Raw genomic sequence first — 58,975 nt, 5'->3', positions numbered from 1 at the left:
GACTTGAGGGACACAGGATAGGGGAAGGTTAAGCTGGGACGAAGTGAGAGAGTAGCATTGACATGTACACACTACCAAAGGTAAAATAGATAGCTAGTGGGAAGCAGCTGCATAGCACAGGGAGATCAGCTCGGTGCTTTGTGACCATCTAGAAGGTTGGGATAGGGAGGGTGGGAGGGAGATGCAAGAGGGAGGGAATATGGGGAGACATATATATATATATATATATATATATATACATATATATATATACATATAGCTGATTCACTTTGTTATACAGCAGAAACTAACACAACATTGTAAAACAATTATACTTCAATAAAGATGTTAAAAAAAAAAAAAAAAGAATCCGCCTGCCAGTGCAGGGGGCACGGGTTTGAGCCCTGGTCGAGGAAGACCCCACATGCCGCGGAGCAACTAAGCCCGTGCGCCACAACTACTGAGCCTGCGTTCTAGGGTCCGCGCGCCACAATTACTGAAGCCCTCGCGCCTAGAGCCCGTGCTGCTCAACAAGAGAAGCCACCGCAATGAGAAGCCCGCGCTCCGCAACGAAGAGTAGCTGCCGCTCGCCGCAACTAGAGAAAAGCCCGCGCACAGCAACGAAGACCCAACCCAGCCAAAAACAAACAAACAAATAAATAAATAAATAAATTTATTTTAAAAATAAATTAAAAACTCTCTTTTTATGCTCTTTGGAAGGAAGTTACTATGCACAGCCCATACTTAAGGGGTGGAGTAGTTAAGCTCCACCTCCGTGAGAGTGAGATATCTACATAAATTATTTGGAATTCTTTTGCACAGGGGATGTCTATTCTACCCCCCTTTATTTCGTTATTAAATCGTTTGTATCAGTACGGACTCATGGATATTCTATACTTTCGGTTATTATACAATACCACTTTAGTTATTTTGCTGCTCAAATTGTTCCAGCTTTAAAAATCCTATTAAAGTCTTTTTTTTAACCTGAAAATTTCCCTTCTCCTGCCTTTTTCTTGCTCCCTCTTTTCTTTCTTCTCCCCCCACCCTCTCTTTTTTTGTCTTCTATTTGTTGCAGAAACTGATCAATTGTCCTATAGGACGTCTCACATTTTGGATTTAACTAATTATGTTGTTTCACTTGTTCCTCACTGCCTCCTCTCCCTTTCTTATTTATTGCAGTGACAGAAGCTTGATTAGATTTAGGTTTAATTTGGTAAAAGAATAATAAGAGGTAATCCTACTGTATCCCATCAGGAGCACATGGTATCTGGTTGTCCTCCTTTGGTGATGCCAAGAATGATCAGCAGTGTCATCCTGTTCCATCCATTTAAAAAAGCTCAATCAACCTTTCCATTAATAGTTTTAGCAGCACTTGATCATCATTACCTGTATCTATTACTTATTAACATATGGAAGATAGTGGTTTTTGAATTTTATCATTCTCTCTGAAATTATTAGTGACTTTTATAAACGTCCTCCTTATCAGGAATTGGGTTACTTGTCCACATACAGGAAAGAAGACAGAAAATGCTTGATTCTTTCCCTATTTTATGTTGGCGGGGGGAAAGAAATGAGTTGGTTACTAACACCCTTCAAAGGTGATCAGTGAGGAATGTGTGTGTGAATATCAATATGAACTGACATTTTCAAACATATTTATGTGCTTCAAGTCATTGCAGTCATTCTTTTTCGAAAGATTTATTTATTTATTATTATTTATATTTATTTTTTTGGCTGCATCGGGTCTTAGTTGCGGCATGTGGGATCTTCACTGAGGCATGCGGGATCTTTTGCTGCAGCGTGCAGGCTCTTCCTTGTGGTGTGCGGGCTTCTCTCTAGTTGTGGCATGTGGGTTTTCTCTCTCTAGTTGGGGCACACAGGCTCCAGGGCAAGTGGGCTCTGTAGTTGTGGCGCATGGGTTCCAGAGCGCGTGGGCTCTGTAGTTTGTGGCACGCGGGCTCTAGTTGAGGCGCGTGGGCTCTATAGTTGTGGCACACGGGCTTAGTTGCCCTGCAGCATGTGGGATCTTTGTTCAAACCCGCGTCCCCTGCATTGCAAGGCGGATTCTTTACCACTGGACCACCAGGGAAGTCTCCATTACAGTCATTCTAATTGCTGCTCAAAATGTCCCATCTTTAGCCAGTGGCAACGCCTTCATACTGACTCCTGAGTCCTTTTGACTCAATCCCAGTAGTTTTGGAGGACGTCCTTGCTCTCTGGTACAGAATGCTTCATACTCATCTTGCACATTTCCTGCCCAAGACCTAGAATCAGCTATTTCCCCAAGGATCCCTGGTTCCTTTGAGTCAGAAATGGTATTTAGAGGTCACAACCTGGGCACTAGGGTTGCTCATTGTTACTGCGTTGTCATATGTAGAGCTTTTCCGTGGACTTAGCTAGGGAAATATATATATATATATATTACATATATATATAAAAAATACATATTTATATATATTTATTATTCGTATTATAGTTTAGAAAGAGAAAACCCCATGAGTTCATTCTAATATTTCCAATTCAAATGAAAGATTACGGGGTATTACTTCTTTGATTTCATATTTGTATCTCTTTTCTTCTTCTTTTTAAAAATATTTATTTATCTATTTGGCTGTGCTGGGTCTTAGTTGCGGCAGGTGGGGTCCTCACCGACACGTGCGGGATCCTCAGTTGCGGCATGCAGGATCTTTTAGCTGCAGCATGCGGGATTTTTAGTTGCAGTATGCGAACTCCCAGCTGCCGCATGTGGGATCTAGTTCCCCGACCAGGGAGCGAACCTGGGCCCCCTGTACTAGGAGCCCAGAGTCCTAGCCACTGGAGCACCAGGGAAGTCTCGTGCATCTCTTTTCATTTGCATTAAAAACTTAGTCCCCAGTAACATTAGCATAGCTACATATTTGCTTTAGTCTAATATATAATTTCAAAATATATGATGTTGGGTCTCAAAATTTTAAACTATGTATTTTACTAAAATAAAAAAAATCAGTATTATTATAAACAATAAGACTATGTGAAAGTAGGTTGCAGACATCATCCTTAATATTTCAACACACATTCTCTAAGAACATTCTCCCACTTAACCACGATACCATTATCACACCAAAGAAATTTTATATACAGTATTATACAATATACCAATCTCTCATTTCTCATATTCAAATTTCCCCAGTTGACTCAAAAATGTACTTTCGCGGGACTTCCCTGGTGGCGCAGTCGTTAAGAATCCGCCTGCCAATGCAGGGGACACGGGTTTGAGCCCTGGTTTGGGAAGATCCCACAGGCCGCGGAGCAACTAAGCCCGTGTGCCACAACTACTGAGCCCGCACTCTGGAGCCCCCAAGCCACAACTACTGAAGCCCACACGCCTAGAGCCCGTGCTCCGCAACGAGAAGCCATTGCAATGAAGAATAGCCCCTGCTCGCCGCAACTAGAGAAAGCCCGCCTGCAGCAATGAAGACCCAACTCACCCAAAAATAAATAAATTAAAAAAAAATTTTTAAATGTACTTTCTGGACTTCCCAGGTGGCCCAGTGGCTGACTCTCACTCCCAATGCGGGGGGACCCAGGTTTAATCCCTGGTCAGGGAACTAGATTCCACATGCCATAACTAAGACCTGGTGCAGCCAAATAAATATTAAAAAAAAAAACCCCGAACCCCACAAAAAACAACCCTCCAAACCAAAAAAAAAAAAACCCCCAAAATGTACTTTCAAACGCAAATCATTAAAAAAAAAAACCTTAAAACACCCCACCATGATTCAATCAAGATTTTGCATTGCATTTGGTTGTCATGTCTCTTTTAATCTAAAACAATCCCCACTGTACCCCCACTGACTTTCTGAAGAATATGATCTAGTTGTTTTGTACAAGGTCCCACAACTTTTATTTCACCCAGTATGTCTTTGGGATAGATTCCTTTAAGTAGCATTGTCTGGGCAAAGAGTAAATGCTTATATCATTTTTTTTAATTAAAAAAAACTTATTATTTTTTGGGTTTTATTAATTTTATTTATTTATTTATTTTGGCTGTGTTGGGTCTTCGTTGCTGCGCGCGGGCTTTCTCTAGTTGCGGCGAGCGGGGACTACTCTTCGTTGCGGTGCGCAGGCTTCTCACTGCGGTGGCTTCTCTTGTTGCGAACGGGCTCTAAGCGCGCGGGCTTCAGTAGTTGTAGCACGCGGGCTCAGTAGTTGTGGCTCACAGGCTCTAGAGAGCAGGCTCAGTAGTTGTGGTGCACGGGCTTAGTTGCTTTGCGGCATATGGGATCTTCCTGGACCAGGGCTCGAACCCATGTCCCCCATATTGGCAGGTGGATTCTTAACCACTGCGCCACCAGGGAAGTCCAATAAATGCTTATAGAGTTTTGCTGGAGATCATCCCACAGATATTCCATATTGCACATCCACTGATATATCAGAGTGCTGTTTCCCATAGCCTTACCAACAGAGGGAGCTGCCAAAATTACAGGTTTCCTTTTTCCAAGTCTGGTAGGTGAGAAATGTATCAAAGTGGGGTTTTAATTTGCTTTTCTCTTACAGAGTTTGAACATATTTTCTGAGAACTGTCCATTCATGTATTTTGCCCATTTTTCCATGGACTTGGAATTTTTCTTTTCCACTTTGACACTACACACACACACATACACACACACAACCTTTTATGTTATAAACTGCAAACATTTCCCCCCAATTTGTCATTTCTTCTTACTTTGCTTTTTTTTTTTTAACCATGTAAAAGTTTCTTTTTTTTGTCAGTACTTCCCCTTATTGCATCTGGATTTCAAATCATATTTAGGAAAGTTTGTCCAACTTCTAGTTTATAGAGGAATTCACCTTCATGGAGCTCATATTTTGTTTGAGGACAATAAAAGATAAAGTAAAACAGCGTATGTTAGAAGATGTGTTATGGAGAAATACTGAGCAAGGACGGGGGTAAGGACCCTCATGTTCAGTAGGGGGGTGGCTCGGAGCTGAGATGAAGAGGAGGGGGGACACTAAGGTGGCACATAGGAAGGCAAACGTGTAAAGACTGGGAGAGTAGCCAGGGATAGGAGGAGAACTGGGAGAGTGAGGGTGCTCTGGAGGCCAAGAGAGGAGTTATGGGAAGGGAGGTGGAAAATCAGGTTTAAAATCTCAAAGATGTCCAGTATCCCTAATTTGTAAACTAACTGCAACCCCAATAAAACCCCCATCTATGTTTGTATTTCTTCTGGAATCAGTCAAATTGGATATAAAGTTCACTTCATTTGGGAGAAAAACATAGCAAGAGACAGGGACACATTGAAAAATAAGAGCAAGATGGCAATCAGCCATTTCAGGTACTAAGACATATTACACAGCCTTTATAATTAAAACACTGTGGGGATGGCACACAAGAGTCAGACAGACAATGGACTTGGAGAGAACACAGATGCAGCCAAATTAATCATGGAAATTTAGTGTATGAAAAGGTGGCATCTCAAATCACCTAAAACTACTTTATAAACTTTAGGTATGTAAAGTTCTACTTTATAAGTTGAAGATATTCACAGTGAAATGCAGCGATCTAATCAGTATGGCTAGATTAGTTCTGAAAAATCTATACACCTGTGTAACCCCACCACCTTCCACGTACAACATATTCCCAACTCGAGAAAGTCTGTCTCCTCCTTGGTTGATCCCTGCCACCCAGCCCTCCTTCAGAGGCAATCACTGCTCTGAATGAGAATTTTAATAAGTGCTAGTGAGATATATTTAAAATAAGACAAAATTGAATCCATTTGGATAAATTCCAAATGGCTCAGAGATTTAAAATTTACATTTACAAAAGAAATTGTATAAAACTAGAAGGCAATGTCATCTCTTAAAACTTCCCCTCTTCCAGCAGCTGCACTGCCTCCTCAGCCCTCACACCAACACATCTGAACTCAGGGCCTTTGCACGTGCTGTAGTCTTCCCCTCTGCAAGCCTTCCTCAGATACACGTGTGCTTCCTTCTCTCTCTACCTTTACAGAGTGTCACCTTTGCTGTGTAGCCCTCTATTTAAAAATCACACCACTACAACCGATTTTTCTCCACAGCAGTTCTTCCACATACTAAATATTTTGCTTACTTATTTTGTCAGTGGTCTGTTCTCCTGTCCTAGAATGACAGCTCCCTGAAGGCTGGGACTTCTGTCCATTTTTTTCAGTGCTGGATCCTCAGTATTTAGAGCAGGTGCTTGATTACTTTTTGTTGAGGGTAAAAGTGACGAGGAGAGTTTCAGGTAGGGTGGGGCCCACAGTACCCCATTCTCTTGGCTTTAGCGGGATGATAGGACAGTGGCAAGGCAACTGAGAGGAAAAACAGAACACCCTGTGAAGGGGGACGGCAGGTGTGGGGAGAGACAATGGGCTGATGCATCCAGGCAGTGCTTTCTTCCAAAAGTCTTATTAAGGGAAGTGAAGTGTTGGGGTGAACAAATGCGAAGCTCTGGACTTCTTTTTGAGCCACCTCTTCATCTGCACAGCTGCTGCAGGGCGCCTTGGGCCTGGAGCCAGCGCAGCTGCCACTGGGGCAGGGACAGGCCTTGGCAGAGCTCCCCGGAGAGGGCGACTTGTCCCGGCTGCTCCCACCTGGAGAAGGGGATGGCATAAGAGGGAAGGCCTGGACCTCCAGACCTTCACTGGCCTCCACTCAGCACCATGCTCTGCTTGTCATCAGCGCCCCCCTGCCCGGTCTAAGTTCTGCCTGTTCCGCCAGTCAGCCCCCACCTCATCGTGTCCCCCTCTCACCAGTCCCCCACAACTCCCTGCAGCTCGGGGATTCGCTTCAGTGCTTGTTTCAGCAGGTTCTCCAGGCGCTTCAGAGCCCGCCCCAGGTTCTCTTTCTGCTCCTTTTCCTGGGATGCCCAGATCTGCAGCAGCTCTGCAGGTTAGAAAGCCGCGGGGCAGCAATGAATCCTCTGGCTCCCTGGTGCCTTGCAGCCAATGGGTCACCGAGTCTCCAATCATCTAGTCTTCACCTGAGCATCTCTCCTAATCCTCTCTCTCCTCCCAGGTCCTCTTACCACGTGCAAGCCCACCGTACCTCAGGCGTCATTCTGAATGCCTTCCTCCCTCCCCCTGATGGCCCCTAAGTCTCTATGGCCCAACCCTCAGTGTCCTCCCTGCTTCCCTACTTGTCCCCCAGCCTCCCTCCTTGGGCCCAAACCTCAGCCTCTTACTGGTCCATCCTTCACATGGCAGACAGAGTGATCTCACAGCCTAAACCTGATCCTTTCCCTCTCCTGCTTGGAACCCTGCAAGGCTCCCCAGAGCCCCAAGACAGAGCCCAGGCTCTCAGCCTAGTACTTGAGGGGTGCATCACATGGTCTCTGCTTACTACTTCTGAGCAAAACCTCACCTGTCCCCCAGGGCCCACTGGAGACACCATCTTTCCTCCTGGACAGCTCTCACCTCTTTCCCCATTGAGCTCTCAGGGCCAGCACATGGCACATACCCAGCGAGTGCTTGCTAAGTGAATCCAGAAATAAATGACTTTTCTGAGTTTCAGCTTCCTCTCTGTAAACTGGGGTCTTATACTCCCTTCCCTCATGGTAAGGACTGGAAGACACTGTGCATGTGCAGATAACAGTGACTAGAATCACACCAGAGACAGAGTGCTTACTGCAGCCAGGCATGGCTCAATACCCTGTTTGGGTCACCTGACTGAATCTTTCCAGCATCTCTGTAAGGTATTATGATTATGCTTATTCCACTGAGGAGGAAACTGAGGCACAGGGAGATCACGCAGCAAGGAAGAGGTGGGGCTGAGAAGAGAATCCAGGTAGTTTAACTACACAGCCCAGTTTTTAACTACTCAAGTATACTATTGTTTGGTGATGGATGAGTATTTGGCAATTCAATGAGCAGTGCTGCCTAATGGTTAGGAGCACAGACCCATGTTAGATGGCCTGGATTCAAATCCCAGCTTGGCTGTCTGGGCAGCTACCAAGCCTTCTGCTTCTCAGTTCTCTCCTCTGTAAAACAGAGAGAACCCCTGGGCTGCTGTGCAGATGAAACTAGTGAGCATGCTCAAAGCACTCAGCACACTGTATAAGCAGTGGGTATTTGTGATTTCTTCTGGATGCTGATGGTCCTGGGAAAGGGCTGGGATGCTGGATAAGGAAGCAGGGCAGGCCTACCCTGGGTGGATGGTCCTGGCGGCAGGCTGGTCTTCATGTGGAGCAGATACCAGCATCGGAGACTTCGCTGGTCCTGGAGGAACAGAAGGTCCTGGCGAAGAGAGGCAGCCTTCGGGAGGAGCAGCTCCGGAGCCTGGAGGAAGGGGGAAGGACAGTCACCTGGGGTGGGGGTAGGGGTGGGAAGACGGGTCCTAAGGGACAGGCACTCACCTTCCCTGCGGGCAGCCCCAGTGTGTGGCTCAACATGATGAGGCTGGAGCCTCTTGGGGATGCAGGATGCAGCTGGTGGATGGATGGCAGGACCGTAGGGAGGGGCTGCAACCTGTGGGGGAAAATCCAGGTCGGGTGGGGCACTGAGAGGGAGGCTTGGGTTCCAGAGGCTCTGGGGGCTGGGAGCTGGACTCAGGAGGCCCAGGAACTTGGAGGTGGGTCTGAGGACTAGGATTCCAGAATGGGGCTGAGGACCTGAAGGTGAGGTCTGGCAGCCTGGGAACACTGGGAGGACTGGAATTGTTTTTTTGGAGTGGGCCCAAGGAGCGACAGTCATCCATGGCAGGGGACATGGTGATGGCCCAGTCTCACCCTCCAGGGCTGTGCCGCAGCAGGGTGCCAAGCATAAGATGGGGCAGATGCTGGGCTTCCTCCTCTAGACACCGAAGCAGCTCCTGGCTCTGTGGTGCCACCATCTCAGATGTGGGGACCACTTTTTGCTGAACCAAAGCTAGCACCTGTGGGGAAGGAAAGGGATGGGAAGGGCAGTGTGAGGCCGCTTAGCCCCCTCCCTAGGAGACCCAGCCCTACCCAGAATTTGCCCCAACTCCCATCTCACCTCCCCAGGGCTCCGGCACAGGCTCGTCTTGCTGGCTGAGTTGCCCTTGATGAGCAGGCGGATCTGTTCCTGTGTCTCCTCCTAGGCAACAGAGAGGTCACGGAGACGGGCTCCTTTTCCTTGTCACCTTCCAGCCTCTGCCCCTGCTCACCCCTTTGCACAGGTCCTGATTCCTCTTGTGAGTCTCACCCTGGCCCCCTCCCCTCACTAGGAGGCCCAGTTCTGGATCTTAAGGGTCCCAGCCTCACTCTGGCCCTCCACCAGGCCCTGCCACTTCTCCCAGAGTCCCGCCTCTCACCACCAGTTGGCGCCAGTGCAAGATCCGCTGCTGTTTGGCCTGGAGCTCCTGGAGCAGAAGCTGCCGCTGCCCAGCAGCCTCCTCCAGCTCCTTGCTCATGGCATGCAGGGCCTTGAGTTCTGCCCACAGGGCAGCGCTCCGGAGCCCCAGCACCAATGCTTGCCTGGGGCACGAGTAGAAAAAAGCAAAGGAGAAGGAAGGTGACTAAGACTCACCGTGGAGGAGGGAGATCAGATCTGCAAGGATGCACAAGGAGCCATAGCACAGGGAGACAAACCAGGAGAGCAAGCAGGGATGTAGAAACAGGAGCCACAGGTGCAGAAAAAGTCCAATAACCTGAAACCTCTGGGAAAGAGATGGCCTAGAGGCCTCTGCCCGTGGAGACCCCTCACCTCTCGCTGGATCCCACGGTACATCTCTCCATCTCCTCCATCAGGCCCTGGAGGTGCCGGGTCAGGATTTGATGGTCCTTCAGGAGGGGGCCCCGCTGGGTGACCAGCGCAGCCACAGACTGCCAGCCCTCCTGGAGCGAGGCGCAGAGTCAGGATGGGCATGGTCCCTGGGGTTGGGGGCTGGGGGAAGGGATTGAGTGGGTTGGGAAGGGGATGGAGTCCTGGGAAGGATCCTGGGAAGGAGTCCTAGGGGTCACCTGGATGAGATGCACCATGGACGGCAGGGCCTGGCTGGAGTCGGGCTGGTCTGGGGCCTGGGAGCTGAGAATAGGGTCCGAGCTGCAGAGAGAGGAGACCTGTCCCCTTGCCTGGGTCCTTGGGGGTAACCAATGTCAGCCCACCTGCCAGATTGGTTACTGGATTTCAGTTCCACCCCCATCAGCAGGTCACCCTGCCTGGTCCTGACCTGTCCCAATTTACCCAGCCCACTGCCCTGCTCTGACTGTGGGAGCATCCACACCACACCTGGCTATCTCTGTATCTTGGAGCTCATCCACAGTGCACAGGGACTGGATCTCTGCCTCCCGCTCTGCAGCCAGATGTTCCAAGGCAGCCAGGATGTGGCCCGGAGGGTGGTTTGTCAGCAGTGTCTGGTGAGGAGAGGAGTGAAGTCAGGGCAGGATGGAGGAGGGCTATGAGCTGGGACTCCATGGAGAAGGGGAAGGGATCAAGAGTTAGGTCCTGGCACCCTGAGGTTTACATGGGGCAGAGGGTGTGGCCTTTTCGAGAGCCCCCTCACCTCCACTGAGCTAAGCCACTGCTGGTAGGAAGTTCCAAAGAGATCATCTCGAGGGGTCCTGTGGAGTTGGGGAAGGGGACAGAGAATGTTACAGAACACATCAATTCACCCTCTAACGATCACCACCACCCTATAAGGTAGGGGTTGTCATTATCCCCATTTTAAGGATTGGAAACCATGTTCTTTCTCTACGCCTGTCAGACTTGAGTTCCCCACTTAATATCAACTCGCTGGTCTTGGGCCCCTTCACGTGTGCTGTTTACCTGGAACACCCTCTCAAACGTTTACCCTCCTCACCAGAGAACCCGTCCTGTCTCCTTAGCTGGGTAAGGCATTTCATTTGGGTTCCCTGCGCCTCTCAGGCCTCCCCACCCTCTGACAGCCCTAACTACCTGGGTTGTCACTGTCTATGATGGTCTGTTTCCCTCTTTTCCCAGCCTGTCAGGGCAGGGCCTGGGCTAACACAGCCCGGAGGCCCAATGTCTGTAACAAGTGACTACCCCCAAAGCCCAGGTTCTATGCATGGTCTCGGGGGTTGAGGGATACTCACGGAATGCTGCCTCCCTTGGCCCGAGGCATAAGGAGCTTCTGCAGGAACTGGGTCCGGAGGCTGCAGGCTGTTCGGACATCGCCCTGTGAAGAAGAGAGTGTAGCATGAGGAGGGCCCAGAGGTCCACCGAACCCCAGGCTCCCCACCATTTCCCCCATGGCCCAGGACTCTTACCAGGACCACAGGCTCCAGGCTCAGGGCTGCTGATGTCAAGGGTCCAAAGTTTATATCCACTTTGGCCTTCCTGGAGAGAGGAGTGCAGTTGGGGCTGAGGTTCCTGGGAGGAGGGAGCTGGCAGCACAGATGTCTGCGTCCCCTCTTGCTGCCAGCAAAGCTAGCCTGGATCTCAGAGGCCAACCCCAAATTAGACCACTGTCATCTCCTGGCTAGATGACTGCATTAACTTCCTCCTCGGTCTCCCTGCTCTTGCCCACTGCAGTCTGCTCTCTACCCAGCTGTCAATGATCCTATTAAAACCTCAGACAGATCATGTCACTGTTTTGCTCAAAACCCTTGAAAACAATGTGATGTGTCCCCATTACACTCAGAAAAACAATAATGGGTATTAGAACTCTTCTAAGCACTCCGCGTGATTTGACTCACTTAATTATCATACCTACCCTATAGAGTAGGTATTATTATTATCCCCATTCTATAGAACTTAGAAACTGAAGTCTTTAAGAATGTGTCTACCCAGCCTGGTGAGGGCTTCTCCCTGGACACCTGAGGCTTACCTCTCTATGTCCTGCAAATGCTTGAGTTGATTCTGCAGCTGCTGCATGGGACCTTGGAGCCCACGCTGCTGTCTTTGCATGGCCCCAGCTTGGGCCCGGAAGAGGAGAGCACGACGCTGGGTGTCTTGCATGCTCTGTAAGGCCTGCTCCATGGCCATGTCTGTGAGAGGAACAGGGGCGGCCATCAGTACTTTCCTTAACCCCGTTCTGCTGCCCATCTGTCCAGCCCCATGGGTCACCCTGAGCCTCAGTCTCTCGCTCCATCAGCTCCAGGCTCTGGTCTAACTCCAGGATCTCTGCCCGCAGGTGGGCAACAGCGGCTTCCAGCTTCAACTTCCGACGGGCCTGGTGGAATCGGGTACAGGGTCAGATGCATGGCCTGGCTGGGGCTCGGCCTGGCCTGACTGCCCTGTGTGGAGCAGCAGTCTCTTACCTGCCCAGTTAGGTGGCAGAGGGTTTTCCCTAGGCAGTTTCGGTGCCTGAACCTCTAGGACCAGAAGAACACTATGGTACTATCCTGTCCCCCTCCTTCCTCCTGGGATTGCCTCATCTATCCTCCCACCCTGTTTCTTGTCTCTGTCCCAGTCCTCATCTCCCCACTGAGCCCCACACCTGGGAGTCCTGAGGTCTCCTGGAAGCCTCTCCCGCCCCAGATGTCACCTGGGCACCATGCACACATTGGGTCCCATACTGGTCTCAGTATCTCTCCCAAACCAGTCTCTTCTCCCACCAATCTCACCAGCTTTGAAGCCCCATATCCATGTCCCCCCAACCACAGCTCATACCTTCTCCCCCTAGACTGTAAGCCCTGTGAGTGCAGGGATCAGGGCTGTTTTGTGACACAGTGACCCTAGCATCACCCAGCATAAGGCCGGGGCTAGAGCAGAAGGTCTACAAGTCCTCTTTTTTGGATGAAAGAAAATCTTGCAGCACATGCTTCTCACCTCTGGACTGTCCTGGTGGCCATACCTGAGGAAGTGAGGCCAGAGTTAGAGGATGACAGGGACTTCCGGGGGAGATGGGAGGTTGAGGCTGTGGGCAGGGACATGGCTGGTGGGGGCTGGGGAAGACAGGAGGGGACAGCTTTGAGGACCAGTTACCAGAGCAGGTTTCCTCGGATCTTCTTGACATTCCTATAGTGGAGAGGCAGGAGGAAGGGGAGTTACAGTGGGACTCGCCTAGGTCCCCTCCCCTGCCACAGCTTCCCTCATGCAGCCAGGCTTACCTCTGGCTGTGCACATGCCGCAAGACGTAGGCCCAGATATCGGCCCCCTGGCCCAGACACAGCCTGTGGGAACAGTATGTAAGGGGATGCCTGGGACGTCACACAGGGTGGAGGATCTTCATTCGCAGGGTGGTGGGGGGTAAGGTCTTTACTAGGGAATTCTCACCTCTTGGGGGAGGGAGGGTCCATACTTTTGGGGGTAAGGTATTTCCTCCTGGGGAGTTCTCAGTCACTGAGAGGGTGGGCTTCTCACTGGGTGTAGGGGTATTCGCATTCCATGGTGGAGTGCTCCCTTCCTCCTGGGAGAGGGTTATCTCCAGTCACTTCCAGAGGTGGGGGTGAGGGCTATACTGCCTGGAAGGGCTCTCTCATTATCAGCTGTGGGTCATCACTCCTATACATTCAGTCTTCAATGGGGTGGTCTTTGCTGACTCCAGAGGGTCCTCACTGGCTGGGCTGGGGTGTGTGGTGGGTGGTGAAGTGCTGCAGGGACAGCCTTACTCTGGAGATCCAATATCTCCACCGGGAGGGGGCCTTCATTACTAACTCATGAAGGATCCCCACTGGTGCAAGGGACCTCACTCTGGGCGGCCTCACAGGATGGGCGCGGGAGTGTTGGAGTCACCGCCAGGACGTCCTCACACAGTTCAGGATCCTCTGCCTGGATTTACTACTCGGGGGGCGGGGGCGCCCTCAAGGGTTATTCTTACTCGGGCAGAGGGGGATGGGGAGGGCGGCGCGTCTTAGATGAAGATGTGGTTCTCACTCCCCGGGACTCTATCTCCAGGGTGGGGAGTCGTCACTCCTAGAGCGGCCCTCACCTGCGCAGCGTCGACTCCGGAGCCCGGGCGGCCACGGGCGCCTCCATCTCTTCCGCCGCCCAGCAGCCTAGTTCCCGCGCTTGCTGCGCTAACTCCATGACAGCGCCTCAGCCGCCGCCTCCCGCCCCTTCTTCAAGTGTGGCTGCCGCCTCTGACGTCACGAGTGCGCCGGAAGTGACGCCATCGATCGCCAGACAGGCTGGGGCTTTCCGGCTCTGCAAGGTCTCAGAGCCGATCTACGTCTGTCATGCTTGAGGGTCCGGTCCCTCTGAGTGGAGATGAAAGGGGCGTGGAGAAACGGTGGGGACCGCTAGCCTTCTGCGTCCTCCTTCCTACTACCATCTGTTGCCTAAGAGACAAAAGATCCCCAATGCCTCCCTTCATTTTCTTGACAAAATGGGACTTTCATCCCAGGAGGATGAGAATCAGGCGAGGAGATGCCAGATTTACTGCTTTTTGATTTCAGAAACAGGGTGTCAGATCTGAGTGAGGGATAGAGGGCAGATGGCATGACCCTAATATCTCTCTGGCATGCTTTCTTCTAGGTATTCGTTCGTCCTTACCATTCTGTAACATTCGTGAGCTGACCCTGTGCTGGGGACACCCCGGTGGCTGAGACAGCCCCAGTCTCAGCTACTGGAGCCCCAGCTACCAGTTCACTGAGGGACACAGACGCATCACCAGGTAGGGATGGTAGAACATAAGCAGCAGGGGTGGGTCAATTTGGGACACAAGGAATGTGAGAGGTCTATGGAGTGCCCCAGAAAGCACTGGATACTAGGGCTGGAGTCCTGGAGAGTCCACTCAGTCTCAGACATGGCCCTGAGAAATGGCAACATTGAGGGACTTTTCATTCAATACGGTTGCCTCGTTCATCACTGTCCTCAGTGTCCAGTACTGAGCCTGACGCTCTAAATAGTTGTTGAAGAAACAAATGGCAGGAAAGGTGGTGGGGGTGAGACTAAAGCTGGGAACCCTGGGAGGAGAATGGAGCAGGATGAAGGGAGGAGGGGGGTTAGCACAGTGCTGGACCACTGTAGGGCTGTGGAGAAGAGAGGAGACAGAGTGGGTGGGTCATGTGAGGTTGACTGGCTGTTGAGGGTTGAGATCCAGGGCTCTAGGCTGGGGATTAGGTGGAACAGACCTTGAAATGGGGAGGTGAGAGAAGGGGCAGCTTTGGGGGAGATGCTGATAACAATGTGACACTCTGTGGGTGTAAGGAGTCAAGGGGACATCCAAGGGTCAGCCGAGTCTCTAGTCCAGGGACAAGGGGACCATGAGGTCACCACTAAATAGCAGATTTCGAAGAGAAGCTGAGTTCAGCTTCAAATTCTTCATAAGGGCTGAGATGCAGAAGAGGGTGCCAGGGGCTGATGTAATCCAGATGGGCTTCCTGGAAGAAAGACTAGCAGCTGCTGCTCCACCATCCTGATTTCTCAAGTTTCCATTTCTTTCAAACATCTCCACCCTTCCAACCCTTGTGGGTTGTTTTGCTGTTAAAAAAAAAAAATCAATTAGCATGTTTGCCAAGGGCCTCTGAGCCTTTCAAAGGACGTTAGACAGTATTGGCTGTTAAAGGAATGAAAAGACAAGTCACAGACTGGGAGAAAATATTTGCAAAACACATATCTGATTATTGATGAGTATCCAAAATGTGCAAAGAACTCTTAAAACTCAACCATAAGAAAATAAATAATCCAATTTAAAAATGGACAAAAATTATGAACCGATGTCTCACCAAAGATGATATACAGATAAATGCAAATAAGCATATGAAAAGTTGTTCAACATTATAGGTCATCAGTGAGCTGCACATTAAAACAATAATGGGATACCTCTACATACCTATTAGAATGTCTAAAATCCAAGACAATGACAACACCAAATGCTGCTGAGGATGTGGAGCAATAGGAACTCTCATTCATTGCTGGTGGGAATGCAAAATGATAAAGCCGCTTTGGAAGACAATCTGAAAAGGCCGTATGCTATATGATTGCAACTATGTGGCATTGTGGAAAAGGCAAAACTATAGAGATCAGTAAAAAGATGGTAATGGCCAGTGGGTGGGGGGTAAGGATGAAAAGGTGAAGCACAAAGGGTGATTTTTTAGGAGGGTAAAACTATTTTGTATGATACTGTAATGATGGATATGTCATATTATGAATTGTAAAAAGCCATAGAACTGTACAACACAGAGTGAGCCCTAGCGTAAGGTATGGATTCTGGTTAGGAATAATGTTTCACTCTTGATCATCAACAGTAACAAAGGTACCATCCTCCTTCAAGATGGTAATAATAGGGGAAAATGTGTGTGGAGGGAGGGGACGTAGATGGGAACTTTATTTTTTGTGTGGTTTTTCTCTAAGCATAAGACTGCTCACAAAAAAATAAAGTCTATTAAACAAAAGAATTGGCCGAAGGTGGAATATTGTTTAATGAATATCTATAACCATAAACTAATGGCACTTAATCAGATGCACCTTGACTCAAGCTATATAATTATATATAAATATAAAAGGATTTGGGGCTTCCCTGGTGGCGCAGTGGTTGAGAGTCCGCCTGCCGATGCAGGGGACACGGGCTCGTGCCCCAGTCTGGGAGGATCCCACATGCCGCGGAGCGGCTGGGCCTGTGAGCCATGGCCGCTGAGCCTGTGCGTCCGGAGCCTGTGCTCCGCAACGGGAGAGGCCACAACAGTGAGAGGCCCGCATACCAATAAAATATATATATATATATATAAAAGGATTCTTTATCTGTTTTGGATAAAAAATTAAAGCCAAATAAGAATAATTGCCAGCAGTTTCCCCTCCAACTCTAAAAAAAGCCAATAGAGATTATTAGGCACATCCTCTCAAGATACCTAAGAGAGAGCAGAGCTGGTCATGTGACCATCTCCCCAGCAACCACTAACCATCTTCTCCCCACTCTCCTCCAGTCTCTGTGTGGTGGCTTTGTAATGTGTCCACTTGACTAGGTTGAATGTACTATTTCCTAGAATCACCTTCTGTGTCCAATTATGATGGGACGGAAGAGATTCTTGGGCAAGATTTGGAGGGGAGAAGTGAAGCAGCTGCCATTTTGTAGATCACACAGGTTGTCACTGGCTGGCTGCTGGCTCATCATGTTTGCATAGGGCAGCAGCCAGGCCAGCAATTGTTTCACCTTCTCCTGGCTCTTCCTTCAGCTTCTCCAACTCCTGGGCCATATGTGTGTTGAGCTCCAGCTTCTTCTGTGGCTGCTCATACCAACAAGGTCAGAGGCAAGCTTGTTCCAGCTTGTCCTAGCTTCCCCCCATTTTACATCTGTCTTCCCTTCCTAACAGCAGCCTGCTCTGTGCACTTCGAGTGCCAGCATCTGACACTAAGGCAACAATATTAAGGACTGATTAATGACTCCACCAACTGTATAAAATCAAATCCCTGTTTATCTATCTATCTATCTATCCATCTATCTATCTATCTGATATATCTCCCCTAGTGGTTCAGCCTCTCTGATTGAACCCTGATACAAGGAGGATACTGAGGCCAGGGCGTGGAACCAGGGCAGGGGATGATAGGACTGAAGCACTGCAGGGGGCTGGTGGAGGTAATGATCGGGCTGAATGGAGGGAACTTATCCCTAGGTTAAGACCTTTCCAGAGAGGAAAGCAGTGTTCTCATTGGGACAGTACCTGTCATGACTCCCTCCCTCTCACATCTGAGCTTTTATTCCTGTTGTGCCCCCCCAACTCAATTACCCTTCTTTCTTATCTTCAAAGGCTACCTCCTCCTCATCCTTTAGATCTTCCCCCCTTTATTTATTTATTTATTTAAAATTTGAATTATAGGGAATTCCCTGGCTATCCCGTGGTTAGGACTCCATGCTCTCACTGCCAAGGGCCTGGGTTCAATCCCTGGTTGGGGAACTAAAATCCCACAAGCTGCACAGCGCGGCAAGAAAAAAACAAATTGAATTATAATTAACATGCACTATTATGTTAGTTTCAGGTATACAATATAATGATTTGATATTTTTATACATTATGAAATGATCATCACAATAAGTCCAGTTACTATCTTTCACCATACAAAGTTGTTATGATATTATTGGCTAGATTCCATATGCTGTACATTACACCCCCATGACTTATTTATTTTATAGCAGGAAGTTTGTATCTCTTAATCCCTTTCACTTATTTCATCTGTTCCCCCACCAGGTCTCACTGGGGACCACCATTTTGTTCTCTGTATCTAAGAATCTGTTTTTGTTTCGTTTTATTTGTTCATTTGTTTTGTTTTTTAAAATTCCACATAAAAGTGAAATCATAGTGTTTGTTTTTCTCTGTCTGATTTATTTCACTTAGCATAATACCCTTCAGGTTAATGCATGTTGCTGCAAATGGTAGGAATTCATTTTTTTTTAAATTTATTTTTGGCTGTGTTGGGTCTTCGTTGCTGCGCATGGGCTATCTCTAGTTGTGGTGAGCGGGGGCTACTCTTTGTTGCGGTACGCGTGCTTCTTATTGTGGTGGCTTCTCTTGTTGCGGAGCACGGGCTGTAGGTGCACGGGCTTCAATAGTTGTGGCATGCAGGCTCAGTAGTTGTGGCTCGCGGGCTTCGTTGCCTTGCGGCATGTGGCATCTTCCCAGACCAGGGCTTGAACCCATGTCCCCTGCATTGGCAGGCGGATTCTTAACCACTGTGCCACCAGGGGAGTCCCTGACACCCTTTTTCAATTGAGTTGTTTGCTTTTTTGATATTGAATTGTATGGGTTCTTTGTATATTTTGGATATCAACCCCATGTTGGTTACATTGGTTTGCAAATATCTTCTTTCATTCAGTAGTTTGCCTTTTTGGTGGATTCCTTTGTTGTGCAAAGCTTTTTAGTTTGATGTAGTCCCATTTGTTTATTTTTGCTTTTGTTTCCCTTGCCTGAGGAGACATCAAAAAAATATTTCTGACTGATGTCAAGAGTGTACTGTCTATGTTTTCTTCTAGGTGTTTTATGATTTCAGGTCTTACATTTAAGTCTTTAATCCATTTTGAGTTTATTTTTATATATGGTATAAGAAAGTGGTCATTTTCATTCCTTTGCATGTAGCTGTACAATTTTTCCATCGTTTATCGAAGAGACTGTGTTTTCCCCATTGTATTTTCTTGCCTCCTTTGTTGTAGATTAATTGACCATATGAGGGTGTGTTTATTTCTGTGCTCTCTGTTTTGTTCCATTGATATGTGTCTGTTTTTCTACCAGCACGATAATGTTTGTTTGTTTGTTTGTTTGTTTTTTTGCGGTACGGGGGCCTCTCACTGTTGTGGCTTCTCCCATTGTGGAGCACAGGCTCTGGACGCGCAGGCTCAGCGGCCATGGCTCATGGGCCCAGCCGCTTCGCGGCATGTGGGATCCTCCCGGACCGGGGCACAAACCCGTGTCCCCTGCATCGGCAGGTAGACTCTCAACCACTGCGCCACCAGGGAAGCCCATATACTGTTTTGATTAATAGCTTTGTAGTATAGTTTCAAGTCTAGGAGCATGATACCTTCAGCTTTGTTCTTCTTTCTCAAGATTGGCTATTTGGGGTCTTTGGTGGTTTTGTACAAATTTTAGGATTATTTGTTCTAGTTCTGTGAAAAATGCCATTGACATTTGATAGAGATTGCATTGAACATGTAGATTGCTTTGGGTAGTAAGGACATTTTTATGATGTTGATTCTTCCAATCCATGAGCATGGTATATCTTTCCTTTTATTTGTGTCATCTTCAATTTCTTTCCTCAGTGTCTTACAGTTTTTAGAATACAGTTTTTTTTTACCTCCTTGGTTAAATTTATTCCTAGGTATTTTATACTTTCTGATGCCTTTGTAAATAGGATTTTTTTCTTCATTTCTCTTTTTGATAGTTCATTATTAGTATATAGAAATGCAACAGATTTCTGGATCATACAGTAGTTCTATTTTTAGTTTTTTAAGGAACCTCCATGCTGTTCTCCATAGTGGCTGCACTAATTTACATTTCCACCAACAGTGTATGAGGGTTCCCTTTTCTCCACATCCTCTCTAGCATTTGTTATTTGTAGACTTTCTGATGATAGCCATTCATACAGATGTGAGGTGATACCTCACTATGGTTTTGATTTGCATTTCTCTAATAATTAGTGATGCTGAGCATCTTTTCATGTGCCTGTTAGGCATCTGTATGTCTTTTTTGGAAAAATGTCTATTTAGGTCTTCTGCCTACTCTTTGGTTGGATTGTTTGTGTTTTGTGTTTTTTTGTTTGTTTTTCTGATATTGAGTTGTATGAGCTGTTTGTATATTTTGGATATTAACACCTTGTCAGTTTATCATTTCCAAATATTTTCTTCCATTCCATAGGTTGTCTTTTTGTTTTATTGATGGTTTCCTTTGCTGTGCAAAAGTTTTTAGGTTTAATTAGGTCCATTTGTTTATTTTTGCTTTTATTTCTTTTGCATTAGGAGACTGATCCAAGAAAATATTGTTATGATTTATGTCAAAGGGTGTTCCACCTATGTTCTCTTCTAGGAGTTTTATGATTTCAGGTCTTACATTTAGGTCTTTAAACCATTTTGAGTTTATTTTTGTATCTGTTGTGAGGGAATGTTCTAATCTCATTGTTTTACATGTGGCCATCCATCTTTCCCAGGACTGCTTGTTGAAGAGACTGTCTTTTTTCCATTGTATAGTCTATTAATTGACCATAGGTGTGTGGGTTTATTTCTGGGCTCTCTATTCTGTTCCATTGATCTATGTGTCTATGTTTTTATGCCGATACTATGATGTTTTGATTACTGTAGCTTTGTAATATTGTCTGAAGTCTGGGAGGGTTACACTGCCAGCTCTGTTCTTTTTTCTTGGGATTGCTTTGGCAACTTGGGGTCTTTGTGGTAGCATATAAAGTTTAAAATTATTTGTTTTATTTCTGTGAAAAACATCATAGGTTTTTTGATACAGATTGCATTAAATCTGTAGATTGCTTTGGGTAGTATGGCTATTTTAATATTAATTCTTCCAATCCAAGAGCATGGGATATCTTTCTATTTCTTTGAATCATCTTCAGTTTCATCAGTGTTTTATAGTTTTCAGAGTATGGGTCTTTCACCTCCTTGGTTAAGTTTATTCTTAGGTATTTTATTTTTTGATGTGATTTTTTTTTTTTTTTTTTTTTTTTTTTTTTTTTGCGGTACGCGGGCCTCTCACTGTTGTGGCCTCTCCTGTTGCAGAGCACAGGCTCCGGACGCACAGGCTCGGCGGCCATGGCTCACGGGCCCAGCCGCTCCACGGCATGTGGGATCTTCCCAGACCAGGGCACGAACCCGTGTCCCCTGCATCGGCAGGCGGACTCTCAACCACTGCGCCACCAGGGAAGCCCTTTTGATGTGATTTTAAATGGGACTTTTTTTTTTTTACTTTGAGTCTCTCTTTAACTTTTGCCATTTTAATTATAATATGTCTTGGTGTGGATCTCTTTGGGTTCATCTTGTTTGGGACTATGATTCCTGGACTTGGATGTCTGTTTCCTTCTGCAGGTTAAGATCAATTTTGGCTCTTATTTCTTCAAATTGGTTTTCCATCCCTTTCTCTCTCTCTCATCCTTCTGGGACCCCCATAATGTGAATGTTAATAAGCTTGATATTGTCCCAGAGGTCCTGTAAAACCTCATTAAAATTTTTTTTTCTTTTTGCAATATGATTGGTTGATTTCCACTATTCTGTCTTCCAGATCACTTATCTGTTCTGTATCATCTGATCTGCTGCTGATTCCCTCTAGTGTATTTTTTATTTCAGTTATTGTATCTTTCAGCTCTGATTGGTTCTTTCTTACATTTTCTAACTCTTTGTTGAAGTTCACACTGAGTTCATCCATTCTTCTCCTGAGTTCAGTAAGCATTGTTATGACCATTGCTTTTAAGTCTTTATTGGATAAATTATTTATCTCCATTTAATTAGGGTTATTTCCCCTGGGGTTTTATCTTGTTCTTTTTTGGAGAACATATTCCTCTCTCTCCTCATTTTGTTTGACTTTCTGTGTTTGTTTCTATGAATTAGATGAACCAGCTACCTCTCTCAGTATGGAAGGAATGGCATTGTGAGGGAGCATCCCCCATGTAGACTGCCTGTGCCAGGTGGCTTTGGCAGGCTTGCTGGAGGAGAAGTGGGCATGGGCTGGGGTTAGTCTCAGGGCACTCTGTACTGGTGTCCTTGGCAGTTAGCTGGAGGCTAGCGTGGGCCAGAGGAAACACTGGAGCATGTTGTGCCAGGGCCTCCTTGGTGGACAGCTGGAGCTGGAGCACATGTGGGCTGGACAGTCTTGGGGTGCGCCATGCTGTAGGAGCCTTGGCAGGACAACTGGAGCTGGAGCAGGCACAGGCTGGGGGATCAAACAATGGCACTTGCTGGCACCTTCAATCCTGGAGAGAGTTCCAGCAGTTCCCTACCCATTTGGCAGCTACTCTAAGGTTAGTAGTTGGATTTCTTTCCTGCATAATCTAAGTGCCCTTTAAACTGCTGGGTTTTTTTTTTCCTGTGTCCCAGGATGGGTGAGTCTGCACTCAGACCCTTCAGTCATATCCCTCCCTACTGCAGGTTACCATGTTGGGGGTGGGGTTCCCATGGGTTCCCAGAGAACCCATGGGGTTCTCTGTCTTTGCTATCCATTTCTATGTGGTCCTTCTATGTGCAGAAGCTATTCAGTCAGCCCTCAGATCTTCTTTAGGAGGAATTTCTCTATATGTAGGTGTAGATTCGGTGTGTCCAAGGGAGGAGGTGGGTTCAGAGTCTTCCTATGTTGCCATCTTGGACCCCTCCCCTTCGTCCTTAGGTTTTAACTTAGATGTGCTTTCCCAGGCTAGCCTTCTCTAAGCCCGGCCCCCTGGCTGGTTGGATACCCTCCTCCGGACTGTCACATGTAAGCCTCTTTTTGATGACAAATGTCTGAAAACTCAAAGGAGTAGTGCCCCCAAATAAGAAATATCTTGGTTCACGTGGTTTTAAAGTGTGTATTGGTTCATACTGGTTTAGGTGAGGTGTGATCCAGCAGCTCAAACACTGGAAGGCAGTTATTATAAGCAAAGGCTCTGCAGTATGACTGACTGGGTTTGAATCCTGACTCCACCACCTACAGACTGGGCGATCTTGGGCAAGTCTCTCAGTCTTCCTGGCCTCAGTTTCCTCATTTATGAATTGGGTACAATAATAATACCTACTTTTCAGTGTTGTCATGGGGTTTAAATAAGATTATATGCATAACCTCCCTGAACCGTGATTGACACAGTTGACTGCCCAGTGGATATGATGATGATGATGATCCTGATGAGGAGGACCCAGTTTCCTGCTCCTCCACTTCCTAGTACTTGCTTCTCCCTTGGCTCCTCCTTCATCCTGGCAGCCCCAGGCTCTTTCATGTGGTTGTAGAATGGTTTCCCCTGCCCTTGTGTGGTGAGACAGAAAGATGTGGTTTTAGAGACTAACATGGAAGAGAATAGCCTGCTTCCATAAGCTCTGTAAACCATTTATTTAAGCCTGTGGGCTTAGTTGCCCTGAGGCATGTAGGATATTAGTTCCCCAGCCAGGGATCGAACCTGCGTCCCTTGCACTGGAAGGCAGATTCTTTACCACTGGGCCACCAGGGAAGTCCCAAGGGTTCACTCTCAAGTCAAGGCTTTTAAGAAACATGTGGAGGTTTTCCATTCTCATCTTCTGCCTGGACTCAAAGAATTCTGAGTCCTTAAGAGATGGTGGAATCACCACGTGGAAGGAGCCTGGATCCCTTGCCACATTGGCAGGTTCTGTGAGTGAGAAATAAACTTCCATTTTGTGAACTATTAAATGGTAGGGTTTATTTGTTACAGCCGCTAGCATGACCCTAAACAATATACCTTCTAGACTTCTGCTGTCTAGCCCAGTGCATCTCAAACTATTTGTGGTTGTGTAGTAGGACCTGTTTTTTGATATACCCTGTTCAACAAGACAAGTCTATTTCAAATGCTTGAATGTCATAACAATGTCAAATTGCTATATGTTTTAAACCACCTACTGGCAATTTCTGCCCTTATCTTGTTGCGGACTATTATTAGTGGTAGACCAGTACTGGCACTGCTGTAGCTTATTACCCTGTTTTATTTTTCTTCATAACATTCACCATTCCCTGTAATTATTTATTTAGAGGTCTATTTGTTTATGGTTTTCTTCCCCACTAGAGTGTGGGGAAGCTTACTAGATGTAAGCTCTATGAGAAAGGGATCTTATTTATGTTGCTCTGTTGCGATTCTAGTTCCTAGTACACTGCCTGGTACATCATAATTGCTCAGAAAGTATTTGTTGAATGATGAATAAATCTCGAACTTGGTGGGTAGAGGGGAGAGGAGGCAATCCATACCTATTATAGAAGCTCTCTACAATCAAAATTCCCAGTTCCAACTAGTTCACTGACGGTTGCTGACTCCCTAGTTTTCTGGTAGACCATAATACCCCAGATTGGGTCTGGCCTCTTACAACCTACCTCCCTAGGTTTCCCCCATTAGAGATCGGACCACTATATTCTGTCATCGCCTGGTGATATGTCTGTCTTTCACCCTGCTTTATAAGTTTGCAGGGGGTAGGAGTGGTACATAAGTGGTGACTGCTGTGTCCCCTGAGTCAGGCAGCACATTCAAGGCCCTTGGTCAACATGAATAAATTTATGGCATGAATACATGAATGTGGGCAGAGGGGAGGCTGCCCTGGGGAATCATTGCCCTACCCTGTCTCCCATGGTCCACATCTTGACGGGGTCCCAGGGTTGGTCTTGAGCTCTGGTCCGTGGCTTTCCTGAGCTACCACTTCCTTCCCCCATCAACCACCTCAGGGTGCTGGCTCGGGCTGGCAACACTTGGCACACCAGACATTGAGGGACAGGTGTCTCATTTGGCCCAAATGGATACTTAGAACCAAGGTAAGTAACAGTTTGGGATGTATTTTGTGTTTTTCGTGAGCTGGAGAGGAGGTTACCGAGAAAATAAGTCCATCATGCAGAAAAGCAAGAAGATGAGTATGATGATGCTTCCCATAACAATCCCCAGGACTGCAATGTAGAAGACTTGGTGGGAGGTCTCAGCTGCCATGGCTCGGTCATTCCATTTGTTGCTGTGTCTTGTCTGATTTGAGGGGAGAGGCAGAACAGGAATAGATGGGTTTTAAAAGGTTATTGTACAGGGTGGGGTGGTGGTGAGCCATAGGACTGTACGAACACAGGGTGGGGACCTAAACCCATAGGCGGGAAACAAGGAAGAATTTGAGTCAGCATTAGGGGCAGGATGGAGAGTGAGGGTAGGTAAGGATTGGCATGCCTCAGACTCCCACCTGGATAGAGAAGATCAGTGCTACAATGCCTATGGGAAAACACAGGATGAAGGCCAAAATGGACAGGCACATATGGTCTTTGGGGGGCTTGGCACGCAAAATTTCAATCTCCTGGGAGTAGGAAGTGGGTTATGGCTCAGTATGGCTTCTGGATTCTAACATCCCCTCTGACCTCTTCCCTTTCACCTTCCTTGGCTCCTGTAAAATCTTCACTGACACCTTTAAAAGTCTCACAGACTCCCACCACGTTCCCTCTAACTTCTCCCTATTCCCTTTAATACCTCTCTGTCCTCTAGAACTCCCGGCCCCCACTCTGCCACTATGCCCTATAATCCCTCTCAGTTCTTTGCAACCCTTTCCCCGTCTCCTGTAAACTCCTCCCTGTCTTCTATAACTGCCTTTCAGATCCCTAAGCATGTCTCACTTGGCCCCTTCTTCCACTGTCCCCACAGAATCGTTTACTGACTCTGATGACTCTCACTTGGCCTCCCTGAAAACTCAGCCGATCCACTCTAGCACTTTATTCCTATAAAACCCTCATCGTCCCCCGAGCAACCTTCTCTTTGTCCCTATTAACCACCCTACTAAGAAGTCCCTCACTCAACACTTTAACACTCTAACTTTTTATGTGTAAAACCTTCATTGTGCCTGTGTAAAATTCTCAACTTATAAAAATTTCTAATGACCTTAATGGCTCTCTTCTTGTCCCATTTATAATATTCCTCACTTTGTCCCTATGAATCTTTCATGGTTCTGCTATGACCCTTATTGTTCACCCATAAACTCCTCCCCACCCCCGTAATCTCTCACTTGTCTCCTCTAAGACCTTCTTTGAACAACTGTGAATTCCAAGTCCTCTCCTTGTCCACTCATAGCCTCTTCTCTGTCCCCTAATAAAGACCCGCCCTGTTCCTCCTAACACCTTCTCTCTACCCCTGAAATCAGCTTCATGACCCTGCGAACTCCCTGTACACTTATGACAGCAGCCTTCCTGTTCTAGACCCGTGCTCCCTTTAAATACTTAACACCCTGTCATCCCCTTATGAAACACTGTTTGTCCCCTCATTCCCCTCAACCCATGCTAGCTCTCTTCCTCCCACCCTGTCCCCCCGTAAATTCCCTCACTGCCCCCTCAAATACCCCCATTAGGGCATCTGGATCTGGCTACATGGAGCCTCTTCCTCACTCCAACTCGCCAGGGATTGCCATGGTGACCACGCAGGCCCCGCCTCTTATCATGTATCTTCTCCTATTGGCTGATTGGAAGTTGCATGTTGCGGTGGGGAAGCCAATACAAGCCTGGCGGCTGATTGGTCTAATGCAGTTAGGGTCTTTCCTAATCTCTTCCAATTTCCCTGGTTTCATGAATTATTTTGACTTGCAAGATTTATTCCCCACATGTTTGGAGATTTTCCTGTTATCTTTTTGTTATTTATTTCTAGATTACTTTTATTATGGTCGGCACATTAGTTTTCTATTTCTGTGTGACAAATAAACATACACTCAGTGGCTTAAAACAACAGCCATATATTGGTTCACAGTTCCGAGGGTGAGAAATCCAGGAACAGTGTGCCCGAGTTCCCTGCTCAGGTTCTCACAAGGCTGAAATCAATGTATTTGCTGAAATGTGTTCTCATCTGGAGCTCTGGATACTCTTCCAAGCTCTCGTGGCAGAATTCAATTCCATATGGTTTGGGGACTGAGGCCATTCTCTTTTCCTTGATGGCTAGCTGCCAGGATCTATTCTCAGTTTCTAGAGTACACCTGCATTCCTTGCCCTTTGGTCCTGTGCATCTTCAAAGCTGTGGACAGAGAATCTCCCTCAAAGTCACTCTCATACTTTGTGTCTGACTTCCTCTGTCTCTGACCTCTAGACCTATGTTTATTTTTTTTTAAATATTTATTTATTTATTTTTGGCTGCGCCGGGTCTTAGTTGCAGTACACAGGATCTTTGTTGCAGCATGTGGGATCTTTTAGTTACGGCATGTGAACTCCTAGTTGTGGCATGCATGTGGGATCTAGTTCCCCAACCAGGGATCAAACCCGGGCCCTTGCATTGGGAGCGCAGAGTCTTACCCACTGGACCACCAGGGAAGTCCCTAGACCCATGTTTAAATGCCTCATCAAGTGTTTAGGTTAGGCCAACCCAGATAATCTTCCTTTCTTAAGGTCAGCTATACCATATAATCACAGGAGTGATATCCCATCATATTCATAATCTTAGAGATTATATAGGATTGTACACCAGGGGCAGGATTTTTTTTGTGGTTGGGTGGTGGACACATTAGAGTTCTGTCTACCAGAGTCAGATAATATGATTTTGTATGATTTGCTTTATATGATTTAAATTATTTGAATTTGTTAAAGTTAGTTTTATGATCAAGGTTATGGTCTATCTTTCTAAAAATTTAAAATAGATTTTAAAACAATTTTAAAGGTTACTTTCCATTTACAGTTATTACAAAATATTGGGTATATTCCCTGTGTTGTACAATACATCCTTGAGCCTATCTTACACCCAATAGTTTGTACCTGCCCTCATGACCTAAGCACTTCTCAAAGGCTCTACATCTAAGTACCATTACATTGGGGATTATGCTTCAAACATGTGAATTTTGGAAAGACACAAACATTCAATCCATAGCAAACCGTCTCAAATTAATTATGTCAGCTTCCACTTTGAGTATCTGGAAAAAGAAGAGCAAATTACAATAAAACTAAGCAGAAAAGTCTTTTCAACAAATGGTGCTGGGAAAACTGGATATCCACATGCAGAAGAATAAAGTTGGATTCTTACCTTACACCATACACCAAAATTAACTCAAACTGGATCAAAGGCCTAAAAATAAGATCTAAAACCATAAAATTCATAGAGGGAAACATCGGGAAAAGCTTCATGGCATTGGATTTGGCAGTGATTTTTTGGATATGACAACAAAAACATAGGCAACAAAATTAAAAATACATAAAATGGACTACATCAGAATTAAAAACTTCTGTGCATCATAGGACATAACAGTGAAAAGGCAACCTATGGCTGAATGGGAGAAAATGTTGCCAATCATATATCTGATAAGGGGCTAATATCCAGAATATATAAAAACTCTACTACTCATAAAAACAAAATAATCTGATTAAAAAATGGTCAAAGGACTAGATATTTCTTCAAAGAAGATATGCAAAAGGCCAATAAGCATATGAAAATGTGCTCAACATCATCATATCATTCCCTAATGCAAAATCAAAACCACAATGAGATATCATCTCACACCCATCAGGATGACTACTATCAAAAGCCCCCTGAAAATAACTAGTGAAGACAAGGTAGTGCAGAAATTGGAACCCCTGCGCACTGTTGGTAGGGAATGCAAAATGGTGCAGTTGCTATGGAGAACAGTATGGCAGTTCCTCAAAAATAAAAAGTTGAAAATTGCATTACCATATGATCCAACAGTTTCACTTCTGGTTATATATCCAAAAGAATTGAAAACATCCATTTTTTTTTTTTTGACTCTCTTCTCATTTTTTATTTTTTAAAAAAGACAGATTTAGGATTTTGTAAGAAATTATTAATTAGGTTTTTAAAAAAAATCTGTCAAGTACTACAGTAATGAAATAAATAAATAAGATTTTTAAAATTATTTTATTTTATTTTATTTATTTTTGGCTGCATTGGGTCTTTGTTGCTGCACGCGGGCTCTTCTCTAGTTGCGGCGAGTGGGGGCTACTCTTCGTTGTGGTGCGCGGGCTTATTGCTGTGGCTTCTCTTGTTGTGGAGCACGGGCTCTAGGCACATGGGCTTAAGTAGTTGTGGCACGCAGGCTCAGTAGTTGTGGCCCGCAGGCTCTAGAGCGCAGGCTTAGTAGTTGTGGCGCAGGGGCTTAGGTGCTCCGTGGCATGTGGGATCTTCCTGGGCCAGGGCTCGAACCCGTGTCTCCTGCATTGGCAGGTGGATTCTTAACCACTGCGCCACCAGGGAAGCCCTAAATAAGATTTTTTTTTTTTTTTTTTTTTTTTTTTTGCGTTACGCGGGCCTCTCACTGTTGTGGCCTCTCCTGTGGCAGAGCACAGGCTCTGGACGCGCAGGCTCAGTGGCCATGGCTCACGGGCCCAGCCGCTCCGTGGCATGCAGGATCCTCCTGGACCGGGGCACGAACCCACGTCCCCTGCATCGGCAGGTGGACTCTCAACCACTGCGCCACCAGGGAAGCCCTAAATAAGATTTTTTTTTTTTTTTTTTTTTTTTTTTGTGGTACGCGGGCCTCTCACTGTTGTGGCCTCTCCCATTGCGGAGCACAGGCTCCGGACGCGCAGGCTCAGCGGCCATGGCTCACGGGCCCAGCCGCTCCACGGCATGTGGGATCTTCCCAGACCGGGGCACGAACCCGCTTCCCCTGCATCGGCAGGCGGACTCTCAACCACTGCGCCACCAGGGAAGCCCCAATAAGATTTTTTTAAAGGTCAATGTTTATAGACATATTTATGAAAAGATGACTGAATTAGAAGGCATTAAATAATGTTGATACACACCAGAAAGTGGTTAGGCAAGGAAAGGCACATCATTTCACCACAAGAATTAAAGACTATAGTTGGAAGTTAATGACCAGCCAAAGCTTTAGGTCTTGTGGTAGTTTTCCTGACTCCAGAGGGTCATTATGGTGGAAACTTCTTTATGGTACTTAGCTGAAATAAACAGATGGCAGTTGGAGAATTTTACTCTGTGACCCCAATGTAGTGTTAAAAAGAAAGCACTCTTTTAAAAAACCTGGTGTATGAGGAGGGAAGGAACAAAAATCCCAAATGGTTTGGTGATACTGAAAATCGTACTGACACATTAAGGAGAGTTAAAAAAATATAAGTAAAATAAGGTTCATCCTCTTGTCTGGCCGAACTGAATTCTTGCAGCTACAAAGTTAAAATTCCACATAAACACTTCCTTTCTTGTAAACAGACACAGTATAGATAAACAACTGTGATATTTCACCTCAGATGAAGCTATATGCCAATATTTAGGGGAAAAGAGCTTAGATAATTTCCTTTTTTAAAAAAATTATTTATTTAGGTTGTGCCGGGTCTTACTTGTGTATGTGGGATTTTTAGTTGTGGCATGTGGACCTCTTGGTTCTGGTATGCAGACTCTTAGTTGTGGCATGCATTAGGATCTAGTTCCCCGATCAGGGATTGAATCCGGTCCCCCTGCATTGAGAGCACAGAGTCTTACCCACTGGACCACCAGGGAAGCCCTGATAATTTCCTTATTTTATTATAAATAGCCTAAGTCCTTGAAAATAGCACTAATACCTCTGGCTGACTGGCTATCTACAACAGCAAAGTGAATATAAGTTTTGACAATGATAAGATGTTTCCCAAATAAGCTAGAGTTTCCAGTTAAACTGATACAGTTACTTTACTGAAAAGTCTAACAGACATCAGCAGAACTTGCTTTGGGTCAACCTCCTACTACCAATTTTCTTTCACAAATTTGTGCCAAGAGTCTACCCATTTTTTTTCTGTCTGGACTCTGAACCTAGATTAGTTTGTCTGAAAGATAGAATCACTCAGGTTCCATATAAATTTTAGTGGTATTAAGAAAAACCCATCTGCGTGAATAAATAAAATGAATTTTCAGGATAAAATGGTAAATTCACACAAAAAAAGGTTAAAAACAATTGGGGGGGAGATAAGGGAAAATATTAAAATGAAAATATCATAAAAATGGCAGTTGTAAAGCAGGCAGCTTCCACTCATGCCACATGATATGCCTTCATGAAGGTGTACTCTCTCCGGTCGGTATGAGTGGCCCAGATGAGGAGAGCAGAAGCCATGAACTGTAAGGGAGCTGAGACGCAAGCCAGGCAGAAGGACCATCTGAATTCGCCAGACACATTCTCAGGCAGCTCTAATTTCTGGTGGCGTAGTTCAATTCCAGCAACGTAACAACTCACTGAGCCCAGTGTACACAAACCTGCAAGGAGATGGAGCATGTCTGTGGCAATGGTGGGATACAGGCTTTGGCAGATACAAGCACAAAGTCCAATCAAAGCCACAAAGCACATCAAACCTAGACTAACAAAAGGTAAAAGGAACTGGCAACGCCAAAGATAGGTCTGAAGCAGATCAATCCCACTATTGTGCTTTCCAGGATCAACAAATTTCTATAGGAACTGCTCATTTAGCTTGAAACTCATGCATTTTGTGACCATATCAAATGACTCTGTCCTTTCTGGTGGGCTATACCAGTATGTGTTTTGGGGTATAGTGATGCACCATCTCCACAATCCCACTGTGCCATTATATCAGAAAATTGCATCATTATGTCTTTTCATCTGCCTCATCACTAGCAAAGTCGTCCCAGATGCTTTTGTTCAAATCGCTGGAATTTTCTTGAACTGAACTTTGATACTCATACCAGAAGTCTGTGCCAGTTGAGACTGCCATGTAGATGGTAGAAATGAGGCTGAGCACACAAGCAATTACAAATGCTGTAGCAAAATGGTTATCCATTCTGGCATTCAGACTGCTTGCCCATCCTCCTGCTCTGCCAGCTTCACCCTCAAGCTCAAACCACAGCACCCTATTCTCCCCGCACCCCCTGTGATGCAGTTCCCAGCAGAGCCCGCCTCCTCCATCGAAAACACCTATGTTTTCAAAAAAATTTGCATACCTATGTTCGTAACAGCATTATTCACAATACCAAAAGATGATAGCAACCCAAGTGTCTATTAACGGAAGGAATGGATAAAAAAAAGTTTTATATATATATATATATATATATATATATATATATATATATTATTCAGCCTTAAAAGGGTAGGGAATTCTGATGATAAATGCTACAGCATGGATAGACCTTAAGGACATTATGCTAAGTGAAGTAAGCTAGTTACGAAAAGACAAACACTGTGTGATTTACACTTATATGAGGAATCTAGAGTAGTCAAATTCATAGAGACCGAAAGTAAAATGGTGGTTGCCAGGGGCTGGTGGCAAGGAGAGAATGGGAGTTGTGTTTAATAGGTATAGAGTTTCACTTTCACAAGATGAAAACTGTTCTGGAGATTGGTTGAACATCAATATGAGATGTACTTAACACCACTGAACTGTACATTTAAAATTTGTAAGGTGGTAAATTTTGTGTTATGTGTACTTTACCACAATTTTTAAAATGCCATTTACAATAGTGTCAAAAATATTAAATAATTTGAGATAAATATGACAAAGTTATGCAATATCTGTACATTGAAAACTACAAAACATTGCTGAGAGATTTAAAAGAAGCCTTATGTAAATGGGGAGATATACCCTGCTCACTGATAAGAAGACATAAAATATTGCTAAGATGTTAGTTCTCTTCAAATTTATCTATAGAATCAATGCAATTCCAATGAAAATATCCACAGGCCTTTAAAAATGTTTTTAAGAAATATACAAGATTATTCACAAATCCAGATGTAAATAAAAAAGAACTAGAATAGCCAAAACGACTTTGAAAAAGAGGAACAGAGTGGGAGAACTCCACTCTTTGACTTCAATTCCTGTTATAAGGCACAGAAATCAAGGAAGTGTGGTATTAATCTCAAGAAAGAGAAATACATTAATGGAAGGGTGCAACCTATTTTTAGTCCAGAAATAGATCTTAACATATATGAGCATTTGAATTTTTAAAAATGTGCAGAGGCAATTCAGTGGAGAAGGCCTGTGTTTTCAATAAATGTCCCAGGAATAAGTGGATATCTGTATGCAGAAGAATAAACTTAGATGCATACTTTTCATTCAATAAAAATGAACTCAACATGGATCCTCGACCCAAATGTAAACTACAACTATAAAAGAGAGGTTGTAAGAGAAACCATGGGTTAGGCAAGGATTTCTTAGATTCAACAATAAAAACATGATCTGTTAAAAAACAAAAGAAAAAAAGAAAAGAAAAGAAAATGGCCATCATCAAAGTTAAAACTTCTGGTCTTCAAAAGACACTGTTAAGAGAATTAAAAGACAAGAGACAGGCTGGAAAATCTGGTAAAGGACTTGATTCCAGAATATATCATGAACTCTCAAAACTCAGTAACAGAAAAGAAACAATCTAATAAAAATGGGCAAAAGATTTGAACAACCACTTCACCAAATAGATATATTGATGGTAAATAAGTACTCGGAAAGATACTCAATATTTGTCAGTAGGAAAATGCGTATTAAAATCACAGCGAGATACCATTACACACCTAGTAGAAAGGCTAAAATAAAAAAGACTAACCATATCATGGGAAAGATATGTGGCAGTTGGAACTCTCTTACATGGCTTATAGGAATGTAAAATAGTATAATCACTTTGGAAAAACACTTTGTCAGTTTCTTAAAAGCTAAACGGGCATCTCTCATATGATCTAGCCATCCCACTGTGAGGTATTTATCTATAAGGAATGAAAGCATATACCCATACAAAAACTTGTATTTGAATGCTCGTAGCAGCTTTATTTGTAATAAGCAAAAATTGGAAACCATCCAAGTGTCCATGAACAGGTTAACGGATAAACAGACTATGGCATATTCATATCATGGAGTAGTCAGCAATAAAAGGTGAACTGTTGATAATGGAACAGCATTGACGAATCTCAAAATAATTATGCTGACTGAAAGAAACCAGAGAAAAGGAGGGCACATACTCTATGATTCCAGTTACATAAAATTCTAAAAAATGCAGACTAATCTGTAGTGACAGAAAACACATCAGTGGTTACCTGGGGAGAGGTGGGAGGGAGGAATGACAAAGCGGCAGGAGAAATAATTTGGAGGTGACAGATATGTTCATGATCTTGATTGTGGTAATGGTTTCATGGGCGTATACATATGTCAAAACTCATCACATTGTATTTTAAATATCATGTTGTCAATTATACCCTGTAAAGCTCTGAAAGATTAAGTTAGTAAAAGAGCAACAGTAAACTCTGGAAGTAAAAAATATTAAAGGTAAGACTAAACTTTTTTCTTTAGGATTTAAAAAACCTAAATGGCATATGCACACTACTATATGTAAAATAGATCATCAGCAAGGATCTACTGTATAGCATAGGGAACCATACTCAATGTAATAACCTATGTGGGAAAAGAATCTGAAAAAGAATAGATATATGACCACGTATAACTAAATCACTTTGCTGCACCGCTGAAACTAACACAACATTGTGAATCAACTATACTCCAATACAAAATAAAAAATTAAAAAAATTAAAAAATAAATGCCTGGAAATTACACTTTGTGTTTACAGATCTGAATTTCCATGACCCCAGATTGTAAGTGATCCATCCTGTATTTAAAAAACAGAGACTGACTCAATATTCCAGATACAGTTTAAAATATTTAAAAATTTTTTATTACATTTTGGCTGTGCCACATGGCATGTGGGATCTTAGTTCCCTGATCAGGGATTAAACCTGTGCACCCTGTAGTGGACGCGTGAAGTCTTAACCACTGGACCACCAGGTAAGTCCCAATTCCAGATACATTGTAAGAACAGTGCAGCTGACTTTAAACCTGAGTAACTCTCAAGCGACACAGATAAGAGCAATTCCAGTTGTAATTAGACACATTGAGAAGTGCATGGACATTGTAAATGTGCCACAGGGGAGAGAACAATTTTGTCCATCTCAGCTTTTTTCTTTGTTTAGTATAATAGAGAGAAATCTTCTCTAACATAACATCAAGTCATGGAACGCAGTTCTACACACAACACCCGAGGCCAGAAAAAATTGGGCCAGCACAAGGTTTTGTACTCAACATGGTAATCACATACACTTCTGTCTTGGCTTTTAATTAATGGATTGAAAGTTGGTCAGATTCATAGCAAAGCACATTCTTCAACTGCCATTTTAATTATTTTTCTTTTACTTTTCATTCCTGATGTTCAGTCTTCCTAACAAAAACTATCACAGGTATATTTGTTCCTCCAGACTAGAATTAAGGTGGCACACATAGTTGGTCCCCAATCCTGAAATTCTCATTTCATCCAGGCCACCTGGAGTAAAGACTGCATTTTCCAGGTTCCCTGGGAGTCAGCCAGAGGAGTCCATGTGATTAAACTCTGGACAATGTGATGGGAGCAGAAGAGGTGTGTGTGTGTGTGTGTGTGTAGAACTTCCTGGAAGTGTCCTAAAAGGGAGCAAGCATTTCACTTTTTCCCCCTCTTCCTCTATCCCACTCACGGCCTGAGATGAAGATGAGTCTGCTGGTCCTGGTCCTGGTCCACGACCACAAACACAATGGAAAACTATCAAGAACAAGGTGATGAAAGTGCAGAGGGTAGAACAGGCATTGAAGCAGAGGGTGGTGGGAGAGCTGACCTGGGCTCAGATCACGTCTCCCTGGCGGTTGGCTCTCTGGGTCTGTGCGTTGGGGGGAGGGTTGGGGAGGATGAAGCACACAGGGGACAGTGACAGTGGTTGGGCAGGGCTGCCACCTATAGCTGTTTAGGTTTTGCGCTCATTGCCCAGGACCTGACCTGGCAGGGGAGTGGGTGGGAGCTGCTTCATTTGCCCAGGGGAATGGGTACCTCTTCTGACTCACACAAGGCCTCCTCAGAAGCTAGTGTTGGCCCTGAGGCTGGGCCACAGTGGGTGGGGTGTGCTGGGCATTTGGAGAGAGGTGAGGCAAGCCAGGATGCCAGGGGGAAAAGATGACTGAGGTGGCAGAGGGGGCTGGGCAATCCTCAGCCAGAGGCTGCCCCTGTATTTTCAACCTCGGTGGGGCCTGTGGCTCCTGGTCTGCCGCTGGCTTCTCTGCCACCATCTCGGCATCCTGCAGTTGGGCTCCATCTCAGGGTCTGGGGAGGTTCTATGGATCTATGGTAGCTTCATCTGTGGGCTAGGCAAGAGAGGCTAAGGCTCAGGAGGCTGCTTTTCCACTCAGCTGAGGCTGTAGTTTTAGTCCCTTTGGTTCCTCTCTCCATGAATTTCTTTGCCTCATACTATATCTAAATCTTCAATATCCTATCCTCTAGCCTCTCCACTCACAAACTGCCCCTTAGTATCCTGCAGCCGCAGATACATTCCTTCTCTAAACAGACACATACAGATCCATGCAGAAACCATGTCTTCCTCCACTTTCTAAATCCGGAAGTGTGTCCCCAGAATTAAGAGAGGTGTTATGGGCAGAATCGTTTCCCCTTCAAAATCATATGTTGGAGCTCTAACCCCCAGTACCTCTGATTGTGACTGTATTTGGATATATGTATGGCCTTTAAAGAGATAATTAAGTTAAAATGGAGTTATTAGGGTGGGCCCTAATGCATTATGACTGGTGTCCTTAAAAGAAGAGATTAGGGTACAAACAACACAGACAGAGGGACAACCATGTGAGGACACAGCTAGAAGGTGGCCATCTGCAAGCCATAGAGCCAGGCTTCAGAAGAAACCAAGCCTGCTGGCACCTTGATCTTGGACTTTTAGCTTCCAAAATTGTGAGAAAATGAATATCCACTGTTTGAACCTCTTGGTCTGTGGCATTTTGTCCTGGCAGCCCTAGCAAACTAATACAAGAGGCGTACTATCCCTGGACAATTTCTGGACACCTTCTAGCTGCTACAAGACCTTCATGGTAAACTTAGACAGAAATATCCAGGCACCTACCAGGAAAACAAGACAACTCCAAAGACAGTGACAAAAACCTCTCCAAACGTCTTAGCCAGAGAAGCCTACAAGATGCATCTTCTTACATATTAAAGTTGGGGAATTCCTTAATGATTTTGTATATGAAGCTCTTCTTCAGCTCCTGGAAAATCCCAGCTGACTCACTAACAGCCTCACAGAGAGGTCCCCATTGACCTTCGATGATACCTGGAGCTGTTTTCCTGTCACCCGACAACAACCTCCTGTAAGACTCTCCCTTTGCTGTAGTATGCCCACCAAGGCCACACAGCCTGCCTTGATCCCCTCTCACACTCTTCACACTAACATCCCTGACTTGCTAAACAAAATGTGATAGCCCCCTAACCCTCATGCACAGCGAGGAGCAACTTCACCAGCCCCATGTGGGAGCCTTCACTGTTGTCCTGTGAGGACAAATGGGCTATAACTCATCCCAGACCCTCCCTAACATTGTCAGCAACCTCTTCATTTCGCACACCAACCATTTATAACATCTCTTTGGCACCTACAAGTCTTCGCTACCTGCAGTTACCTCTGGACTGATACCCTCTATGAATGCTCTCCACAGATCATCCAGAGCACCCCCAGTGACCAAGCCAAAAACCCCAGGCTGACACCCATCTAGTTTGCACTTTCTTTTACAAAAGGCCACTTACCTCTAATGACAGCCCTCAGTGAGCCAGTTTAACAGCCCACTTGCCCTGATATAGCCAGTCTTTCCTGACATGGTCCCTCTGTCCCGATATGACCCCTTTGTACTATTACGATACCTTCACTGTCCTCCATAACCCCAAATGTTCTGATTTCCCCCCAGTGTCCTTCCAAGCCTTCCTCACTGTCATGAAGCAGACTCCTTAGCATGCTGCTAGATCCCCTGTCTGCTCTGATAACATGTTTTTTCCTGTCCCCTTCCATCCACAGTTGTCCCAATACTTCCTTCTCAACAGAGCCCGTTATCTGCACCACCTGCATCATGCCCTGACTCTCCGAAGGATCCCCCCATCACTGCACATGTCTTTCTGTCCCCAAATAACAGCCTCACCGCCTAGCGATTGTGCACAGGGTTAAAATCACCTCAGAGGGAAGCTTCTGCCCACCCTACCTCTGGGCCAGGGCTCTGCCCAGCATCCTGATTGGCTCCACACCTCTTGAGGGTGTGGCTCTTTAGTGCCAGTCCTCACCTTGTTCTTGGGCTTGCCCTAGAATATCCAGCAACCAGGTCTATCTCTGCATTCCTGGGGCTCCAGTTTCTGAATTTCAGAGTGCAGGGCTGAGTCAAGGATGTTGGTGGATGTCTGAAGCAGAGTGAACTTAGGGGTGGCCTTCTGATTTGAGGGTGTCCAGGTCTGGAGGTACTCAAGTTCCCAAGCCGACTCCTGTTCTATGAAGGTGGCCAGGTCCAGAGGTCCCTGAGCTCTGGGTTCATCAGTTATCAGGGTTCAGATTTGCCTGAATTAATCCATTTTTGAGGTGTCTGTTGGGTCGCAACCTTAGGAGTTTCCCATGTGAAATCTGAACCTGGCCCCCCATACATGGAGGATAGACCGAAAAAAGAGGCAGGCCACTCCAGATTGGTAGGTGTAAGTTTTGATAAGCAAGGAAATTTACATACCAGGCTGGTCTTGGGCAGCTGTAGGATGAGCAGATCTCTGCGCCTGCCTTCCAGCATCTTAAAAGTTTAAATAGAGACCTTAACTGGGTTCAGTCTTGTATTCAGTCCAGATGGTCTCAACAACACCTCACTCTCTAAAGGCTACATTCCTTGGAAGGGTTCCCACTGTGGCAGCGGTGGGCAGAGTGTACATTCCCAGGACAGGGGAGGGGTAAGGAGCTTCTGATTGCCCGAGTCTAGTTGTGGGTAAACTGGTGGTCACATCCTCTTGGTGACTTCCTCCAGCAGTGGCCTGGTCTGGAGGTGTCTGAGTTCTGTGGCCCTCTTTTTATGAGGTGTCTGAGTTCTGTGGCCCACTTTTTATGAGGTGGCTGGGTCCAGTGGTGTTTACGTTCTGGGTTGTCCTCTCTCCTGAAGGTAACCAGGTACAGAGGATGAGGACAAATCTGCAAAAGAGACTGTGAAAGAGCTGCCAGCAGTTAGGAGGAGAATGGAGAACTTTTCCCCAGAAGCCACGTGAAGAATATACTTGCAGATGGAGGGAGAGATCAAGTGGGCCAACTGAGGGACCCAGAAGATGAGTCCCGGAAGATGAAGAGCTGGAAACATTTGTCAGAGGAAACTAAGGACTACTACACACCCAAACAGCAACTCTGCACCATCAAGTGTACCTGCACATATGGAGTGAAGTGCAAAGTACACATAGGATTGATTTACAGCAACATGAGTTCAGTGGTTTCTTCCAGAGATGGAGGGAGGGAAGAATGGAATAGAGACGAAAGGGACAGTGGCTTAATTTGTACTGACAACATTTTATTTCTAAAAAGAAAAGGTCTGATGCAAATATAGGAAAATGCTTGCATCTGTTAAATCTGGATGGTACGTGGGGGTCTGTTAGACTCTTTTTCTATACAGTTTTTAGATTTGAAACCTTTATCTAAATAAGAAATTAAAAATTTTTTTAAAAGTGAAGAAGAACATTCTGGTTGTTCTGTGGAGGTTGGGTCAGAGGAGGAGACTGAGACAAGGGCATGGACCAGGGTAGATGATGACAGGGCTGAAGCATAGCAGGGGGCTAGTGGGAGAGATAGTTTTGTTCAGTAATATGTCCCCTGTGCCTGGCACAACAACAGATGCCCAATAAAAGTTTGCTAAATGAAAGAACAACTCACAGCCCTGTCTTGTGATGAGTCTGCCTTCCCCTCTGGACTGTGGATTTCCTGAGGGCAGGGATGGGGTCTGTCTTGGTCACTGATGTGTTCCCAGCATCATCCAGCACAGAGACAGGGATGGAGGGGATTGGGAGGTCCTACAGGACGGTGGCTGTATGAGCAATATATTCCTGTGAGCAGGTCTTTGTCAGATGGAAGGTGAAGAACAAGTGTTGGGTTTCCTCATCAGGAAAGGTGGAAATAGGGAACATCCTTTGAGACTTTTCATAAGCACCTACAAGGATTCTTACCGGGAGGAGGAGAGAACCCTACCTATTTTGGAGAGTGGGAGATATGTGACATTACTTACTGCCACATTGGCCTCCTTTTTTTCCCTTGAATTGCCAAGCTCATTCCAGCTTATGGACCTTTCCACTAGCTAGTCCCACTCTGTGGAAACTGTGTTCTCACAGTTCTTGGAACAGCTCTCACTTTGGCTTCAGTGTCTCAGCTCAAGAAAGATCCTAGAAAGGTGTCCATTGGCTGCCTAGTCTGGGACTACATTTCCCAGAGGTTCCTGCATTCAGATGAGGCCATGAGACTAGTTCTGTCCCATGGACTGAAAGCAAAATGATAGTTGGTACTTTAGGGTTAAAGCTTTATTAAAAAAAATTTACCCTCCTTTATTGAGTTATAACTGACAAAGTTGTGATATATTTAAAGTGTACAACATGGTGATTTAATATGCATATACACTGTGGAGTTATTACTACAAAAAGTTAATTAATACATCTATTACCTCTATAGTTACCTTTGGTGAGACTGCTTAAGATCTACTCTCAGCAAATTTTAATATATAATATGGTATTGTTAACCATAGTCACCTTGTTATATATTACACCCTCAGACCTTATTCATCTTACAACTGAAAATTTGTATGCTTTTACCAACCTGTCTCCATTTTCTCCACCACCCAGCTCCTGGAAAACACTATTCTACTTTCTGTTTCTATGAGTTTGGCTTTTTAAGATTCCACATAAGTGATATCACACATTGTCTTTCTCTGCCTAACTTATTTCACTTAGCATAATGCCCTCAAGTTGCATTCATGTTGTTACAAATGGCAGTATTCATATTTTTCATTAATTTCTCAGATTGATAATTTTTCTTTGTATATTGCCCACTAGCTCAGTTGTGGAGTAGGATCTGTTTTTGATGTCTTCAATCTGTCATGGACTGATCCTTTTGGTCTGTACCCTGTTCAACAAGACAAGTCTCTTGATCATAAACTTGGATGTCATAACCATGTCAGATGCTGTGTTTCTAAGCACTTATTAGCAATTTCTGTACTTATCTTGTTGCAGACCAGTAACAGTTGATGGACCAGTACTGTCAATGCTTTAGCTTATTACCCTGTCTTATTTTCTCCATAGCATTTTCCATTCCCTGTAATTATCTTGTTTATTTAACAGTCTATTTGTTTATGGTTTTCTTCCCACTAGAATGTAAGCTCCATCAGAAAGTAGTCTTATTTACATTGCTCTTGCAAGTTCCCTAGTAGTACAGTGTCTGGTACATCATAGGTGCTCAAAAAGTATTGCTGAGTAATGATTAAGTCACAAACATGGGTGTTGGTGGGGGGAGGAGGCAACCATAGCTGTTATAGAAGTTCTTTACAATTTGACCCGAATTTTAACCAGTTCACTGATAGATGTTTGACTACCTAGTTTTCTGGTAGACCACAAGTACCCCAGGTTAGATGTGGCCTTTTACAACCCAATTCCCTATGTTTCCCCCATTAGAGATGAAACCACTCTGGACTGTCACTATCTGGTTTAAAGGTTCTGAGGGGGTGTGGTTGAATCTGTAGTGATGACTGTTATGTCCCCCAAGTCATGAAGCACTGTCAAGTCCCTTGTTGGGCATAAACAGATTTATGGCATGAACGCATGGCTGTGGGCAGGAGGGGAGGCTGCCCTGGGGAAAGAGTGCCCTCCCTTGTCTCCCATGGCCCAACCTTGGCAGGGTCCAGAGTTGGTCTTGTGCTCTGGTCCAGTGGGCTGCCTGAGCTACCACTTCCTTTCCCTGTCAACCACCTCAAGGTGCTGGGTCAGGCTGGCAACACTTTTTACTCCCAACCATGAGGAGATGGTGTCCCATTTGGCCAAATGGATACTTAGAGCCACGGTGAGTCACACATATATATTTGGTGTTCTTTTCATGAGCTGGAGAGGAGGTTACCGAGAAATTATGAATGCTAAGATTGCAACCGAGATGAAGACAAAGAAGATGCAGAGTATGCCAATACCTCCCATAACAATTGCTGAGACTGCAAATGTGAAGGCTTTCTGGGAGGTCTCCGCGGCCAAGGCAGGTTCATTGTTATTGATGTGGTTCCTCGTCTGAGTTGGATGGGAGAGGTGGAGCAGGAATAGTTGGACTTAAAAGGGTTACTGAATAGGGGTGAGCCATGGGTCTGTAGGGGCACAGGGTAGGATCTGAACAAACAGGAGGGAGGACATGGATACTGTTCAGGGTCAGGGCCAGGATAGAGAGGGAGGGGAGGGAGAGGATTGGCATGATTCAGATTCCCACCTGTAAAGAGTAGTACATGGCTGCAGTGCCTAAGGGACAACACATCATGTAGGCCAAGATCGCCAGCAGGTTGTGGTCTTCGGGGGGCTCCTCAGACATAATTTCAGATGACTGGGGGCAGGGAGTGGGTTATAGCTTAATATGGCTTCTGGACTCTAATGTCCCCTCTGACCTCCTCTCAACATATCTCTCCTTGGTTCGTATAAGATCTTCACTGACCCCCTTGAAAACTCTCACCAGCTCACTCTAACTCCCCCCATCTCTCCTCTTAGCATCTCCCTATCCTCTTTAATACCTCCCTGTCCCCAGAGCTCCCAGCCCATGGCCCCCCCTTCATGCCCTATAACTCCTCTCTGTTCTCTGTAACATTTTCCCTGTCTCCTCTAAGCTCCTCCCTGTCTTCTATAACTGCCTTGCTGATCTCTACAGCACGTCTCTCTTGGCTCCTTCCATTGTCCCTACAAAATCCCTTACTGACTCTGATGACTCTCGTTTGGCCTCCTTGTACCTCAGCTGACCCACTCTCACACTTTATTCCTATTAACACCCTCATCAGTTCCCCAATCAACCTTCTCTTTGTTCCTATAAACCACCCTACTAAGAAGACCCTCACTCAACACTTTAACTTTTCATGTGTAAAACCTTCATTGTCCCTGTAAACACTTTCACCCTATAAAACTTCTAATGTCTTTAATAGCTCTCTGTTTGACCCTATGAATCTGTCATGGTGCTGTTATGACCCTTATTGTTCACCCATAAACTCCTCCCTTCTCCCCTCCCCCATAACCTCTCATTTGGCTCCTCTAAGACCTTCTTTGAGCCACTCTCCTTGTCCACTCATAGCCTCCTCTCTGTCCCCTTATAAAGACCCACGCTGTTCCTCCTAACACCTTCTCTCTACCTCTGAAACGAGCTTGGTGACCCTTTGAATTCCTTCTCCCTCCACTAATTACAACCTCCCAGTTCTCCAAAATCCATTCTCCCTAAATATTTCTCCTTGCCCCTTGATTCCCCTACCCCCTCTAACTTTCTTTCTCCCTCCCGTCACCCCATAAATTCTCTCCCTGCTCCTTCAGATATCCCTCCCTCACCTCCATTAGGGCATCTGGAACTGGCACTACCAAGGTTACACACAGCCTGTCCCTCACTCCAGCCTGCCAGGGTTTACCATGGAGATAAGACAGGCCCCGCCTCCTATTCTATCATTCTACTTCTATTGACTGATTGGAGGTTGTGTGCTAGGGTGGGGGAAGCCAATACTCACTTGGCTGCTGATTGGTCTGAAGGAGTTCCGGCTCCTCCTATTCTCTCTGATGACTGATCAATCCCAGCAAGGGAAAGACACCACTTGGAGCAAGAGTGATGTGAGCCTAGGAGTCTTAGGTTGCTTCAGGCACCTTGAGAGGGGTCATTTAACAAGTTGGAGTCAGGTTCTTCAGAAGTGCAGGGTGATCTTTGCGAGAATTTATATGCTTATTTGCCGCCTGTATATCCCCTTTGATGAAGTGTCAGTTTGTCTTTCTTCCATAAAGAAAAACTTGGTTTGTTTTTATTGCAGTTAAGTTTGAGGGTCATCTATATATTTTGGATACAAGTCCTTTGTCAGATATGTGATTTGCAAATATTTTCTCTGGGTCTGTAGCTTATCTTTTCATTTTCTAACAATGTTCATTGCAGAGCAAAAAGATTTAATTTTGATGCAGTTTAAATTACATTTTTCTTTTCTGGAGGTGTTCTGGCAACATGTCTAAGAACTTTGCTTAACCCAGGGTCAGGAGGATTTTCTCCTATGTTTTCTTCTAAAAGTTTGATAGATTTACATTTAGATCTATGATACATATTGAGTTTATACTTGTATAAGATGTGAGGTTTTAGTTGAGATTATGTTTTGCGTATGGTGGTCCAATTAAACACCATAAAAAACCTATTCTTTCTTTGATAAATTGCCTTTGGACTCCTTTCTAAATAAATAAATTGGACAAATATGGCCAATAAATATACTGTGGGTCTCTTTCTGCACTCCTTTTTCTGTCCTGTTGACCTGTGTTCACCCATTTGCCAATGCCACACTGCCTTATTAATGTAGATTTATAGCGATTCTTAAAATTGGGTAATGTGAATACTCTAACTTTATTCTTCTTTTTCAGAATTGTTTTGACAATGCTTGTCTACATCTACAAATCTTGCTAGTTTTTTTTAAAGTAGGAATTGCATTAGAGTTTCCTAACAATTTGGGAGAGAAGTTGAGCCTTCCAATTCACGACTGTGGAAAGGCTCTCCATTTATTTAGGACTTCTTTGATTTCTTTTTTTTTTTTCTTTTTTTGGCCATGTCACATGGCTTGTGGGATCTTAGTTCTCTGACCAGGGGTAGAACCAGCATCCTCAGCAATGAAAGCGCAGAGTCCTAACCACTGGACTGCCAGGGAATTCCCAAGACCTCTTTTTTTTTTTTTTTTTTTGTGGTACGCGGGCCTCTCACTGTTGTGGCCTCTCCCGTTGCGGAGCACAGGCTCCGGACGCACAGGCTCAGTGGCCATGGCTCACGGGCCCAGCCGCTTCGCGGTATGTAGGATCTTCCTGGACCAGGGCACGAACCCGTGTCCCCTGCATCGGCAGGCGGACTCTCAACCACTGCGCCACCAGGGAAGCCCTATTTCATTATTTTTTTATGGCTGAATAGTATTCATATATATATATATATATATATATATATATATATACCACATCTTTTCTATCCATTCATCTGTCGATAGACATTTAGGTTTTTTCCATGTCTTGGCTATTGTAAATAGTGCTGCTATGAACATAGGGGTGCATGTATCTAGGAAAAGCCTCTCTTAAGAGGTGACATTTGAGCTGCGGCCTGCCTGAAGCATGAGAAGGAGAGGGCTATAGAATTACCAGGAGAAGAGAGAATCAAGCAGACAGAATACCAAGTGTAATCTTCCCGAGGTAAGAAAGAGTAGGAAAAGGGGAAAAACCAGCAAGCCTGGAGGATAGCCATGGGAATATGTTAAGAGGTCAGTGTGGAATGGTGAGCAGGGAACATATCACCCAGAGCCATGAGGTCATGGTAGCCATGTTGATGGAGTGGAGTTTGGATCTGAAGTGTGAAGGGAAGCCATTGGAGGTATTAAGCAGGAAAGCACAAGATCTGACTACTCTCTTAAAAGGTCCAAATTCCATGCCTGGAGGATGTAGAAGGTCATGGCAGAACGTTTTCCTCCCTAACAATTATGAATAAAGGAATAACTAAAAATTCATATTTTAAAGTCATCAAAGAACTATGGAATGTAAAGCGTAAAATCTCAAGAAGCTAAATTCCAGTGAATGAAGGATCCATCTTAAGTAAACAGAAATCAGACAGTTTTTCTCCTTTCTGGGGATTTTTGCCAAATGTTGGCATAGGTGGCTAAAGGGTTGGGCCTGTGACAGAGGGACTGTTCTGGGGAAAGAGAAATGAGAAAAGCTTCTTAAAGTCAAATGGGCTGGTGTGGCAGGTTGAAGGCTGGAGTGCACAGCCAAAGGCACAGCTGAAAAATACAGTATCGGAAATTAAGTATTATTTTGCTGGGCTTAACAACATCCTGGATGCAGTAGAAAAGATCAATATATGCAAACCAATTTAATAGAAATTACCCAAACTGAAGCACAGAGAGGAAAAGAAGGAAAAGGATCACACTGTCTGAGTGCTACCAGACACTATCTCGTTGTCTTAACATAGTTGTAATTGGAGTCCTATATGTAGCGGAGCTCTGGTACAGAACAGATTCAATATGTGAAAAGATAATGGCTGAAAATTTTCTCTAAATCATAGAAAAATGTTAATTCAGAGATTCCAGAGGCTCAGAAAGGTCTGGAGAGAAAATCTTTAAAGCAGCTGTATCCATAAGGATTCTCCAGAGAACAGAATAGAGACGAGATAGAAAGATAGAGAGATACAGAGAGAGAGAGAGGGAGGGTGAGGGAGAGAGTGAGATTTATTTTAAGAAATTGGCTTATGTGATTGTGCAGGCTGGCAAATCTGAAATTTTAGAGCATACTGGCAGCCTGGAAATTCAAATAAGGGTTGATGTTGTCATCTTTACTCCGAAATGCATAGGGCAGGCCAGCAGCGTGGAAACTCAGGCGGGACTTCTATGTTACAGTCTTGAGGCAGAATTCCAGGAAACCTCAGTTGTCCCTCTTAAGGCTTTAACAGATTGGAAGAGCCCCACCCACATTATGAATGGTAATCTGTTTCACCTGACGTCAACTGATTGTAAATGTTAACCACAGATATGAACTACTGTCACAGTAACATCAAACAACTGGGCACCATAGCCTAGCCAAGTTGATACATAAAATTAACTAACCATCACAGCGGCCACAGAGAAAAGACACCCTGAACTTCAAGGGAACAAAAAAAAAAAAACCCTAAAACGATCTTCTTTATTTTTCTGGTTTTACTGAGGTATAATTGATAAATAAAAGTGTAAGGTATTTAAAGTGTACACCGTGATGATTTGATATACATATACATTGTGAAAGGATTCCCCCATCCATCACCTCACATATTTATTTACCTTTGTGTGTGTGTGAGAGGACATTTATATTTGACCCTCTTACCAAATTTCAGTTATACAATATAGTCTTATCAACTAAGGATTATCTTCTAATCAGAAATAATTGAAACCAGGAGACATTAGAATGACATTGTCAAAGTACTGAAAGAAAAAAAAAAACAAAGCTGTTCCTCCGCTCCCATTCCTGATTGGCTGGAAAGACAAGAAGGCATACATAGCCTAGGAATTCATATCAGCCAGCTGCTCGTCCAGCCCTATCATCATTTTGTCCTTTCATGATTGGCTGACATGCACAGGGGATGTGTCCTGGACAGATCCGCTGGCCTGATTATGCTGGCCCTGCCCACCCCTCTGTTCTTTTTTACCAATTGGCTGACAGTTGGTATGGACTGGCTTACCTGGACCAGGTTGATCCAGTCCCTCCTTTTTTTTTTTTTTAAAGATTTATTATTTATTTATTTATTTATGGCTGTGTAGTGTCTTAGTTGTGGTACGTGGGATCTTCGTGCGCTAGTTGTGGCATCTGAGTTTTCTCTCTGTAGTTGTGGTGAGGTTCCAGGGCGCGTGGGCTCTGTAGTTTGCGGCAAGCAGGCTCTCCAGTTGAGGCGCTGGAGCTCAGTAGTTGTGGCACGCGGGCTTAGCTGCCCCGAGGCATGTGGGACCTTATTTCCCTGACCAGGGATCGAACCTGCATCCCCTGCATTGGAAGGCGGATTCTTTACCACTGGACCACCAGGGAAGTCCCCAGTCCCACTTGTTGATTCTCCTCTTCTGATTGACTAGAAGTTGGAGGAAGTCTTATCAAAGATGTTGCATCTCCTCACCACCCCCTTCCGGAATTTTGGCTCCCAGTTTAGACAGTTAGATCAAGAGACCTGTATCCCTCATTTTGGCTTCTGAACCCCATTCTGAACTTTGCATACTTCTCTATCCAAGAATACCTTTTCTAACTCTATTTTCTCAACTTCCCTGTCAGGCATGGGGAGTGGGGAGTCGGCCTGCCCTAATGATAAAATGCAACCTTGAGTTCTCACGGTTTCTATCAAACATCTGTGAGTTTTGCCTTTGACTCCTCCAGCCATGCCTTCATTCAGCAAATAGTGAATCACCTGCTGTGTGCCAGGTTCTGTGTTGGGTCCTAGGGGCTCTCAGAAACGCAAGACATTGCTGAACCCACTCTCCTTCATGAGGCTCCCTTATCCTTTGTCTCCTGAGCACCTACCCTCGCCCCTTTCCTGGTTCTCACAGCTCTCGGACTGTGCTTTCATCTTCTTTAATAGTGTGCTTCCCGGAGCTGTGTCCTGGCCCTGCCCTCCCCTCCTTGCCCCCCAGCGTCCCCCCACCCCAGAATGCAAGGACCACAGGCAGGCAGGGCCATGACTCTTTTGTTCACTGCAAATCTCAGTGCTCAACAAAAAGTTTGGCATGTAGTAGGTGCTCAGTAAACATTCCATAAATCATTGAATGGAGGTTGGTTTTCATGTGAGGCCTTTTTGTCAAATGGTGTCTGGTGTGCTTCTGTGTATCCACAAGTCTGTGAGGACTCTCCAGCCAGGCTACCTGTGTTCAAATCCTGGCTCTGCCACTTACTAGCTGCGTGACCCTGGCCAAGTCATTTAACTTCTCTGCCCCTCAGTTTCTTCCTAGTGAAACAGGAATAAAAACAGTTCTTTCCTGATGAGGTTATTGTGAGAATGAAACGAGCTCACACGTATAGTCACTGAAGACAGGGCTGAGTGCGATAAGTTCTCAGTGACTGTCAACTGTTATCCTGGGTTTCTGGACATTGTGTCTGTGTGTGTCTGTCCCTCTGTTTTATGTTGGGGACATGTGTCTTTGATGGACAAAGAACATCATCCCAAGGCAGGACCATGTGTCCATGTCAGTATTTGCGACTATGATGGCTGCTGCATACTGTTGAGTGTCCCAGGGACCCGAGATTTATTCATTCAACACAAGTTTGTTGTGTGCCCACTATTTGCTATTCTAGGCACTAGGGATACGTTAGTCAAAAAAAAACCAACCAAACAAACAAAAATAGGCATGAGGTGAGCCTGCCCTCATGGAGCTCACATTCTAGCAGGAGGATTCAGAAAATACAGAAGAACCCAGATAAATAAGAAAAATTACATAGGTTAGAAGGTGATAAATGCTATTGGTGGGGGACAGTGGAGAAGGTGATGGAGATGGAGAGGGCAGGAGGGAGACCATGGGTTACAATTTTAATTAGGTTAGTCAAGGAGTCTCACTGGGAAGACAACGGTTGTGTAAAGACCCGATGGAGGGAGAGAGGGGGCTGTGCAGAATCTGGGGGAAGAGCATTCCAGGAAGAGGAAACAGCAAATACAAAGGCCAGGAGGCAGGATGCTGCTCACTGTGTCTGAGGCACAGCAGGGAGGCCAGTGTGGCTGGTGTGGACCTGGGGGCGCGGGGGGTTGGGGGGTGGGGAGGGGAGGGGGGGAGGAGCTGAGGTCAGGGAAGCAACAGGGCAGCTCACCAGGACCTCGGGTCCCAATGTGAGGACTTGGCTTTTAGCTGGAGTGAGGTGGAGCCCCAGGAGGGCTCTGAGCCAGGAGGGCCCTGGTCTGACTCAGGGGTTCACAGGCTCCCTCTGGCCTCATGTGGGGAGCAGATTGTAGGGGCAGGATGGGAGCAGGGAGACCAGGGAGGAGGCTGCTGCCAGAGCCCAGACAGGAAGGGATGGAAGTTGAACCAGAGTGGGAGCAGAGAAGGGAGAGATGGTTGGATTCGGGGTATGATTTTAAGATCCCAGATAAGGAAGCCTGGCAATTTCCTGAGGACAGTTGACCTTTGCACTTCTGGACAAAGGTGGGAAAGGAGCAGAACACAGGAGACCTGGCTGCCAGCTTAGCCAGGCTGGGGCGACCTTGCCCCTCACTCCTTGACCCACTGCCTGCTCCCCTGCCAGCTGGAAGAAGAAGAGGAAGCAAGGTGCCTGCCTGCTGGACCCCTAGCATCAGTCTTCCCAGGGTCTGGAGTGGGAGATGCAGGTGGGGGAAGGGTGACCTGCCCAGGAGGCGAAGGGCATTGCTGAGTCCACTATCTTATCAGAGACCAAACACAGACAGAAAATCAAGGTCACAATGAGTTCTTTCACTCAGCAAACACTCCCTGAGGCCAGCCTGGGCCGACTCTGGGCTGGGTGGTGCAGGCACAGAGTGGTGACTGAGGCATCCTGGATCCCATCCTCTAAGTCCAGCGGGGAGGTGAAATGTCACCAAATAGTGACAGCCCAGACTGGTCAGGCTTGTGAAGGAGGAATTAAGGGTCAGAGTGGTCAGGGCTGGGAAAGGGAAGCCTAGGGGTCTGTGGGAGCCCAGGGTGGGCACCTGACCCAGTCTGGCGGGTTGTCCCAGAAGATTTCCTGGAGGGAGGGACATCTGTGCTGGAGCAGGAAAGACAAGAGGTAGTTGAACGTGGGGAGGACACAGGGCGAGTGTTTCAGGCAGAGGAAACTGCACGTGCCAAAGTCTTGAAACGATTTTTTTATTTTTTATTTTTGGCCTCGCTGCACGGCTTGTGGGATCTTAGTTCCCTGAGAAGGGATCGAACCCACGCCCTCGGCAATGAGTCCGAGGAGTCCTAACCACTGGACCGCCAGGGAGTTCCCTTGAAATGATCGTTTTGACAAGCGGGCATCCTAAAACATGGAGGGGAAGTGGCACAGGGGAAGAAGGAGTGACAGCCAGGGGTCTGATTCCAGCAGGCCTTGTAGGACGCTGAGCCCCTAAGAGTGTCTGTGGTCACGATTCTAGGAGACTCTTGTTCAAATTCCCCTGAAAACCGACTCAGATGTTCGCCATCCATTTAATAGTCTGTCCTCTAACAGTCAGGAAAAATTTTTTCAATTCTGACCATTAATTGTTCTCAAAAAATTCTCCATGATCCGTGTGCCCCAGGCTCAGAGAAATCTTGCTCCACCGTGCTGAATGGATCGTGTCATGCTTGGGAGATTCTTGTGAGAAGTCTTTGCCCCCAAATGGCGCTGGGAGTTGCCCGTCCCCTCCCCACATGGCACAGTCCGCCCCGGTGCCGCTTCAAGTGCCAACGTTGGCGCACCTCCCACTTTATCCAGATCCTGACTGTGGGCAACCGCCTGTGTCCACTCCTGAGACAGGGTTAGGGTTGCTTGGACACGCAGTGAAGGAATAAATGCACAAGCAAAGATCCTCCAAAGACACAGAACTTGAAAGCTGTGTACCATCTGAAGGCTGTGTAATCAGGGGGGCTGAAAAAAAAATTTAACTGGGCACTGACCAGTCAGAATGGATGAGGCCCTGAGGCTAGAGTAGGGTCAGGCTGGGCTGGGTGTGGAAGGTCTGGGGGCTCAGGCAGAGGCTGTGTTTCCACTGTTTGAATCACCAGTCCAGCTGAGTGCCAACTGTGACTGTGTCAGCATTTTGAATAGAAAATAAAGAGATCATAGAACAGCCCTCTGGTCATTACCTAAGCCTCTTGATACCCGCCAAATGTCTACCCCGTTCCAAACTGCTTGAAGGCTCAAAAATAAAGCCCGCCTTGACAGGATGCAGGACACACATCTCGACTGTGCTTCTGCCAATCACGAGGAACCATAGGCAAACCCAAACCGAGGGATATTATACAAAATAACGGAGATAGCTTCCAAAATGTCAAGGTCGTGAAAGGCAAGGAAAGACTGGGGAAATGTCACAGACTGGAGGAGACTAAGGAGCCAGGACGACTAAATGCGAAGTGTGGTCCTGGATTGGATCCTGGACCAAGAAAATGACAGGAGAGGAAAAAACGGGGAAATTCAAATAAATTCTCTAAGTTAGTTCATAATGTCATATCCATGTTAATTTCTTGAATTTGATCATTGAACTGTGGTAATGTAAGAGAGTGTCCTTATTCATAGAAGACACATGCCTAAGTATTTATGGATAAACAAGCATCCTGTCTCTAACTTACTCTCAAATGATTCAGCCAAAATCTATCTATCTATCTATCATCTATCTATCTATCTATCTAGCACAGACGTGGTCAAGTTGTTAAATTTAGGTGAAGGGTAGGCAGGAGTTCATTTTACCATCCCTGTAACTTGTAAGTCTAAAATATTTAATATAAAGCATTGAAAATTAACATAACAAAACTAAGAAATGAGAAAAACAAGTGAGACAGGGACCAGAGAAGGAGAGTCCCTGAGTTTTGACAGAGGTCTGCACAGTATCACAGGTCAGCCCTCTGCCTCCAGTGATGGTGCCTCAGTCTCTCCATCTGTGACTTAGGTTGTGGGCTTCCCTAGTCTGTACAGGCATGACTGCATATCTGCCCCAGGCCCTGGACACAGCGAGGGGCACCAGATGAGTTCCCAATGACTGAGACTTCCTGAGAGCCTGGCTGGTGCTCCAAGTTTGCAAGTGAATGTTCCCAACCACTCAAAGAGATAAATCCTGTTTCAATCCAACAATGACTATTGAGCATCTATTGTGTGTCTGAGAGCACTGTTCTGGGTGCTGTGTATACAGCAGCAAACACAACCAAGTCCCGGTCTTCCCTCTCATGGGACAAGATTGACACCAAACAAATGAGATACAATGTCAGGTTGGGATAAAGGGTGTGTGTAGACAGAGTGAGGGGATGGAGCCTGATGGGGATGCAGTATTATAACTGAGGACGCTCTGAAGAGGTGACATATGAGCTGAGACTTGGAGGTGAGAAAAAGCCATGCTGACATCTAAGGAAGAGGGTACCAGGCAGAAGGAACTGCAGGTGCAAAGGCCCTGGGGCAGGAATGACCTTGGCCTGTACAAAGCACAGCAAGGCCAGTGCCAATGGCTTGGCAGTAGAGACAGCTGGGGCAGGTGAGCTGGGGCCAGAGCTTGCAGGAATGATTTTGGAGTTTATTCTGAGTGAGAAGGGAAGCCCTTGGAGGGTTGTAAGCAGAGGAGTAACACAAGCTGTTTTACACGTGTGCCTCAGAGAGAGAAGCCCCCAGTGAACGAGTGGACTCATTGTAAGGGCAGTGAGTGTGACTTCAGCCCTGCCTCCTCTCTTGGGGTTTCCTGTAGCTGGGTGGTGGTGGGGAGAGGCTCCAGCTGCTCCCAGGTGACCTGCCCCAGAAGAGAAGGACATCGCCAAAGCAATTCTCTTATCAGATCTACCTACACTTGCCCCTGGAGACACGTCCACCCTGTGAGGCCCAAGCATGAGAATATTAAGGACCTGCCATTCCACCAGGCCAGCCCCTCACGTCTGCCCATGGAGATCCCTGACTGGAGGGCTTTCGAGGGGGTTCCCAGACCTCAAACCTGGCACTAAGCACCAAGTTCAAAAAGTCCTTTCCCCACTTTGCACCGTGGTTTCCCCACCTGGGCAGGTTGGGGTGGGGACAGGGGAATGATTGAGGGCTGTGATGGCTGTAGCTGGAGTATGGCATGCCTCTGGGGTCCTCTGAGCCTCAGTTTCCCCCTCTGCACAATGGGAATAATAGTGCTGCCTTCACAGGGGTTTCTTGCAAGGACCCATGAGATCACATATGTGTAGTACCTGGCACATGTTTGGCAGTGCTGCTGTGAAGTGTGAGTGTTTTCATTGATGGTACCATATGAGAGCCAGGCTCCGGGGTCAAACCTGGGCTGGAATCCTGTCCCTGATACTTAGTCATCGCAACCTTAGTCAAAGTCCTTGACCTCTCTGTGCCTTAGTTTCCCCATCTGTACAATGGGGGCTAATAAGAGAACGTAACTTTGCAGGGCTGTTGTGAGGAGCTAAGTAAGCATTCAAGCAAAGCGCACAGGGCAGAGCCAGCACTGAGCAAGTGCTCTGAACTGACAGCTATTACAGCGACTGCTGTGAGCACCCTCCCCCCCACCCCTCCTCCAGGTGTCTGGCGCCTGCTATTTGGCTTAAAAGGGGACACTCTGCAGCCAATCTGCCTGGTTCTGAGTCCTGCCTCCCACGTCCTAGCTTGGGGACATGGGCAAGTGACTTCACTCCTCTGTGCCTCAGTCTCCCCATCTGTAAGGGGAGTGGGTAAGAATGGCACTCACCTCAAAGGGTAGTTGTGAGGTTAAATAAATTAATATGTGAAAGCCCTTAGCACAGTGCCAGGCACATAATGAGCACCATATGTTTGCTATTCCTCTTGTTAGTACAGCTATTCCCAGTGGTGCCCTGATCTCAGTGACAGGTTGCGATGGGGTCTGGGCAGGTAGAGCAGCCCAGTAGGGAATGCCCAAGCTGCCCAGGCCTGGAGGTCACCCCAAGGAGCCCCGTGATCAGCTGTAATCAGGTCCACCCTGCTCCACCTCCTCTCTCCCTGGGTATATCAGGGCTGGTCCAGGTCCCAGTTCCGTCTCCGGCAAAGGAGGGTGGCTACACCGGGCACCATGGGGAAGGCAGTGAGTAGGGTCAGGGGTCGGGGGCTGGAGGTTGGAGGCAGGGGTTCCAGAGGGACCTGATGCCTTCCCCGTCTCCCAACCCCCAGGAGAATTACGAGCTGTACCAGGTAGAGCTGGGTCCTGGTCCCAGTGGGGACATGGCAGCCAAGATGAGCAAGAAGAAGGCGGGCAGTGGAGGGGGCAAGAGGAAGGAGAAACTGGAGAACATGAAGAAGGAGATGGAGATTGTGAGCAGAGGCCCCAGGGGGCCTGGTGGGGTGGGGGGCTGGGTGGGGCTGGGCAAGGGCAGGGGTGGGGACCCACGAGACAGTGAGTGTTGTGCCTTCTCCATGTAGAACGACCACCAGCTGTCAGTGCCCGAGCTGGAACAGAAATACCAGACCAGTGCGACCAAGGTGAGCTGGGGCAGAGGGAGGGGTGGGTATAGGAAAGAGGAGCCAGGGGTGGGGGGCGCGGGGTCGGGGAGAGAGAGAGAGGGAGGGAGGGAGAGAGGTGAGGGAGAGAGAGAGAGAGAGGGAGAGAGAGAGAGGGAGGGAGGGGGAGAGAGAGGGGGGGGAGAGAGAGAGGGGGAGAGAGAGAGAGAGGGAGGGAGAGAGAGAGGGGGGGGGAGAGAGAGAGGGAGGGAGGGAGGGAGGGAGGGAGAGAGGTGGGGGAGAGAGAGAGAGAGAGGAAGAGAGAGAGAGGGAGGGAGGGGGAGGGGGGGAGAGAGAGAGAGAGAGGGAGAGAGGGAGAGAGGAAGAGAGAGAGAGGGAGGGAGAGAGGGAGAGAGGAAGAGAGAGAGAGGGAGGGAGGGGGAGGGGGGAGAGAGAGAGGGAGGGAGGGAGGGAGAGAGGTGGGGGGGAGAGAGAGAGGGGGAGAGAGAGAGAGGGAGGGAGGGGGAGGGGGGGAGAGAGAGAGGGAGAGAGGGAGGGAGGGAGAGAGGTGGGGGGGAGAGAGAGAGAGAGGAAGAGAGAGAGGGAGGGAGGGGGAGGGGGGAGAGAGAGAGGGAGGGAGGGAGGGAGGGAGGGAGAGAGGTGGGGGGGAGAGAGAGAGAGAGGAAGAGAGAGAGAGGGAGGGAGGGGGAGGGGGGGAGAGAGAGAGGGAGGGAGGGAGGGAGGGAGGGAGAGAGAGAGAGAGGAAGAGAGAGAGAGGGAGGGAGGGGGAGGGGGGAGAGAGAGAGGGAGGGAGGGAGGGAGGGAGGGAGAGAGAGAGAAACACATTAGAAAGGGCCAAACAGACCAAACAGAGAGAGAAGGTAAGAGAAGCAGATAAAAAGAGACAGAAGAGAGACAGAAACAGCAGGAAGAAAGACACCGAGAGAAAGGTGGGAGAGAAGAGAGAGACACAAAGAAGGGATGGGGAGAGGGGCGGCAACAAAGACGGAGAAAGAAAGAGGCGCAAGGCAAGGGGGGGGCAGGGAGAGGAAGGCAGGGAAAGGGAGCTCTCACTGATGAGAGGAGAGTCCTTAGTGACCACCAAGACCCTCTCCTCCCGCCCCCAGGGCCTGTCTGCCAGCCTGGCCACCGAGCTGCTGCTGCGGGACGGGCCCAACGCCCTGAGGCCGCCGCGGGGCACCCCCGAGTACGTCAAGTTCGCCAGGCAGCTGGCGGGCGGTCTGCAGTGCCTCATGTGGGTGGCCGCTGCCATCTGCCTCATTGCCTTTGCCATCCAGGCCAGCGAGGGCGACCTCACCACGGACGACAATGTGAGTGGCGGGTGCTGGGGCCAGACATGGGACACAGGGACCTGGGGGACAGAGGACATTGAGCATAGGACTCAGAACACGAATGACATATGATGGGGATATAGAGAGGTGGAAAACATCTCTAAGACATGGGTCATGGGGGCCGAAGGACACTGGGATATGAGACAGACCCAAGGACATAGGTCACAGGGGACACAGGGGAGACTGTGTCACAGAGATAGAGGACGTAAGCAGGGATACAAAGACATAGACATGCAACACTTAAGATATGGGACTTGGGAAACAGAGGGCATGGGACAGGCCAAGGACAGAGGGCACAGGGGACACTGGGACTCACACATGGGGACACAAGGGCATGGGGACACAAGAGACACAAGACTCAAGACACAGTGCATGGAGAGACATAAGATATTAGACATGGGAGCACAGAGACATAGAGAATAGTGAGATGCAGGACAGGAGGACACTGGATATATGACCAGGGTCAGGACAAGGGACATGGGGATGTAGGGACATGTGACATTGGACAGAGGCTTGAAACGTCTTAAGACATGTGACACAGAACGGGGACTCAAGAGTACATAGACATGGGGAGACATCGGACATAGGCACCTGGAATTTGAGACATGGGACACTGGTCATGGAGGACACAGAAAACGAAGCATGAGATCTGCAGCACATGTGGAAGTGGGGACGTGAGGGCACAGGAGCTGTTCGACACAGGGGACACAGAGGATGGCACACAGATGATGAAAACACAGAATATGAACCTTGGAACACAGGGAATTTAGGACACGGGAACATGGAACAGAGGACTGTGGGGAACGCAAGACTTGGGGGGCACAGGAAAATGGAACACATACCACCAAGGTGCATGGTGACATGGGGCACAAGTCATAGGGTATGGGGCCACAGAGCCAGAGGAAATGGGATGTATGGACACAGGGACATAAGACACACAGAATACAGGGCAGTTGAATGTGGGATATGAAGAACATGGGGACAGGGACACAGGTCACAGGAAACAGTGCCTGAGGCTTCCTAGTAGAGTGGGGGAAAACCACGGAGGTGACCTTGGAGGAAAACTACCAGGGCACCAGAGAGCAGGCAGGTGGCCTCAGGCAGGGATCTTCCAGCACCGAGTCATAACCCAGCCCCGCTCCACCTCCGCCAGCTGTACCTGGCACTGGCCCTCATTGCTGTGGTTGTGGTCACTGGCTGCTTCGGCTACTATCAGGAGTTTAAGAGCACCAACATCATCGCCAGCTTCAAGAACCTTGTGCCCCAGGTGGGTCCCCAGCCCCTGGCCACTTGAGGCTCCAAGTCTCCACATGGGCACTGGCAGTCTCCTGGCATCTCTCTGTGGCCCCTCCCATCAGGCCCAGCCCGCCCTTCATCCCTGGCCTCCATCTCTCCCCACAGGTCCTCACTTTTCACCTCCCCGCCTCCCCACCGCATGCAGCAACTTCTACCCCCATTCCCTATGCCGCTCAACTCTGGTGCTCTTGCCCCACAGCAAGCAACGGTGATCCGAGATGGCGACAAGTTCCAGATCAACGCAGATCAGCTGGTGGTGGGCGACCTGGTGGAGATGAAAGGCGGAGATCGAGTGCCAGCTGACATCCGCATCCTGCAGGCCCAGGGCTGCAAGGTGGACAACTCCTCGCTGACTGGAGAGTCTGAGCCGCAGACCCGCTCACCTGAGTGCACGCACGAGAGCCCCCTGGAGACCCGCAACATCGCCTTCTTCTCCACCATGTGCCTTGAGGGTCCGTGAGGTCCCCACCCACCCACCCAGCTGACCACGCTGCCTCCACTGCCCCCTTCTGCTTCCTTCTGAGACACACTGCCTCTCTACGTCGCATGACTGCCAACTCTTCGGGTCACACTGCCTCTCTAGCTCCCATTATTGCCACCCCCTTCCCAGGTCACGCTGCCCCCGCTGCCTTCCATGACTGCCCCTCCTTTGGTTCACGCCGCTGTGCGCGCCCCCAGTGCTGCCCACCCAGCGCTGAGTCACCCTCTTGGCCCCACTGCAGGCACCGCGCAGGGCCTGGTGGTGAGCACTGGCGACCGCACCATCATCGGGCGCATCGCATCACTGGCCTCGGGAGTAGAAAATGAGAAGACACCCATCGCTATCGAAATTGAACATTTTGTGGACATCATCGCAGGCCTGGCCATCCTCTTTGGTGCCACATTTTTCATAGTGGCCATGTGCATTGGCTACACCTTCCTGCGGGCCATGGTCTTCTTCATGGCCATTGTGGTAGCCTATGTGCCTGAGGGGCTGCTGGCCACTGTCACGGTGAGTTGGGGAAGCAGAAGAGCAGTGCAGTGAGCTGAGAGGCCTGTCTCTCTGTCTGTTCATTCATCCGGGCTTCCCTCCATCCTCTCCCTATCTGTCCATCTATCCATTTTGCTCCCATCCACCCACCCACCTTCCCGTCATCCATCCTCCCCCCATCCTCCCCCCCATCCTCTCCCCCATCCCCATCTCTCCACTTATCCCATCCATTCAGGAACCCCCCCACCCCGGGGCTACTCTGGGCCATGTCCTGTGCCACATGCTGAGGACTCAGAGATGAACAGGCAGGGACTTTGACAGGAGGAGGCTGAGGTCCAGTGTTGAAGGCTGTGGGTAGCCTTCAAGAGTCAGCACTCAGTCCAGGGCCAGCCCAAGAGGAGGCTCAGGGAATGTTAGTTTTCTCATTTTGATTGTGCTGATAAGAGAAATTATAGAATCTCAGCTAGGGCAGCTTAGAGCACGGCCTGGCTATGTATATCTGGTGGACAGATAGGGGAGGCATCCCAAGTGGAAAGCACAGGCTGGACAAAAACTTGGAGGCAAGAAAAAGCCTACTCTTTGCAGGGGGATGCTGCATACGCAGTACTGTGGCGAGGGTAAAGGATCCCCAGTGCCTGGAGAGGAGGGAAGTGGGACTGGGAGCAAGGCCTGGTCCCCACGCCTGCATTCCTCACCCTTCCCACAGGTCTGCCTGTCCCTGACAGCCAAGCGGCTGGCCAGCAAGAACTGTGTAGTCAAGAACTTGGAAGCAGTGGAGACACTGGGCTCCACGTCAGTGATCTGCTCTGACAAGACGGGGACCCTCACTCAGAACCGCATGACTGTGTCCCATCTGTGGTTCGACAACCACATCCACTCGGCTGACACTACAGAAGACCAGTCAGGTGTGGGGGTGGGAGGAGACAGCAGCTGGGCAGGATCCGGTAGATGGTGG

At 46.9% G+C, this 58,975-nt stretch overlaps 2 protein-coding genes and 1 pseudogene across 3 annotated transcripts in view; 1 reads left to right on the top strand and 2 right to left on the bottom strand.

Annotated features, from left to right (window-relative positions):
- Positions 1–6,441: 6,441 nt before the first annotated feature.
- HAUS5 (HAUS augmin like complex subunit 5) lies at positions 6,442–13,868 on the bottom strand. The gene is made up of 19 exons (XM_079723110.1): positions 13,768–13,868; positions 12,947–13,009; positions 12,822–12,854; positions 12,666–12,690; positions 11,961–12,066; positions 11,722–11,881; positions 11,162–11,231; positions 10,988–11,070; positions 10,438–10,495; positions 10,164–10,288; positions 9,896–9,959; positions 9,639–9,769; positions 9,247–9,409; positions 8,949–9,029; positions 8,702–8,847; positions 8,330–8,441; positions 8,120–8,252; positions 6,729–6,861; positions 6,442–6,569 (listed from the first exon to the last, which is right to left on the bottom strand). The coding sequence occupies exons 1-19, from the start codon at positions 13,863–13,865 to the stop codon at positions 6,452–6,454; spliced, it is 1,902 nt and encodes a 633-aa protein (XP_079579236.1). The 5' UTR covers positions 13,866–13,868; the 3' UTR covers positions 6,442–6,451.
- A 16,978-nt stretch (positions 13,869–30,846) lies between these two features.
- Positions 30,847–31,618, bottom strand: LOC307066070 (claudin domain-containing protein 1-like; annotated as a pseudogene). The gene has a single exon. The product of its transcript is annotated as a claudin domain-containing protein 1-like (transcript).
- A 22,490-nt stretch (positions 31,619–54,108) lies between these two features.
- Positions 54,109–58,975, top strand: part of ATP4A (ATPase H+/K+ transporting subunit alpha) — a gene marked incomplete at both ends in the record, with an annotated part of 13,423 nt that continues 8,556 nt past the window's right edge. The window contains 7 exons of the mRNA XM_079723099.1: positions 54,109–54,276; positions 54,385–54,444; positions 55,530–55,733; positions 56,908–57,021; positions 57,250–57,502; positions 57,773–58,041; positions 58,727–58,925. Of these exons, the coding sequence (XP_079579225.1) occupies positions 54,109–54,276; positions 54,385–54,444; positions 55,530–55,733; positions 56,908–57,021; positions 57,250–57,502; positions 57,773–58,041; positions 58,727–58,925 (1,267 nt within the window). The remainder of the gene's footprint in view (positions 54,277–54,384; positions 54,445–55,529; positions 55,734–56,907; positions 57,022–57,249; positions 57,503–57,772; positions 58,042–58,726; positions 58,926–58,975) is intronic.

This window comes from Hyperoodon ampullatus, assembly GCF_949752795.1.
Source record: "Hyperoodon ampullatus genome assembly, chromosome: 18".
Lineage (NCBI taxonomy): Eukaryota > Metazoa > Chordata > Mammalia > Artiodactyla > Ziphiidae > Hyperoodon > Hyperoodon ampullatus.
This window is presented reverse-complemented; position numbering and strand designations above follow the sequence as displayed.

Bases quoted from the DNA above. Each gene is read 5' to 3' on its own strand.
- HAUS5 (XM_079723110.1), bottom strand. From the start codon at position 13,865: ATGGAGTTAGCGCAGCAAGCGCGGGAACTAGGCTGCTGGGCGGCGGAA. The intron at 11,071-11,161 runs GTAAGAGTCCTG...TCTTCTTCACAG, and splicing joins GCCTGGAGCCTGTGGTCCTG to GGCGATGTCCGAACAGCCTG. The intron at 9,960-10,163 runs GTGTGGTGTGGA...CCCTATTCTCAG, and splicing joins CAAGATACAGAGATAGCCAG to CTCCCAGGCCCCAGACCAGC.